The sequence below is a fragment of the Lissotriton helveticus genome, chromosome 4_1 (assembly GCF_964261635.1).
Source record: "Lissotriton helveticus chromosome 4_1, aLisHel1.1, whole genome shotgun sequence".
NCBI classification, from domain to species: domain Eukaryota; kingdom Metazoa; phylum Chordata; class Amphibia; order Caudata; family Salamandridae; genus Lissotriton; species Lissotriton helveticus.
Genome location: NC_136063.1, coordinates 117,836,465 through 117,908,553, shown reverse-complemented (window position 1 = coordinate 117,908,553; position 72,089 = coordinate 117,836,465).

Below are 72,089 nucleotides of genomic sequence, written 5' to 3'. Positions count from 1 at the left end.
CACTATTTTCGTATATAGTTTAGGTGGCCCCTAGGGCTCATCCATATTTGTGCAACTTTTGTATATTTAAACTGTGTTTTGTTTTAACGCATTTGCTTCTGTGCTCATAAAGAGTATAGGGGATATTTGTAGAAATAAATCTATATATTTTCAATATATATCTGTGTGGTGTCCTTTCATTTGGTATTCAAGGGGATTGTGTATGGTAAAACAGCTTGCTTCACATGCCTTTACAGAGTTTAGCCTAAGACTGCTATGTCCATGCTACCCCTAGGATAGCTTGTCTATAAGGTTTACTTTACAACCTCCACCATAAGGGTTGCTTGGCATGATACAAGGTGATCACTAGAACTAGTGAGCATCATATATCAGGCCAACTTCTCACATGAACTCTCCCATTGTGTTCTGAAAAGGCTTATTTCTTGCTGAACTGAAGCAAAAATAAGTTGGCAGCGTGGGCCCAAATGTAAATAAGATTTTCAACTTTATAAAAGAATACATCCTTCCATCCTTAGATCTATTGACTTTGTTGAGCACGCCCTCACATCAAACTCAGATAAGGAACTCCTTGTTGGACCATAATCGAAACACAGATTTGTTGCCCTTTCAAAATACAAAAACTCAGAGTTATCATTTGATTCTTGTGTCTTTAGAGCTTAAGTATGTCTAACATGCTTTAAAACCACAAATAAAAAAGAAATACTTAAGATTCAGGTTTTTCTACATCTCATTTTTACAGAGGTTTGATGGATCATTGACATCTCGAGGAGCTGAACATCAGTATTATAGATTCTGTGGGTATAAGGAAAAACACTAGAGCATATAATTTGTCTCTGCCCAAAACTATTTCATCTACACAGGAAGTATTTATGTGACTCTTTTAATTCTGCTAATGTCTGAGCGACTGATGAGGCCATAAGAACCTGTTTTTCTCTACATACTGATGCCTTTGTATCCAAGTTTATCAAATTTTTGTATTTAGTTTTAACCAGATAAATTAATCTGTAATGTAATGTAAGAAAGCTTTTATAGAGCGCAGCTATCACTCCAAGGAGCATCTCGGCGCTGTAGCCCGTTACCTAGGATGAAAATAGGCCGGAAAAAACTACTCACACATCAGTCCCATCTTCGCCTGTATCCTTATGTTTATACCAGAGTCATACATGCTGTATCCGGGAGGTTGAAGATCCATGTCTTCAGGGCCTTTCTAAATTGGTTCTCAAAGGGGATTTGTCGCAAATTGGGTGGAAGCTTATAGAGGACCTGAGGGTACGAGATGGTACATAATGTCTGAACCGGTGGTATGCTCTGAAAGTGAAGACCAAGATTTTGAACAGTACACGTTTGTGGATAGGCAGCCAGTGCAAGGTCCTAAGCACAGCCGAGGCAGATGACCTCCTTGGCTAGTTCAGGATCAGACCGGCAGCAGCGTTCTGGACAATCTGTAGCCTATGCAGGACTGATCTATTTAATCGTGCATATAGGCTGTTACAGTAGTCCAGACGCGATGTTAGAAGCGCTACCGCCACCGTCTTCCTGGCTGCCAGTGGAAGAAAATCTAAGAATTTTCTGAGTCCTCTCATGATACTGAAACAGGACCCTGCCACAGCCCCTGCTTGTTGCTTAAATGATAATGCTTCGTCAAACCTAATCCCCAGGTTGCGGGCCGTATCGATAGTGTTTGGGGAGATCTCCGTGTCTAGCGGCCACCATAATCTGGGGGAAAAAGGGTTTTGAGGCCCGAATGGTAGAATTTCGTTTTTTCCCGTGTTACATTTGAGATGATTTTTCCTCATCCAATCGAAGGTGGCTGTGAGGCGATCTCTAAGATTTTCCTCTGCCTTCACCGTTTCACCATCTAGTACTAGGATGAGCTGAGTATCATCAGCATACAATATGTGCTGATGTGGAAAGATGTAATCAGCTCGATCAGGGGGGGTCATGTACAAGTTGAACAGTACAGGCACCCCTGTTGGCATTGCTTTTTCTTCAGAGCAATACTCTCCCAGCACCGTGACTTGCCTCCTATGGCTGAGGAAATTCTTTAGCCAATCAAGCACTGTCCCTGCTACCCCTGATGTTGCTAGGCGGCCGATCAGTACGGAGTGTGACACCGTATTGAAGTCCGCCGATAGATCAAGTAGAATAAGGACAGCCTTCTTCCCTTGATCCATGGCAGTCCTCAAAGTCTCTACAGTATACAGAAGGGCAGATTCCGTAAAGTGCGATGCCCTAAACCCAGATTGATTAGGGTGCAGAATATCCTCATCCTCTAAAAACTTTATCAGTTGTTTATTCACGGCTGGGTCAGATTTTAAGATGTTGCTGTTTTAACCCCAGCTGAGCCTTGGCTATTTTTTTAATCATTGGTTTGATCTTCTCTATCATTTCTTACTGTCCCATTATTGTAACTGTTTTATTTATAAACAAAAAAAGTTATTTCATTCATTAATTTACTCACTTCATAAATCTGTGTTAGATCTCATGGTCAAATATTTGAATCTTGGCGTGTTCACTCTGCCTTTCATCCTTCCTAGGTCAATACACGTGTGTACACATGCAACAAGCCTGGAGCCTCTTATCTTAGTTCTTCAAAAGTGGATCTTATTTCAAAAGGTGGACTGGTGATAAGCACTCCCAATCCATTCTAAAAGTGGCTGATACTCTAGTAGTGAGACTCAATCACACCCAAGGTATGCACACAAGGACGTCCAAATAGGAACACATCCAGGAGGATTGAATGGAATGAACACATTCCTCACAGTCACAATAATAATAAAAACAGAACTATCAGATCTAAATACAATACAATTAATGTTAAAATAATGTCAGGGTGGTACAACCTTTAACTTATGTGTAATAGTGCATGCAATAACTCACAGGTAATTCTAATACAATCAATACAACTTTATTTATCAGCATTGTGCAATGTGTAGTAATAAGGACACGCTGGTAAGTTATAGTTCAAGTAGGTTTATTCAGGTGAGCAAAAAGGTATCATAAAGTCTCATCGGGTATTGTAGGGCAGCTGGTTGGTCAACATCAACAGCCCCACCAGGAGCAGCCTGTCAGCTGCTCAGCCCCTCTCACCAACTGGCATCACTTATCCAGGCATTCCACACAGCCCACACTCCACCATTCCTCTTAGGACACTCACACAGGCTAAGCAGCTAGGGACAGAATAACATAGGAGAAAACCCATAACATCAGAATACTACATTGACTCTTCCCTATCGAACAGAAGAATAACAAAATGAATGTATTAAACTATAAACATAAAATTACAGCAATAGTAAATAGTCCACAACCCAGGGATGAAGGAAACATTGCCCGCATGATAAAGTGGAAATGAACTATTTAAATCAGATGCAAAAGCCCAGACCCAGGGATGACGAAAACACAGCATCACACAAGGGTAACAAACTAAAGACAAGAAGGAAAGATGGCTACAGAATGCCCATCCCCTCCTCTAATAAGCAAAATTAAATGTCAAGATGTAAGTTCTCCATATAAGGAGACTAGTCATGTGGACCAATGGGACTAAAACCCAATATCCTGCCCCCAGATAAAATAAGGGACAACAATGTTACATATTGTGCTCTCCATATAAGGAGAGAAGTCATGTGGACTAAAGGCACTAAACCCAGTGTTCTGCCCTCACCATTAACAAGGGACAACCTGTGAAACCTGTGAAAATGAATATGCTCTCCATGTGAGTAGGCACACAGGGGCTACCCCTGCAACAAACAAATAAATTGCGGCACAAGGTGTCTTATGCATGCATGGAACCCAAACCTGCATCAACATTGATTGTGCGGCACAAGGTGTCTTAGGCACGCAAGGAAAGTTTCTCCTTGCAACAACAAAACCCCGTAAGATAACCCTCATGTAAGGGTACAGCATCTTATCCATAAAACCTCCCCCATGTAGGGGTCATAGACTGCGAAAAACAACATGGTCTGTTATCCAAAGCCATCTACCCAAAAAACACATGGGCCACCCATATGTAAACAAACGTTAACTGTGGTATCACGACACACGAAAACATCATTTGTAACTATGCAAAAACATTTCAAATAGTAGTGCATTAATAAACTGTGACCCACACCAGTGAGCAATCTCTCACCAGAGCAAATATGCAAAAAACACCCCAAAAAGAATTAACACTAGAGCTTTACCTAAATGCACCACAACTCTAATGTGCTAGTACATGTTTTCTAAAATTTGCTCTAAAACTGAACTTTCTTCACATGTAGACACCTGAAACATCCATTAGTGGTACAGGGCTGTATGTATGTCTCCAGAAAACATCAGTTCCATCGGAAATTTGTGTGAAGGGTGAAGTATCTTTTATCAGAAACTTCTCCTTAGCCTGAAGTCTTCCTCGGTAGCAGCCTGTTCTCCCCAGGCAGCAATGCTTCCTCCCACTTGCAGGGCACCTGTGTGCCCAGCGGGAGCCAGAGTTAGGGGTCTCCCCCCAATGACCAGTACACAGAGGTTTAAGAGATCCTCTCCCTTTTAAGGTACACAGCATATCCACCCCTCTACTGTCCTGCAAAGGAACCGGGTAAAACAATGCTACTGACCCACAAAACATAGATGCATAGAGCCAGTGTTGAGCGTCCCACCACTCCAACATGGGATCATCTATGAAGGGTATGTCTGTCCTTGGCTTCTTGAGATTTCAGTGCCTCTCAAAATGTCTTCTTTGAGTGGGGGCATTCAAGCAAAGTAGGAAACTTCCAGACAGTTGGCACCTTTGCCCAATCCAAAACTGTTCCACCACCACTCTCTCATCCCTGATACAAAGCATTTTAGGACTTGAGTCAATACAGTAACTTCTATTGCTGACTCATCGGCTCCAAATGGCAATAAAAATGTATTCCTATCCAAGGGGAATCCCTGTAAAAAATAGAAGCTTACTTCTGGATGCTCCCCTATTGGTTTTAGAGGTAGTGCATGCACATGTTTCTCAGGTAGTGTGAATGCAATTAAACTATTCAGGTTTTGCTTCTGCTCCCTTCCACTCCAGAATGACCTTTTTGGTGGGATAGGTTTTGATCTACCCCCTAGCCGGAAGATTAATTTACTTGACTCAACAGTGTGCTTAAAGACCTTTATCTAATTAAGAGCTGACTCCGTGAAATATGACCAAAACCCAAAGTACAGGTATGAGTTTGAAACATGGCAAAATTAATAATATATTTACACTCAGGTCTTCTGTTTACTTGTAGAAAGAGACATTAATTATTCAGTACGTTCAGCCTATGTGCAATTTTATTTCAGTCAGCTTTCACCTATAGCTTGTATACAGTAAAATTCTACAAACATACAGTAAAGCACTACAGACTGACAGTAGTCATTCGGAAGCACTGTTGCCTTGCGCCATGTTGTGCAAGTAAAATACTGCACGCACCAACATGACATCAGAGGCCACCATCTTAGCACCAGCCATGTCACATAAGGGTGTTTTCGTCATAGAGCCCTGTGTTATGGGCCCATTACCTGCCTTTCTGCAGACATTTTCATTGTGATGTCACTGTCTTGAAAAGTTTGGCTTTTAAGGAATGTCGTATGAGGATGGCTGTGCAGAAGCAGGGATGCCTCCATTGGCCACCTTTACATTGGCTCCAGTCATTCGGAAGCACTGTTGCCTTGCGCCATGTTGTGCAAGTAAAATACTGCACGCACCAACATGACATCAGAGGCCACCATCTTAGCACCAGCCATGTCACATAAGGGTGTTTTCGTCATAGAGCCCTGTGTTATGGGCCCATTACCTGCCTTTCTGCAGACATTTTCATTGTGATGTCACTGTCTTGAAAAGTTTGGCTTTTAAGGAATGTCGTATGAGGATGGCTGTGCAGAAGCAGGGATGCCTCCATTGGCCACCTCTGCCTCTCCCACTCCAAGAGCAGGAATAAGGGTGAAGCTGCAGTCTGGAGGAGGTGCCCCACCTGCATCATAATCTAACAGTCGGACCTCTAGGTATGAGGGCGGGTGGCCACCAAAAAGCGATGGCAGTTCCAAGACCGCTATGGGCGTAATCAGGTCTTTAGAGTTAGATAGCTGGCTTACTCACTCAACCTGCAGACAGCTGCAAAGGCTTGCAGACATGATCATGAGTAATCAACCTAGAGCCTCTTACTCCAGCTGTGCAATAGAAGATGGAAGAACACATTTTAATATACAGGCACTGGTTGATACCTCTCAATTACTGAAAGTGTCTATTTGTGGCTAAGAACCCTGAGAAACAAAAAATTGAATTGAAACAGATTGAATGTATTCTGTGGATGTCATATGTTTTATATACTTACATCTATGGGGTTTCAGTGTGGGTGGCTTGGGACTTGTGGAAAAAACTGGAGAAAAAAACAATTAGATGCATACGTTTACAAGTGTAGCTGGCATTCACAAAGGACATAGAATGGCTTATGAGTAGTGTACTGTTGTTGGAGAGTAGGAACAATTTAAAATTCTAGTATTCACACGCTATGGTTATCTTTTTAGAATGATTTTCTTTTGGGAAATAGCCTTCTTATTATAAGAAATCTCCTTCATTTCATCCTCATTAAGATAGGGAAACACAATATAAGGGGAACTATCAAAAGTGCTTTGATCTCTAGGTGTTTTAACTCCAAATTATTTGGATCAGACAACATAGTCCCAAGTCCAAAAAGGTAAAAAAACTTTTCAGAGAAAAGGATATCTAGCAGGAGCCTTTTCCTCCTTCCATAATGATTAATACCCTAGTGGAGGCGAGAGTAAGGAATCAGGCAACCTGCCATAGAGTATGTAACGTATAGGTATGATATGCATAGAGGCCTGCGTCAGACCCCAAAATAGGTATACACACACATAATGTTATGGCATTTTACTGTAAGAATATTTTGTATACAGTAGTCATCTATAAATCATGTGCATTAGCCTGTGAATGCAAGTATCACAAACACTTCACCAATAATTCTAAAAAATTATTCATATGTCAAGTAAGACTGAACTATATTTCATCACACATTCCTATGCTATTTGTTATATCTATGTTAAACTCCACCATCTAACAGCAAGGCTAGGTAATATTAATGTACCAAATTCTGATGGTATTTCTCAAATGAACTTCTAGCATCAAATCCATTAAGTACCTCCGCAGCCACTGATGTTAAAAATGCTCCGATGTAACATAGTACCTGTAAGCTACGGATGGGTGAAAAAAATATTGCCTTACTTCAGTCAAAAAAGGTATAGATTCATGAATGTCTTAAAAGGGCCTACTTGAACATGAGATCCTTGGTAAAACACAGAGTTGAAATATTTGATTTATTGTGCTCAGCTGAACTAGACCTGGAGTTGTTAAAAGAGAACAAGTTGTCCAATAAATCTATATATAACTGCAGTTCCAGAGAAATATTGTGTAATCAACCTTAATAGACTGGCAAACACAGTAGCTATCATTATCAAGCACGGTTTACATGTTGCCACCTTATCAATTAACCCTATTGAAGATGCATCTATGCTTTCTTACAATTTGAACGTAGTTAAACGCTCACTTACAATATTATATGTGTGAATTTCCATTACAATTTTAAGAAGTGGTCTGCTCTTTCTTGATTAACCATGCAAATCTAATTTTAACATTGGATTGTTGTGTGCTCCATTGAAAACAATAGCATTTTCTGGGGCTTCTAACGGCCAGTAGAAGCCCAGAGCTCCAACAGCCCAATGTGTCCTCACAGCTGTTGCTGTGAACAAATGGCCTCATGGAGCCCAAGGGGATTTCAATCCCCTCGGGTTTCCTGAGGCTTTTATTGTTACAAATTAGAACATCCTGCCCTCTAGAGGCAGAATGTTCTTATAGCCTTAGAGCCCTCATAGTGGTCTCCACCGGCAATTAAATACCCAGTTCCAAGTTAAAAACCCTCGCCTTTGGCTCGGACCTTTAATGCTGAAGCATGCCTTTAGTGGCATTAAAACTATATGTGAATCAGTGATGTTGCTTTGCTATCTGTGGGGTATGATCATTTTTTATTACATTTGATCTTGCTAAATTGGAGCCATTTCAAAACACTCATATTGAATTCTAAATCACTTGCAAATGGTGAAAGGTCAACTCAAAAAGCTAATTAGCAACATTAGAATACACCAAACTGATACTAACCATGTCTTCAGGTAAGGTTGAGAAAGAGTTAACTGTCCTGGATTAAGGAAGCAGGTAATCAACATTCCCCCAAGAAGAGATGCAGATTAACCTGCTTGGGCCTCATGGTTTACTCAAGAAGTTCTTGATGCCAAACTGAAATGAAACACCCTGAGAGCCCATGGCAGCTGTATTATAAAGTTTCTAGTAAAACTAAGTTGAAACAAGTTTTTAAAAATCATCTATTAAAATTAAAACCACATATTATTCCAATAAGGTCTGTGAAGCCTACAGTACTCAAAAAGTGATTTATAAAAATGAACCACAAATTATATTTTGGAGGAGTCCCTCAAAACAAAAAATACTTGCAGGAACTGTGTAATGTAATTTATTTTTTATTTAAAAGATAAGTTCAATCGAAGAAAGTCTTGAAAAAGAGATTAATACTGTAACCAACTCCATTAAGAATTAAATGAATCAAGTTAGGATTTTGTGCAGCTAGCTATGAGTTATTTTACAGATAATGAGGACGGTGAAGTCGGTGTCTCTACTTGACCCTTGCCCACTGGAAGTTATGGAAAAAACATGTGCCGGTGTTTTCCTGTGATTAGCACCAACACTTAATTATCAGGGCCTGGTCTACACTAATCTGCTGCACGTCACATAATGCCTTGATGAGATTGGCATATTTACCTCACTACTAGACCCAGAGGCGGTGCTGAGTCAGTGAGTGTTCTTCCTGCATCCGGAGTGAGTCCCAGTGAAGTGTTGCAGCTGCTTTGTGAGTAGAAAACACACTGCTGACTAGTGAAGCCAGCTATTGCAGGTGCAAGCCGAGTAGCTAACGTCATTCCGTCTTTGTTTTTTCAGCTGGCAGGAGACAAGCGTTTCCAAAGATACAATGCTCTCGTAACTGAGGTACTGCACGGAAATAAATACCACTTGCTTTTCTAGCCAGACAGTGTGTTCAAACTAAGTATCTTCTTTGTGTTAAGAGTGGAGAGTGGCCCACAATTTACTCATAGGACTGCCTGCCAGTTGAAAGCATCTCTTAAAAGATGTGTTGCGGATTTTCACTCCGAGAGATGCACTATTTTGCTCGAGTGTTTTCAAGCACTGTAACACCAGTAACCATTTAAGAGAGGCTGTTCCGAGTGAAATGAAGGCTGATCTGTGAGATAAAGCAAAATAATGGCCCCCCTGCAGTATTTGTTTATTGTTGCAGTTTATGTAGCGTGAACTCGACCCGAAGGTATTGGAGCAATTAACATTTGTACCAGCTGCATCGCAGATGGAAACGTTTATTATTAGACAGAGGGAAATTAGGTACCTTACCCAGAATCACAGATTGTTTGAGCCTGCCACCGAGATTCGAACCCGGTTCCTTAGCTTCAAAGTTGGACGCTCTAGCCCCTAAGTTCTCTATTTCACAGATATACATTTCCCTCTCACCCCCTCGTTACACCCGAGGCTGACGTCTCTCAAAAACTGTATCACAGTTGTGCAAGCTTGAAATCCTGTTTGGCTTTGCTCTTCTGTAACCATATCTACCTGCAAGAGGAGAGTAGGGAGGGGGGACAGGTGAGCAGCTGCAGGGCACAGAGGTGGGGACCGGTGAGCAGCTGCAGGGCACGGAGATGGGGACAGGTGAGCAGCTGCAGGGCACGGAGGTGGGGACCGGTGAGCAGCTGCAGGGCACGGAGGTGGGGACTGTTGAGCAGCTGCAGGGCTCGGAGGTGGGGACAGGTGAGCAGCTGCAGGGCACGGAGGTGGGGACAGGTGAGCAGCTGCAGGGCACGGAGGTGGGGACAGGTGAGCAGCTGCAGGGCACGGAGGTGGGGACAGGTGAGCAGCTGCAGGGCACGGAGGTGGGGACCGGTGAGCAGCTGCAGGGCGTGGAGGTGGGGACCCGTGAGCAGCTACAGGGCACGGAGATGGGGACCGGTGAGCAGCTGCACGGCACGGAGATGGGGACAGGTGAGCAGCTGCAGGGCACGGAGGTGGGGACAGGTGAGCAGCTGCAGGGCACGGAGGTGGGGACAGGTGAGCAGCTGCAGGGCACGGAGGTGGGGACAGGTGAGCAGCTGCAGGGCACGGAGGTGGGGACCGGTGAGCAGCTGCAGGGCGTGGAGGTGGGGACCGGTGAGCAGCTACAGGGCACGGAGATGGGGACAGGTGAGCAGCTGCAGGGCTCGAAGATGGGGACAGGTGAGCATCTGCAGGGCACGGTCCCGCCGGCCCCTCATCAATCACATCTTATAATTCTTAGCGATAAGTGGAGGGTGCCCTTGGTATGTTTCTCTTTTTCATCTAGCTATGAGACTGAGCCTGAGCCAAGAGGAGATTCATATTCAGAACTGTGTATATGCTATGTGTTTTGCGACCCTTAGTTCAGTGTTGCCAGCACACTGATTGTGCTGAGTTTTGGTTCTGAGGGGGTAGAGGGTGGACAGCAGCGTGTGCAGTTTTTCTAAAGATTGCCACGCCCAGCACACCCCCATCCCTCGAGGCATTCATGTCAGCCCAGGCCCAATCATCAGTAACGGTTGGTAAGCAAGTACTAAGTAGTAGTAGGCGCACAGAGGTGCCAATATGCCATGCCCATTGCCAAACGAATGCTACTGTTTTCGGGATCGTGGTGCCAGGACGGTCATCACCATGGTAGTAGCTCCAGCTACACAAGATTTGATGAAGATAATTGTGAGAAGTTGGCCTGGTATATGATGCTCACTAGTTCTAGTGATCACCTTGTACCATGCCAAGCAACCCTTATGGTGGAGGTTGTAAAGTCAACCTTATAGACAAGCTATCCTAGGGGTAGCATGGACTAAACAGTCTTAGGCTAAACTCTGTAAAGGCATGTGAAGCAAGCTGTTTTACCATACACAATCCCCTTGAATGTCAAATGAAAGGAAACCACACAGATATATATTGAAAATATATATAGATTTATTTCTACAAATATCCCCTATACTCTTTATGAGCACAGAAGCAAATGCGTTAAAACAAAACACAGTTTAAATATACCAAAGTTGCACAAATATGGATGATCCCTAGGGGCCACCTAAACCATATACTAAAATAGTGGTATAAGAACCACTATGGGGAAAGTGAAGAGGCCTAGGGCCTGGGGAATCGCTGGAGCTGTTCGGGACTAGCAGTGATGGAGTCGGGAAAGGCCCGCGGGACTCGGGTGCGGTGCTTAAAGTGCACGCACGCACCAATGCAATGTCAATGGTGAAAAAAATACAAAGTTAGTGTTTAAGGAACCTTCCGCTGGACCTACAAGGATAAAACTTTAGACACAGGCACTAGAGGTGTATACCAGTGTGGAAACACTGGCGTTGCTGAGTTACCTCACCCACAGGAAGCGGGTGCACAGATGCGAAGTAGTGTCGGGTTTCGTCATGCAGGTCGATGGTGCTTAGAGCTGAAGATGCTGCAGGCGGGTCGTCGTGAAGAGTTCCGGTGGATCCAAGGGTGGATCTGAAGAGGTGAAGACCTGAAAGCAGAGGGGAAAATGTTCAAAGTCACTAGCCAGTGACTACCGTGGAACCAGGATGGAACCAGGCGATGTCGGGTGCAAACAGGTGATGAAGTGAAGAGTGTCTCTGCAGCCACGTGGACACAAAGAGGTCAAGGACGTCCAGGAGTCGATCACGAGCTGTCCCACATAGGCTCTCACTAATGGCGGTGTCGGCAACTTCATTGGAGAAAACAGGCCTTGGCAAAAGCAAGCCATGCAGGAATCGATGCAAGCTTCTCACTCGGACCAGCAAGGTCAGAGCGGGTGCTCCTTTTCAGGGGAGTAAGGGCCAGTCTGGAGCAACCAGACCAGCAGTGTAAGTTGTAGTTTTCGTCGCTAAGATGGCCACTAGCCGCGTGGCAAGTGACCGGGATGGCGCATCAAGTGGCAAAGTGCAAAAGGGCCCCACGCAGATCGTGGAGATGCTGGGGGGCTGATCTTTGGTGCAAATGCTGCTGGGTGTTGGGGCTTTTACAATCCCAATGCACAGCATTGAGGGTGCCTCGGGTGCTGCGCAGTCAGCTCTTTGGGGGTCTTCCAAGATGTCCGGTCTCACGTCTCCCGGTGCCTCCACGGGTCTCTTCTTTTCAGGGACCGTGGATCGGGCTCTGAGACGTCTGGGAGTCTGGATCTTGTCAGGCTTTGGGCTCGGGCTCCGGCAGGAGGCGGCGGCAAAACAGATGTCGAGTTGCTGGTTGGTGCCTGTATTCACAGGGTGGTCACTCCTTGGCCACAAGGGAGATTCTCTTCAGTCTTCTGTGCAGCAGAATGTCGAAGTCCAAGTTTCTTCTGTATTTCAAGTCGAGTTCAGGATGATCTGAAGTCCGGGGACACAGCTCCTACTCTTATTCTAATCTGGGGGCCGGATCACCTACTAGGTCCCTCCTCTGGGTGGGAACAGGAAGGGGGGTGGCTACACCCCCTTTCCTTTGTCCAGTTTCGCGCCAGGCCTGGGGCTGGAAAGCCCCAGCACCGGTTTGAACTGGCCTATGCACAGGGACACCTTGTGTGCCCCAGGCATGTCTGATTCTATTCAGCCCTGTCCTACTCAATACACAAAATCCTGTCTGGGGTGGTGCTAGCACCTCCCAAGGCAGGAAACCCTTTGTCCAAGCTGCCCTCGCTGGAAGGACTCCCAGCAGCAGGAGGTCAGACTTGTGTCTGTGGTGGCAGCATCCATTTTGTGATGCTGAGTCTCTGTTTAACTTTTACCGGGTTTCAGGTTAGGTACATGTTGTGTCCCTCTAGAAGGGTGGAATGCTACCCCCGTCGCCAGAACTGGCGAGGGGGTAGTATTCCAATTCATATGACACCTTACTCGACATGTTTTGATAAAGCCAAACCAAAGATAGCATTTAACCGCGAGGATTATAATGCACTTAAGAGTATATGGTATGACAGTATCATGGAACAGCTAAAGGACTTGGTTCCGAAAGCTGCAGACAGGCTCAGCTCATGCCAGAGCACCATCTCACATATTTCCAAGACTCTGCCTCCAGGATTGATGAGGCCTTCCATAGGAGTGGCTGATAGGAACATATGTGTCCATTTTAGGTCAGACATAGGCATACTACACCTAAGTATGGGGTGATTACACCGACTTAACCCAGCTGAGTGATCAGCCAGTTGTGTCAAATATGGAGGCCAGGCCAGGGGTGGCACAATACGTGCTGCAGCCCCTGGTAGGCCTTGGAACCACCTATGCCCTGGGTACCTAGGGTACTCTGTTACAGGGGCCAATAAGGTGAACCAGTTCCAACTGGTAATGTACCTAAGGTACATGGAGTCCATTTTAAGGAGAGAACAATTAGCCTGGGGCCCTGAATAGCAGGATACCAGGCCAACTAAGTCAAAACCCAGCTAAACACTAGGCAAAAAGTTTGGGGGTAACCATAGTCAGATATCCACCTTCCTACACAACCCCTCCACCCCCCAAATGAAAGGAGATAAGGCTATCCTTGACCAGGTAAGCCTATATTGGCTAGGTGGCCATATAAGGAAATACCAGCTCTGGCTTGGTTACCCCCCGTCTCATGGTCCACTAAGCAATCCCTCACCCTAAGGGTATCTGAGGGTCTCCACCATAGGGAATCTCTACCTTCGGTGTGTCTTGGCAAAGTTAAAGGCTGATGTTGAGATGGAGTACTGAAGTGAGATTCCTCTGTAGGACTCAGCTTCCTCCAATCATTTTCCACCATGTAGGCCTTTCTTTCTTTGACTGAGTTGCACTGTGCTCTCAGGGTCAACCTCTGGCTACCTAAAGCTGGAGGCTGGGTCCCCTTGTTTGGCTTACTGGAGGGACAGTTCAGGTTTGGGCCCTTTGGGTCCCAGGTTTGGCTGTGCCCAACAGAACCCATCTGTGGGAGGTCCCTAACTAATTTTAAGGGGGATCCCTCAGGAGTTTTTAAAGTTTTCACCCGGCTAGGGCTGCTAGCTTCGGTGCCCCTAATCTGTTGATGTGGGTGCTTTATTTGACAGGGGGCCCTTTGGGGCTCACTGTCCTTCTTGTCCTCTGCAGCCCTGGGCTGTCTAAGGCAAGGTAGAGAGGGGCAGGATACCTGCTCCAGACTGGGTCCCACCTTGGAAGGATCTACTGACATCAGGGGCTCTGCCAGGCTAGACCTGACTACCTCTGGGGCAGTTTCTTCACAAGGGGTAAGATCAGTTCCCTGAGGAGGCTGATCCTTTCCTAATGTCTGGTGGGAGGGAGATTTCTCTTCCTCCTCAATGCTCTCTGTTTGTGTGGAGTGATCCATAGTTTCAGGCTTCACAACACAGGAATCAGTTTGAGTTTGGGCTGTGGCCATCACAGCCCCACCAACCTTTCCAGGAAGGGACTCAGTTTGGGTATGGGCTGTTACCATAACAGCTCTGCTAATTTTCTCAGGAAGAATTTCTACTGAAGATGGAGATGAGGTTTGCTCAGCCCTACTGAACTCCATCAATGTTTGTCACCTGGTATGTGGCACCAGGTAAAAGTTGCCTAGAGGGGACTAGATTCTCAGTCACCATGGTGATACTAGCCCCTGTGTCTCTGTAGGCCTCAACTTTCAAACCATTGATGAGGGGTTCTTGTCTATACTTGCTCAAAGTATTTGGGCAATCAGTGAAATTGGCAAACCCCATGCCAGTTTCATAGACAAGAGTATCTGAGGTAGGGGACCTGGTTAGGCCAGAATCCACCTGTGCTCCAAAAGTAAATCCACCCACATTCTTGGGGGTGTTCCCACCACCTGGGGGACCACTGCTAACAGTGACAGGAGGTGTTGGAGCTTTACCTGGAGGTATATTTTCCTTATTGCAGGCCCTAGGGCAACTGGGGTCAGTTTTCCAATGGCCAGGCTTTTTACAGTTATGGCAATAAGGCTTTTTCTCTGTAGAAGAAGTGTCTTGGTACCCACCCCCATCCTTGGAGTTTTGGGGCCCTGGGGAAATCTTCTCTTTTGATTTATCCCCACCCTTCTCTTGAGGCTTGGTAGTCTCTTTCTTTTGGTCACCACCCTGGTTCTTATGCCTGATCCTGGTTCTGACCCATTTGTCTGCCCTCTTACCCAATTCTTGTGGAGAGGTCAGATCAGAGTCCACCAGGTGATGATGTAGAAGCTGATTTTGACAATTACTTAAGATTTGCTCTCTCATAATTAAATTATACAATCCTGTATAGTCTGTAACCTTACTTCCCAGCAACCAGCCCTCCAGAGCCTTAGTGACACATTCAACAAATTCAGACCAGTCCCGAGTCTGTGTCTTCTGGGTGTCTCTGAACATTAACCTGTACTGTTCAGTGGTTAAGCCTAACCCATCAATCAGAGCACTCTTCAGGACCAGGTAGTTTCTAGAATCCCCATCACTAACTGTGAGGAGTCTGTCTCGGCCTCTACCTTCAAAGGAGAGCCACAAGATTGCTGCCCACTGCTCCTGAGGGATCTGCTGTACTCTGCAGGCTCTCTCAAGTGCAGTCATCCATTTGTGGATGTCATCCCCACTCTTGTAAGGGGGTACAATCTTACTCAGGTTTCTATTGTCATAGGACCTGTCTTTATCCTTTTGGATATTGCTGCCACCAGTGGATCCTAATCCACTCTCTCAAGGCTGTCTTGCTCTAGCAAGTTTCTCTTTGGCCAGGGCAACTTCTAATTCTTGCTTCTGGATCCTAAGTTCAGCCTCTCTCATTTTGGCCTCATGTTCCCTTCTCTGAGGGCTACACAGCTCCCTTCTGGAGTGTCCATGAGAACCTCTAGAAGCTTGGGAGGCATTGGACTCACCTGAGTGATTCCTTCTCCCCCTTTGCTGCTGGTTAAGTCCACTTGGGGGTCTGAATGGGTTGGACCCACTTTCAGTCCCAAATGTGCTTAAGTTAGCCAGGTTAAGCCTGCTGACTAGCACCTGACTATTTCTCTCATCATCTGACCCACTTTCCTCCTCCTCCTCCTCTTCTTCCTCATCCTCTGGCTGAGTATCTCCAGTGACCTGGTCTTCCTCATCTATCTGGATGACAGGGGCAGGGGTGTCAGTGTTGTCATCTTCAGTGGGAGAGCCTCCCTCTCCAGTCACTGAGGGGCCTGGTTTGGAGGTCTTTAGAGCTTCAGACTGGTCTAAAAGCTCTCTGCGGTGACTTGCTGTAGGGGTAGGACCCGTTTTGATTCCTCTTAAGGAACACAGCTGCCTCAGTTCTTTAAAAGTAAAGATAGCAAATTTGGATGGTGCCCTTGGAGGGTCACTCTCAACAGAGATAGGTCCAGTGGATCCCTCTGCTCCAGACATTGCTCTAGTGTGGGTGGATATGTTGCAATCTACCTACACTGGTGTTTTCCTACTAAACCTATTTAGTAGTTGTAGTCAGGGTGTGCTACTCCCTATCCTCTACAACAACTAAGTTCAGTAGAAATTAAGTATACTAGTCTTGTTTTAGTGTACCTATCAGGTACCTGTATAATCTTTCAAATGATACTCTCAAAGATTGTAATGGTAAAACAACAGCAAGCTCAAATCCCAATCCGCTGCTCACCAATGTGAGAAGTTGGCCTGGTATATGATGCTCACTAGTTCTAGTGATCACCTTGTACCATGCCAAGCAACCCTTATGGTGGAGGTTGTAAAGTCAACCTTATAGACAAGCTATCCTAGGGGTAGCATGGACTAAGCAGTCTTAGGCTAAACTCTGTAAAGGCATGTGAAGCAAGCTGTTTTACCATACACAATCCCCTTGAATGTCAAATGAAAGGACACCACACAGATATATATTGAAAATATACATAGATTTATTTCTACAAATATCCCCTATACTCTTTATGAGCACAGAAGCAAATGCGTTAAAACAAAACACAGTTTAAATATGCCAAAGTTGCACAAATATGGATGAGCCTTAGGGGCCACCTAAACCATATACTAAAATAGTGGTATAAGGACCACTATGGGGAAAGTGAAGAGGCCTAGGGCCTGGGGAATAGCTGGAGCTGTTCGGGACTAGCAGTGATGGAGTCAGGAAAGGCCCGCGGGACTCGGTGCAGTGCTTAAAGTGCACGCACGCACCAATGCAATGTCAATGGTGCGTAAAAGTTACAAAGTTAGATTTAAGGAACCTTCCGCTGGACCTACAAGGATAAAACTTTAGACACAGGCACTAGAGGTATATAGCAGTGTGGGAACACCGGCGTTGCTGAGTTACCTCACCCACAGGAAGCGGGTGCACAGGTGCGAAGTAGTGTCGGGTTTCGTCATGCAGGTCGATGGTGCTTGGAGCTGAAGATGCTGCAGGCGGGTCGTCGTGAAGAGTTCCTTTGGATCCAAGGGTGGATATGAAGAGGTGAAGACCTGAAAGCAGAGGGGATTATGTTCAAAGTCACTAGACAGTGACTACCGTGGAACCAGGATGGAACCAGGCGATGTCGGGTGCAAACAGGTGATGAAGTGAAGATTGTCTCTGCAGCCACGTGGACACGAAGAGGTCAAGGACGTCCAGGAGTCGATCATGAGATGTCCCACGTAGGCTCTCGCTGAGGTCGGTGTTGGCAACTTGATTGGAGCAAACAGACCTTGGCAAAAGCAAGCCATGCAGGAATCGATGCAAGCTTCTCACTCGGACCAGCAAGGTCAGAGCGGGTGCTCCTTTTCATGGGAGCAAGGGCCAGTCTGGAGCAATCAGACCAGCAGTGTAAATCATAGTTTTCATCGCCAAGATGGCCACTAGCCACGTGGCAAGTGACCGGGATGGCGCGTCAAGTGGCAAAGTGCAAAAGGGCCCCACGCAGATCGTGGAGATGCTGGGGGGCTGATCTTCTGTGCAAATGCTGCTCGGTGTTGGGGCTTCTTAAACCCCAAAGCACAGCATCAAGGGTGCCTCGGGTGCTGCACAGTCAGGGGTCTTCCAAGATGTCCGGTCCCACATCTCTCGGTACCTCCACGGGTCTCTTCTTTTCAGGGACTGTGGATCGGGCTATGAGATGTCTGAGAGTCTGGGTCTTGTCAGGCTCTGGGCTCGGGCTCCGTCGGGAGGCGGCGGCAAAGCAGACGTTGAGTTGCTGGTTGGTGTCTGTATTCACAGGGTGGTCACTCCTTGGCCACAAGGGAGATTCTCTTCAGTCTTCTGTGCAGCAGAATGTCGAAGTCCAAGCTTCTTCTGTATTTCAAGTCGAGTTCAGGATGATCTGAAGTCCTGGGACACAGCTCCGACTCTTATTCCAAATCTGGGGGCCGGATCACCTACTAGGTCCCTCCTCTATGTGGGACCAGGAAGGGGGGTGGCTACACCCCCTTTCCTTTGTCCAGTTTCGCGCCAGGACTGGGGCTGGAAAGCCCCAGCACCGTTCTGAACTGGCCTATGCACAGGGACACCTTGTGTGCCCCAGGCATGTCTGATTCTATTCAGCCCTGTCCTACCCAATACACAAAATCCTGTCTGGGGTGGTGCTAGGACCTCCCAAGGCAGGAATCCCTTTGTCTAAGTTGCCCTCGCTGAAAGGACTCCCAGCAGCAGGAGGTCAGACTTGTGTCTGTGGTGGCAGCATCCATTTTGTGATGCTGAGGCTCTGTTTAACTTTAACCGGGTTTCAGGTTAGGTACATGTCGTGTCCCTCTAGAAGGGTGGAATGCTACCCCCGTCACCAGAACTGGCGAGGGGGTAGTATTCCAATTCGTATGACACCTTACTCGACATGTTTTGATAAAGCCAAACCAAAGATAGCATTTAACCGCGAGGATTATAATGCACTTAAGAGTATATGGTATGGCAGTATCATGGAACAGCTAAAGGACTTGGTTCCGAAAGCTGCAGACAGGCTAAGCTCATGCCAGAGCACCATCTCACATATTTCCAAGCACTCTGCCTCCAGGATTGATGAGGCCTTCCATAGGAGTGGCTGATAGGAACATATGTGTCCATTTTAGGTTAGGCATAGGCATACTACACCTAAGTAAGGGGTGATTACACCGACTTACCCCAGCTGAGTGATCAGCCAGTTGTGTCAAATATGGAGGCCAGGCCAGGGGTGGCACAATACGTGCTGCAGCCCCTGGTAGGCCTTGGAACCACCTATGCCCTGGGTACCTAGGGTACACTGTTACAGGGGCCAATAAGGTGAACCAGTTCCAATTGGTAATGTACCTAAGGTACATGGAGTCCATTTTAAGGAGAGAGCAATTAGCCTGGGGCCCTGAATAGCAGGATACCAGGCCAACTAAGTCAAAAACCAGCTAAACACTAGGCAAAAAGTTTGGGGGTAATCATAGTCAGATATCTACCTTCCTACAATAATGCACTGCCTGCCGGGCCTAGTAGCGACCGCCGGACAACGCCGTGCAGTACACATGTACAAAGAATGCAGTTCATCTTCAATAGGTGTCTCAAAAATTGTAGACTACTTTTGATTCAACGAGTCTTATCGGAGAGAACTATATTCATCAAAAAAACTATCAGCAGGGACTAAAGGTCACATACATTTAGTAGTAACTACTTCTTGAATTTCTCATAGTTTTTCAACAAAAGAGCCTTCCAGAATGTGTTTGGCCTATTCTTGCGCCGCTGCTCCTATAACCATGATGATTATAAGTTAGGATGTTGTATGGCTTTCAGAAACTATGTATGGTGGTGGACTGCACATCATTCTGAGCTGCCAGCACATTGAAGCAGGTGTATATGCACGGAAGGAATAATAAATAAATAAAACAAATAAACCAGCCTGCGACAGTTGTAGGAGTGTGATGGTTAGTTGTTGTGGTCTTACTCTCATAAGCAGCATGGCAAGTGCAAGCTGCAGTGGCCTTATTACGAGAGCCCCAGCAAGTATTATTTTACAAATTAAGCACTGGATCCCCAGTCACAATGGAACATCTGTTATCAAACCTTAATCCCTCTTTTATAAGGTGAAATTCCCGAAAATTATAAGAAAGCCATTATGATCCCACTTTTGATCACCCTCATACTCTGAAGAACGATTTTACAATCACCCTAATGCCATATCATGCCAAAGTTTTGGCATGTGGCACAACTAATGTGTAAATATCTACAAGGAACTTACTATTTACATCCTTATAAGCCGGTTTCCGCTCAGCCAACACTATAAAAACAATGATGAAATCCTGTCTAAAGTATCGGATACAAGCAGTTCAACTGTCCTCTTTCCTAACACAAAGTGTGTCAGTCAAATATTGAGTCCGCAAGCTTGTATGTAATTCTCTCACTTGTTTAACATCCATGTTATACCCTTAATTTGAGAGATGGCTGAGAGACGGTGCCCAAGGCTTGCGCAGCTTGCTCCATTTAGATGGAAACACTACCTTCCAAGAACATTTTGAAGACACCATGCGTTTTACCTGCAGATGGGTGACAAAGAGTTGCTTAAAAATTAAAAGAAATAAAACAAAAGCAGTAATTATAAGCAAAAATACAGATCCGTGGACCCCGTGTTACTCTTCCTCCCAAATGCTCAGATATCAGCACAAATCCTGCGGTAATAATGGACAACCATCTTTAAGTGAAACCACAAATAGATTCTAAGGTTGCTAAGTGCCATCTTTCTTTAGCGAACATCTAGAGAGTTTATCTCCTACATTTCTTTCGAGGCACTGAAAAGAATAATGGCGGCCAATATTGGGTCCAGACTTCACTATGCGAATAAGAACAACCTAGGATTTCCCAAGTGTGATCAACACAGATTACAACAGGCACAAATAGCTGCAGGAAGGCTACATTTTTCAGTCGGTAAGATAATAAGTGTCACTCCTCTCTTGAAATTAATGGCTGCCAGGAAAACACAGGGTCCAATTCAAAACCTGTGCTTGGTATTTAAAGCCTTACATGGCATGATATGTACTGTTCGATATTCTTCTTCACAAACTATTTAACTGTGCCTTGAATTTCTAAACATAGGCTCAGAGGTTGGAGTTTTTTGCTCATAACAGCAGCCCCATGGAATTCTCTCCCTGCCTACCTGCATGCCTAAACTATTCAAATAGTAAGGATTTAAAACATACCTGTTTACATGATCCTATCTTTGCTGACTCCTCATTCTACATCTTGGCGAAACGCCTTTCCAACTCTGCTCATCGCACCCTCCTTTTTCTTAAGTGCCAAGAAACCATTGGTAAACATACGCTTTATTAGGTACTGATAACATAACACAACATAACCCAAGTCATGCAATGCCTCCCTATGTACCTCACTGTGACTTCAGACCTGAGATTTGAACTTCATGATTCAGCATGACTTCCAGCAACATGTTTCTTTATCAATACACTGGACATTTGAAGAATGCTTCTTATTCACAAAAGTGTGCACAGCAACCTAATCTTACTTTCCACCCTTTTTAGGTCGAGTATTTGCGACCTCTTGTATATACTTTATTATATACGTATATGTGTATGTAATTTGTGGACTGTGGAGATCAGCCCTAGGACTTGTTTGCTTCCACTTAGGGATTTTTTTTTGTTCAACTGCCTCTGTTTAACTGTCTTGATAGAAAACTACCAGAATAGGTCAGTAAGATATCAGAATTGCTTTCTCCTGATGGACTTTCTTTTCTTTTAATTTTCTGGCAAGTGCCTCTATTTAGCTTTCTTGATAGAAAGTGACCATCAGATGTCAGTAAAATCCCAGAATCACTTTAGCATTTTCTAGTTTGCAGTCCATAGAAATTGTCTTCCATGAACACCCATAGACAATAATATTTTTTTCTAAACTTGTATTTTTAGTGATGTGACTTTGGAAGGCCCTGATTATATATTAAAAACAAAGTTTTAGACTACACAATTTCCTGCTGAAAGGCAATATCTCTCCAAGTGTTCCCATTCCTGGCATGCCAAGCAGTTTGGTGCTTACTTTCCCTCCAAGCACAGTACATGTTTCAGCACCCAGAGTAATGTGCTGCATAGCTAAATATATAAAAGGTCCTAAAGGCGAGACCAATTGCATTGCATATGCTTGTCATGTTTCATTATCACAAAAGGACTAGACACCTGTACTATTATAGGCCGACAGAACTTTAAGCTGACATGCTGTGCAGGTGTGAGGTGCAGATACTTTTTGAGAATATCCTTCTAAGAGAAACTACATATACCTTCAAAAATAATGCGATTACTTTTACTCCCATTCTGACTACTAGATGCAGGTTTTCTGACTCTGATTGTACCATGCGCTCTGCTAACCAGAACCAGGGTCTGTGCTCTTATTTAAAGTGCATGGTAATTAGGTATAACTACAAATGTTACTAACAAGCTCTATGTAAGTACCTTATATGTGGTAGGGCATGTGACTCACATTTGACTCACAATGACTCCATAGGCTAACATGGGAATAAGTTATTAAAGTGTAAATATTGAAAGAAAGGAACTATAATTAAGGGTGGGCTGTGAAATCTGCTCCGTCAGCGGAGGTCACTGAGATTTAAGCACTCCGCTTTGAGTACGTAGTTCGTAAAAAAAACTCATCACCCGGCGCGTGGCTGAGTTTAACAGTGCCCTTATTTAGCTTCCATGCCGGGTGTCGTTTCAATGAGGATAGCATGGATCTTGGAAGCATTTCTAATACTGCAGTGGCACTGCCATATAGTGGACGCCATTTACATTAAACTTAATCACATTGACCTATACTGTGGGAACTGGAAGGGAAGTTGAACTAGTTAAGGAGGAGAAAGAGGCATGAAATGCAATGCAGCCTTGTCATTTAAATTTGGCAGTCGACTGCTAAGAACTGTAGGATGCGCATCAGGTGGGTCCAATGGTCGAAGTAGCCCAGCTCCCAGGTCTCGCTTCTGCACGGTTGCCACTTGTCCTTTGCGCAGTGCAACCACACAGGCCCATTGAGTACTGCCTGCTGCAGGAGAAAGGTACTGGCAGTCACTGCAGTTGAAAGCCAGAGCATCTTAAAGAGGTAGGGTAAAAAAGGTAACAGAGAAACATTCAGGGATTCATTGTCAGCCCTGCACTGCTCCAGACACTCTTTAAAGAGATGTATTGCTGGAGCTAACATGAGATCTAGTCGATGAATAGGATCGCATGCTTAAACATTAATTTCCTTCCAGCCTATGATACTTGGCCCAATAACTGCCCTTGTGCTTCTCCATCAGGTCTTCACCTAGATTGAAAGCAAAATGTTACAATTTTGGTGGGCACTGGGAACTATGCACCAGGCTACATTCCGTGCTTCATTTATATGTGCTGCTGTGCCACATTGCACCCCTCTGTTCTCTCAGCCTGTATTTATGGAGGGGGGGGGGCTAAGAAAGCATTGCCCCATTTGTTCAAGGAAGGAACTGGAACACATTCAGCTCTGGCTTGAGAGGGAGGAGGTTGTCATGTTTTTATTGCCTCTTCTCATACATTAGTCTGGGAAACAGTTCAGCAGTGCCCCCTGCTGACAAAACCTCCATTCCGGACTCACAAGAAAGCAGCATCATGCCTTCTGAGTTGTGGGGTAGTGCATCGGAGGTGATGATTAATCTCAGCTTTCTCTGCTGAAGCCATTTGGCATATATTCACAACTCGAGGTAAGCGCTATACACAAGGTCTGCAAGGTTATAAGCCTTAAATTAAATAATTGACTCATCTCATCTGCTGTACAAATAAGCTAATTATTGCCAAGGTATGGGCTATGCCCCCCTTTCTGCAGCAAAGTCAGTTCTTGCATGGTGTTTTGGTGTTTGGTGCTAAGCGGATACAAACTCCGGCACGTCAAATGAATTGGTTTACTAGCAAGTTGATTCGACTCACCAGTAATTCGTGGAGATGCTTCCTGAGCTGGCAGAAGCTTGACGCCATGGAGCCCGGATAGATTGCTGGTCCAAGGCAATATATAGCCTAATAGTAACCCATCAGAGATAGGCATCATCTCCCCTTTGACTCCCTAATTCTACAAACCCATTACCTGCCAGAGGTCTGGGTACACCTGCAACTGCAAATACAAGATATGCCATAGTGACACTGGTACTACTATACTGTAACATGTCATCATATACACATATATTGTTCTGCATCATTAGCAAGGCCACAACGAAGGTCCACATGAAAATATAGATTTAGTGAATGCAATGATGTTGTAAAAATGTACCAAGCAATAAGGCCAATGGCCAGTCCAAATAGCAGACACATCTGTTGTGCCAGAAAACTTGCCACACAGTTCACTGCCAGGGAAAACTCCCCAGGAAAATAGTGGCATCACATGGACACTCCAACCACCGCTCAGGGGGATTTGGGTTGGCAGGCGGAGGCTGTTCAATCCTTGGTTATGCTGGGCATTAGATTAGGAGGGCTGATTTGGGTAATTGGATGGTTGGACCTGGGATGGGGAGGGCTAGCTTGGGTAGTGGGAGGGCTAGACATGGGAGGGGATGGGGCTGGCTTGGCTAGTGGGAGGGTTGGACCTAGGAGGGGAGGGCTGGCTTGGGTAGAGTGTGGGCTGGTCTTTGTATAGTGAGGGCTACACTTATAACCCTGAAGGTGACTCTGGGATGGACATAGAGGTGGCATTGTTAGCCCCCTTTTTCAGAATGATGCAGATGTCTTTTTGGTTCTCTTTGATGATTTTGGTATGGGATCAAGATGTGTGGCTCTCTCACCCTTCCTCTCCTGTTGGGAAGGGACGTTTTCAGCAGTTCTGATGGTGCCACCCTTCTTAGGTGGGTGGCTGTAAGTGGAAGTGAAAGGGATTGGTGTTAACCCAGCCCTCTAAACTCTGGAAGAGGCTAGTAGTGGCAGGTCGGAGGTCCAGGTCACACAGGGTAGGGGTTTTCAAAAATAAGGGAGGAGGTGGTGTGATGGTTGTGGTTTTGGAGATAGAGGAAACTGAGGTCTGAGATGTGGATGCATGTTTTCTGTGGCTGTGTCTTTGAGTGTCCTGGCATGGTGTTGTGAGTGGTGTGTCTTGTGTGCTGGGTGTGGGTATTGTGCAGGGTGTGGTGTGTATAGTGTGTTAGCTTTTCTTGGAGTGGTGTTGATGTGCTGCATGTGTAGGCAAAGCGTCCAGAGCACACCATATACATAAGTAGACTGGTTTGTCTTAGAGTAGCGATAGTAGGGATAAACCGGACAAAGCGTATAGTCTTTCAAAGGTTTTATTCACCCACAGTATTCCCCACTTGGGAATCACTGTAAATACAAATCAAGCTGACACATGTTTCGTCACAACATATGGCTATGACTCTTCAGGGCTGGAAGAGAATAATCAAAATTAAAAGTTCAATTTTGAAAGGAATTACGTTATGTGTGGCGAGAAGGAACACCCGTGACGTGGAAACCAACACAAGAAGGGAGGGAACAGGAAGAAGGGTTCTTTCGTGTTCGTAAATAAATGCTGTAGATTGTTGATCACGCAAAATTATAAGTGCCTAGTGTCAGGGAAAGAACCAATGTGTCGTGACTTTCGGCGCAATCATAATAATAAAATAACAGGAGCAACATAAAAGTTCATAAGTGTGCAAATGTGCAGTGAGACACAATATACTTAATGATTAGGCATAAGCATAACAAAAAAAACAATGATGATCCTATTTAGACAGAAGTATCAATATTTCCTACTGTAGGTTTACTGTCATATACTAGACTTAGGGATACTGTTATCATTAGTTGAGGGTAACTTGTCTTAATGAAAGCTATTTTTGGACAAGTGGGAGTTCTTTTTGCATTGTTCATGGTCGGAAAAGTGAATTCAAGTTGCAAATCTCATAGTTAATTTATAATTGACTGTAACTAGCAGTGATTAATGCATGCTGTATAATTTCATCAATGTAAATATTGCATTTTCATAATCAGAACGGCATCAATAAACAGCTAAATAACACACTTAAGCTCCCAAAAATCCAGATTGCGTCTTCAGAAAAGGACCCCAAATTACAAGCTTACATGAAATTTAACGGATAATCACTCTGCATTTAAAAGAGCCCAAACGCTCGTATCAGAACGCTCGTATATTAACGGAAAGAAACCAGTTGTGTCATCACAGGTTAGGACACGGAGAAATAACATATTATCAATGTGCAAAATACTGGCTATTAGCAAATACAAACATATCAATACTGCCGAGTCACTTAAAACGTATCAATTATCGTGTTTGAATACAACCAGGTCGAATTTATACGGATTAGAAACATTTCAGATAATCAGCATTGCAATGTCACTAAACACACTAACAGTTTCGCGTTTAACGACTATCGGGATAATTTAACCGTTTTGACACCATTGGAAAATAAACTAAGCAGCTGTGAAAGAAGGTAGACGGAAGGGGTGAGACTACCTAGAAAAAACATGGGTAGAAGTTGTCTTTACCTGATATAATTAATCAATGGCGGGGTCTGCAGAAAATGAAAAAAAACCACATGGGAACATTTACGTTAGACTAACTTATCACCATTTGATTTGAAACATCAATGAAAAAACCGACTAAGGGAAGAGACACTCACCGGGGGACCGGTGATAATTCCAACCCGGTCCTGATCGTGTGGTTTGAGAAGTAAACGGGCGGCAACAAATGGTTTGCCGGTGCCTTTTTGTCGGTTAAGAGCTTGTTAATTGTACAAGTTCAAAGAAGCTGAGGCTGAAAAGTAAAAAGGGGATAAGGAGTATTTTAGGAGGGAAGCCCGTCGGGAATTCAACAATGGGTACTGACCAAAGGTTGAATATGGACCCAGAATCTTACCAGTGTTACGCCTTCCTAGCGGAGTCGACGAATATCGGTTTCCGAGTGCGGGAACACCGACTGGAATTGGACCCGCCCCTTTTGAATGAAAATAAAAATGAAAAAAGGGCTAAACCGCTAACGAGGCGGTCGGTCAGAAAGGGAAAAGTTACTTACGAAAAAGTGAAAAGAGACCTAAACCGAATAGGTTAACCTCGCTCGGAGGAAGTTCTAAGTTTCACAGCTGCTTATTAGAATAGTTAAAGCATGAAATAATACGTAGATGTAAATAACCGTGTTTTTTTATGACAAAGTCAATACTCGCAAAGGGGTAAATGTTTACTTCTTAGATGGGCGATGTGGTAGATAAGATCACATTGTGGCTCTCAAGGCCAAGTTAAGTTACGTGACAATAATAATAGGCGGAAATTGATCATACAGTCCCGTAATAGGGGGAGGAAAGAAAAGAAAATAATAACCAAAAGAGTCATATAAGAAATCTTCACTGAAATACAATTATGCGGTTGGCGTCATTCATATTGTGGAATATATTAATAGCACCATAATTAAGGTAAATCATCTTAAACATGTGATTAATAAAATAAAACAGCCAAAGATGCCTAACTGGGAAGATGTATAATGGCCCAGTCACCAGCATATTCTTTTCAGGTTACAGTAAGCAAAACCATATTCTATTGAAAAAGGGATGTTAAGTTTATACGGGGGGCGTAGTTCTTCAGGTATCAGGGCCCAGGAAGAAATGTAGTTCATCATCCGTGTTCTGGCCTGTCCTAGTCGTATCAAGACGCTTGATCCAAAGTGCTTCTTCTCTCCTAAGCGTAGCTCTCTATTTCCACCTCTCACGGTCGTTTTTACAACGTCAATGCCATAGAAGGTAAAGGTTTTGATATTGCCTTGTAAAGGACATGAAGCCATGTGTATTCCCATGGGATATCTGGTATCCTTTGTGGCATACGCCCTTGCGTGTTCCCTTATGCGTTCTCTGAGAGGTCTAATCGAACAGCCCACATATCTGCTTTTGCATGCACATTCAATAATGTTCACTGTGCTGCATGTGGATGTCCGGGTGCCTGTGTGTTCAACTTTCCGTATTTATCTGGTCAGGTGGGGTAATTGGGAGGGTAGATTGGGAAGGGACTGGAGCAAGGATGGGAGGCTGACAGGTATGGATGGCTGCTGTAAGTGTCAAGGCCAGAGACTGGACAGATCTCTGCAGGCCTGCCATGTCTGAATGACTGCCCTCCAGCAATGAAACATCTTAGAACAACTTGTAGCCATGATCCCGGATGGCATACAGGACTGCATTTTGATCCACAGAGATCTGATGCAGGATGTCTATGGCCTCCACACTCAGTGCAGCAGGGAATAAAGGGTTTAGGGCTGTGATGCCTTCGGAGAAGGAGACTCTGCTATCTTAGGGGAGTGGGCCAAGATAACAGTTTGGAAAGCAGCATAGAGGGTGGAGACAGAACGTGGTTTGGGAAACCAAGATGTTGATGTTTTTCTTCCTTGGTCCATCACCACCATGGAGTCGCTGCTGGAGTGTGACTTTGTGGAGGTAGATGTATGATCTGTCTCCACCAGGGCACTCCCATCCCGTACGAGGCACTGGTCCCCTCGGTGTCAGTCAATGCTTGGTGAACCCTCTTGACAGCTGCTTTCCCAACAGTGGCAGGCCCCTCTCTTTCCCTGCCCTCGGTTGATACTGTAACAGAAGGAGACATAGGTACAATACTATTGTCTTGCTACACATGTGAAAGCAAATCTATATTCAACTCTTTCCACATCAGTAAAGTCAATTACTTGTAGACAGAGTGTCTGCATCACCACAACCTTTGCCATGAGAACAGGTTGTATTGACACGTGACGTGTTAAGTCCAGCTACATGATGCTTTTGATAATGCCAACTCTTGCCTGTGCCAACATATACATCTCACATCCTATTATGTGTAGCAAGACCTACATATATCCTCTCAAATGAGGGCCATATCCAATGGTGTAGTGTTGCTCTAACATTACGATGAAAGGCCGAGAGACATGCAAATATGTAATCTTGCATGCATACACTAATATGACTTTGTATTGTAGAGCAACTACTCGGGATATGTGGCATTACACTCAGAAGGTATGATTGGCATGGAAGTGTACACCACCCTCAGCTTACCCACCCCCCCCCCCACTCACCAGGCTCACTTCTGTCCACTGCCAGATGATGCAATTGACAGATACAAATGATAGAACTTAGTATGTGTCACAGGTAGTGTGGATAAACATGTACAAATCACCTTGTAATTGTGTAAACAAAGAACAAGGCATAGGCAATGGCAATCTTAGTCAAGGATGTTGCATGTAAGCAGACCTCATCCACAAAACATTTGTCAATGTCAGGACAACCCTTAAAGGACAGAAGTCCTTGGAATGAGCACATCCATGAAGATGAGTGTGGCCTCCACAAGGTCTGGTAATGTGCGGTCCAAACCATTGTCTTGTGTTTTGCATCCCCTTGTTGTGATGACTGCTAATACACAGGGCACATCAATGGCTCAAGATATCACTCCCTGATGTATGTCAGCAGCCACAGCTTGACTGTGCACTGATGCACATGTCTACCCCACCTCAAAGCATACAGAGTAAGCTCTGGCACTCAGATTAACATTGGCTGACTCTATTGCAATGTATTATATTGTAATTGCATTTATATAGCTACCCCTGGTGAGGCGTGAACTTGCTTTTTCTGGGATGAGCACACTACATAACCCTTAAGATATCAACCCCTTCGCTGCTAGGCCTTTTCCCCTCCTCTGCTAAGCCTTTTTTTGGCGATTTGGGGTAGTGCGCGCTTAGGCCCCTGTAACTGTTTGACCACATAAGGTATCCACGCCAAATTTGCGTCCTTTTCTTCCAACATCATGTGGATTCTAAAGGTGCCCAGGGTTTGTTGATTCCCTTGGAGGGGTCCCAGAAATTAAGCAAAATACAGTGAAATTTTAGTTTTTTTCAGAAAAATTGGAAAATGGGCTGCAAATGAAAGCCTCTGGGTTTTTCCCTGCAAATGTTATCAAAAAGGGTTTGTGGGGCTGAAATCTCCATTTCCTCAGATTTTAGGGAATGACAGTCTTGTGTCAGAGAACCAACATTTTTCACACAGTTTTGGCATTTTTCTGGGACATAGCCTATTTTTGCTATTTTTAGAGCTTTCAACCTCCTTCCAGTTAATGGTAGAAATGAGTTTGAAAGCAATAATGGATCCAGGACAGCTATACATTTTCGAAAAGTAGACAAAATTCTGAATTCAGAAAGGGGTCATTTGATGTTGTTTTGCTATGTGTGGGGTATGATAATTTTTTATTACATTTGATCTTGCTAAATTGGAGCTATTTCAAAACACTCATAGTGAATTCTAAATCACTTGCAAATGGTGGAAGGTCAACTCAAAAAGCTAATTAGCAACATTAGAATACACCAAACTGAGACTAACCATGTCTTCAGGTAAGGTTGAGAAAGAGTTAACTGTCCTGGATTAAGGAAGCAGGTAATCAACATTCCCCCAAGATGAGATGCAGATTAACCTGCTTGGGCCTCATGGTTCACTCAAAAAGTTCTTGATGCCAAACTGAAATTAAACACCCTGAGAGCAGATGGCAGCTGAATTATAAAGTTTCTAGTAAAACTAAGTTGAAACAAGTTTTTAAAAATCATCTATTAAAATTAAAACCACATATTATTCGAATAAGGTCTGTGAAGCCTACAGTACTCAAAAAGTGATTTATAAAAATTAACCACAAATTATATTTTGGAGGAGTCCCTCAAAACAAAAAACACTTGCAGGAACTGTGTAATGTAATTTATTTTTTATTTAAAAGATAAGTTCAATCGAAGAAAGTCTTGAAAAAGAGATCAATACTATAACCAACTCCAGTAAGAATGAAATGAATCAAGTTAGGATTTTGTGCAGCTAGTTATGAGTTATTTTACAGATTATGAGGACGGTGAAGTCGGTGTCTCTACTTGCCCCTTGCCCACTGGAAATTATGGAAAGAACATGTGCCGGTGTTTTCCTTTGATTAGCACCGACACTTAATTATCAGGGCCTGGTCTACACTAATCTGCTGCACGTCACATAATGCCTTGATGAGATTGGCATATTTACCTCACTACTAGACTCAGAGGCGGTGCTGAGTCAGTGAGTGTTCTTCTTATCTCCGGAGTGAGTCCCAGTGAAGTGTTGCAGCTCCTTGTGAGTAGATAACACACTGCTGACTAGTGAAGCCAGCTATTGCAGGTGCAAGCCGAGCAGCTAACGTCATTCCGTCTTTGTTTTTTCAGCTGGCAGGAGACAAGTGTTTCCAAAGAAACAATGCTCCCGTAACTGAGGTACTGCACGGAAATGAATTCCACTTGCTTTTCTAGCCAGACAGTGTGTTCAAACTAAGTATCTTCTTTGTGTTAAGAGTGGAGAGTGGCCCACAATTTACTAATTTGACTGCCTGCCAGTTGAATGTATCTCTTAAAAGAAGTGTTGCGGATCTTCACTCCGAGGGATGCACTATTTTTCTCCAGTATTTTTAAGCACTGTAACACCAGTAACCGTTTAAGAGAGACTGTGCCGAGTGAACTGAAGGCTGACCTGTGAGATAAAGCAAAATAATGGCCCCCCTGCAGTATTTGTTTATTGTTGCAGTTTATGTAGCGCAAACTCGACCCGAAGGTATTGGAGCACTTAACATTTGTACCAGCTGCATCGCAGATGGAAACGTTTATTATTAGACAGAGGGAAAATAGGTACCTTACCCAGAATCACAGATTGTTTGAGCCTGCCACCGAGATTCGAACCCGGTTCCATAGCTTAAAAGTCGGACGCTCTAGCCGCTAAGTTCTCTATTTCACAGATATACATTTCCCACTCATCCTCTCCTTACACCCGAGGCTGACGTCTCTCAAAAACTGTATCACAGTTGTGCAAGCTTGAAATCCCGTTCGGCTTTGTTCTTCTGTAACCATATCTACCTGCAAGAGGAGAGTAGGGAGGGGGGGACAGGTGAGCAGCTGCAGGGCACGGAGGTGGTGACCGGTGAGCAGCTGCAGGGCACGGAGATGGGGACAGGTGAGCAGCATCAGGGCACGGAGGTGGGTACCGGTGAGCAGCTGCAGGGCACGGAGATGGGGACAGGTGAGCAGCTGCTGGGCACGGAGGTGGGGACCGGTGAGCATCTGCAGGGCACGGAGGTGGGGACCGTTGAGCAGCTGCAGGGCTCGGAGGTGGGGACCGGTGAGCTGCTGCAGGGCACGGAGGTGGGGACCGGTGAGCAGCTGCAGGGCACGGAGATGGTGACAGGTGAGCAGCTGCATGGCACGGAGGTGGGGACAGGTGAGCAGCTGCAGAGCACGGAGGTGGGGACAGGTGAGCAGCTGCAGGGCACGGAGGTGGGGACCGGTGAGCAGCTGCAGGGCACGGAGGTGGGGACCGGTGAGCAGCTGCAGGGCACGGTGATGGGGACAGGTGAGCGGCTGCAGGGCACGGAGGTGGGGACCGATGAGCAGCTGCAGGGCACGGAGGTGGGGACAGGTGAGCAGCTGCAGGGCTCGAAGATGGGGACAGGTGAGCAGCTGCAGGGCACGGTCCCGCCTGCCCCTCATCAATCGCATCTTATAATTCTTAGCGATAAGTGGAGGGGGCCCTTGGTATGTTTCTCTTTTTCATCTAGCTATGAGACTGAGCCTGAGCCAAGAGGAGATTCATCTGCAGTACTGTGCATATGCTATGTGTTTTGCGGCCTTTAGTTCAGTGTTGCCAGCACACTGATTGGGCTGAATTTTGGTTCTGAGAGGGTAGAGGGTGGACGGCAGCATGTGCAGTTTTTCTAAAGATTGCCACGCCCAGCACACCCCCATCCCTCGAGGCATTCATTTCAGCCCGATGACGTGGTTGAGGGCAGGCAGTAGCAGCACCAGGCCCAGGCCCAATCATCAGTAACGGACTGTAAGCAAGTACTAAGTAGTAGTAGGCGCACAGACGTGTCAATATGACATGCCCATTGCCAAACAAATGCTACTGTTTTCGGGATTGTGGTGCCAGGACGGTCATCACCATGGTGGGATCTCCAGCTACACAAGATTTGATGACGATAATGCACTGCCTGCTGGGCCTAGTACCGACCGCCGGACAATGCCGTGCAGCACACATGTACAAAGAATGCAGTTCATCTTCAAAAGATGCCTCAAAAATTGTAGACTACTTTTGATTCAACGAGTCTTATCGGAGAGAACTATATTCATCAAAAAAACAAGCAGCAGGGTCTAAAGGTCACATACATTTAGTAGTAACTATTTCTTGACTGCCTCACAGTTTTTCAAAAAAAGAGCCTTCCAGAAAGCGTTTGACCCATTCTTGCATCGCTGCCCATATAACCACGATGATTATAAGTTAGGATAATGTACGGCTTTCAGAAACTATGTATGGTGGTGGACTGCACATTATTCTGAGCTGCCAGCACATTGAAGCAGGTGTATATGCACGGAAAGAATAATAAATAAATAAAACACATAAACCAGCCTGCGACAGTTGTAGGAGTGTGATGGTTAGTAGTTGTGTTTTTCTTATCATTAGCAGCATGGCAAGTGCAAGCTGCAGTTGCCTCATTACTAGAGCCCCAGCAATTATTATTTTACAAATTGAGCACTGGATCCCCAGTCACAATGGAACCTCTGCTATCAAACCTTAATGCCTCTTTTATAAGGTGAAATTCCCGAAAATTATAAGAAAGCCATTATGATCCCACTTTTGACCACCCTCATACTCTGAAGAACGATTTTACAATCACCCTGCAGCCATATAGTGCCAACGTTTTGGCATGTGGCACAACTAATGTGTAAATATCTACAAGGAACTTACTATTTACATCCTTATAAGCCGGTTTCCGCTCAGCCAACACTACAAAAATAAATGATGAAATCCTGTCTAAAGTATCGGATACAAGCAGTTCAACTGTCCTCTTTCCTAACAGAAAGTGGGTCAGTCAAATATTGAGTCCGCAAGCTTGTATGTAATTCTCTCACTTGTTTAACATCCATGTTATACCCTTAATTTGAGAGCTGGCTGAGAGACGGTGCCCAAGGCTTGCGCAGCTTGCTCCCTTTAGATGGAAACACCACCTTCCAAGAACATTTTGAAGACACCATGTGTTTTACCTGCAGATCGGTGACAAAGAGTTGCTTAAAAATTAAAAGAAATAAAACAAAAGCAGTAATTATAAGCAAAAATACAGATCCGTGGACCCCGTGTTACTCTTCCTCCCAAATGCTCAGATATCAGCACAAATCCTGCGGTAATAGTGGACAACCAACTTTAAGTGAAGCCCCAAATAGATTCTAAGGTTGCTAAGTGCCATCTCTCTTTAGCGAACATCTAGAGAGTTTATCTCCTACATTTCTTTCGAGGCACTGAAAAGAATAATGGCGGCCAATATTGGGTCCAGACTTCACTATGCGAATAAGAACAACCTAGGATTTCCCATTATGATCAACACTGATTACAACAGGCACAAATAGCTGCAGGAAGGCTACATTTTTCAGTCGGTATGATAAGAAGTGTCACTCCTCTCTTGAAATTATTGGCTGCCAGGAAAACACAGGGTCCAATTCAAAACCTGTGCTTGGTATTTAAAGCCTTACATGGCATGATATGTACTGTTCGCTGTTCTTCTTCACTAACTATTTAACTGTGCCTAGAATTTCTAAACATAGGCTCAGAGGTTGGAGTTTCTTGCTCATAACAGCAGCCCCATGGAATTCTCTCCCTGCCTACCTGCATGCCTAAACTATTCAAATAGTAAGGATTTAAAACATGCCTGTTTACATGATCCTATCTTTGCTGACTCCTCATTCTACATCTTGGCGAAACGCCTTTCCAACTCTGCTCATCACACCCTCCTTTTTCTTAAGCTCCAAGAAACCATTGGTAAACATGCGCTTTATTAGGTACTGATAACATACCACAACATAACCCAAGTCATGCAATGCCTCCCTATGTACCTCACTGTGACTTCAGACCTGAGATTTGAACTTCATGATTCAGCATGACTTCCAGCAACATGTTTCTTTATCAATACACTGGACATTTGAAGAATGCTTCTTATTCACAAAAGTGTGCACAGCAACCTACTCTTACTTTCCACCCTTTTTAGGTCGAGTATTTGCGACCTCTTGTATATACTTTATTATATACGTATATGTGTATGTAATTTGAGGACTGAGGAGATCAGCCCTAGGACTTGTTTGCTTCCACTTAGGGATTTTTTTTTGTTCAACTGCCTCTGTTTAACTGTCTTGATAGAAAACTACCACAAGAGGTCAGTAAGATATCAGAATTGCTTTCTCCTGATGGACTTTCTTTTCTTTTAATTTTCTGGCAAGTGCCTCTATTTAGCTTTCTTGATAGAAAGCGACCATCAGATGTTAGTAAAATCCCAGAATCACTTTAGCATTTTCTAGTTTGCAGTCCATATAAATTGTCTTCCATGAACACCCATAGACATTAATATTTTTTTCTAAACTTGTATTTTTAGTGATATGACTTTGGAAGGCCCTGATTATATATTAAAAACAAAGTTTTAGACTACACAATTTTCTGCTGAAAGGCAATATCTCTCCAAGTGCTCCCATTCCTTGCATGCCAAGCAGTTTGGTGCTTACTTTCCCTCCAAGCACAGTACATGTTTCAGCACCCAGAGTAATGTGCTGCATAGCTAAATATACAAAAGGTCCTAAAGGCGAGACCAATTGCATTGCACATGCTTGTCATGTTTCATTATCACAAAAGGACTAGACACCTGTACTATTATAAGCAGACCGGACTTTAAGCTGACATGCTGTGCAGGTGTGAGGTGCAGATACTTTTTGAGAATATCCTTCTAAGAGACACTACATATACCTTCAAAAATAATGCGATTACTTTTGCTCCCATTCTGACTACTAGATGCAGGTTTTCTGACTCTAATTGTACCATGCGCTCTGCTAACCAGAACCAGGGACTGTGCTCTTATTTAAAGTGCATGGTAATTAGGTATAACTACAAATGTTACTAACAAGCTCTATGTAAGTACCTTATATGTGGTAGGGCATGTGACTCACATTTGACTCACAATGACTCCATAGGCTAACATGGGAATAAGTTATTAAAGTGTAAATATTGAAAGAAAGGAACTATAATTAAGGGTGGGCTGTGAAATCTGCTCCGTCAGCGGAGGTCACTGAGATTTAGGCACTCCGCTTTGAGTACGTAGTTCGTAAAAAAAACTCATCACCCAGCGCGTGGCAGAGTTTAACAGTGCCCTAATTTAGCTTCCATGCCCGGTGTTGTTTCAATGAGGATAGCATGGATCTTGGAAGCATTTCTAATACTGCAGTGGCACTGCCATTTAGTGGACGCCATTTACATTAAACTTAATCACATTCACCTATACTGTGGGAACTGGAAGGGAAGTTGAACTAGTTAAGGAGGAGAAAGAGGCATGAAATGCAATGCAGCTTTGTCATTTAAATTTGGCAGTCGACTGCTAAGAACTGTAGGATGCGCATCAGGTGGGTCCAATGGTCGAAGTAGCCCAGCTCCCAGGTCTCGCTTCTGCACGGTTGCCACTTGTCCTTTGCGCAGTGCAACCACACAGGCCCATTGAGTACTGCCTGCTGCAGGAGAAAGGGACTGGCAGTCACTGCAGTTGAAAGCCAGAGCATCTTAAAGAGGTAGGGTAAAAAAGGTAACAGAGAAACATTCAGGGATTCATTGTCAGCCCTGCACTGCTCCAGACACTCTTTAAAGAGATGTATTGCTGGAGCTAACATGAGATCTAGTCGATGAATAGGATTGCATGCTTAAACATTAATTTCCTTCCAGCCTATGATACTTTGCCCATTAACTGCCCTTGTGCTTCTCCATCAGGTCTTCACCTAGATTGAAAGGGTGGGCACTGGGAACTATACACCAGGCTACATTCCGTGCTTCATTTATATGTGCTGCTGTGCCACATTGCACCCCTCTGTTCTCTCAGCCTGTATTTATGGAGGGGGGGGGGCTAAGAAAGCATTGCCCCATTTGGTCAAGGAAGGAACTGGAACACATTCAGCTCTGGCTTGAGAGGGAGGAGGTTGTCATGTTTTTATTGCCTCTTCGCATACATTAGTCTGGGAAACAGTTCAGCAGTGCCCCCTGCTGACAAAACCTCCATTCCGGACTCACAAGAAAGCAGCATCATGCCTTCTGAGTTGTGGGGTAGTGCATCGGAGGTGATGATTGATCTCAGCTTTCTCTGCTGAAGCCATTTGGCATATATTCACAACTCGAGGTAAGCGCTATACACAAGGTCTGCAAGGTTATAAGCCTTAAATTAAATAATTGACTCATCTCATCTGCTGTACAAATAAGCTAATTATTGCCAAGGTATGGGCTATGCCCCCCTTTCTGCAGCAAAGTCAGCTCTTGCATGGTGTTTTGGTGTCTGGTGCTAAGGGGATACAAACTCCGGCACGTCAAATGAATTGGTTCACTAGCACGTTGATTTGACTCACCAGTAATTCGTGGAGATGCTTCCTGAGCTGGCAGAAGCTTGACGCCATGGAGCCCGGATAGATTGCTGGTCCAAGGCAATGTATAGCCTAATAGTAACCCATCAGAGATAGGCATCATCTCCCCTTTGACCCCCTAATTCTACAAACCCATTACCTACCAGAGGTCTGGGTACACCTGCAACTGCAAATACATGATATGCCATAGTGACACTGGTATTACTATACTGTAACATGTCATCATATACACATATATTGTCCACATGAAAATATAGATTTAGTGAATGCAATGATGTTGTAAAAATGTACCAAGCAATAAGGCCAATGGCCAGTCCAAATAGCAGACACCTCTGTTGTGCCAGAAAACTTGCCACACAGTTCACTGCCAGGGAAAACTCCCCAGGAAAATAGTGGCATCACATGGACACTCCAGCCACCGCTCAGGGGGGATTTGGGTGGGCAGGCGGAGGCTGTTCAATCCTTGGTAATGCTGGGCATTAGATTAGGAGGGCTGATTTGGGTAATGGGATGGTTGGACCTGGGATGGGGAGGGCTAGCTTGGGTAGTGGGAGGGCTAGACCTGGGAGGGGATGGGGCTGGCTTGGCTAGTGGGAAGGCTGGACCTAGGAGGGGAGGGCTGGCTTGGGTAGAGTGTGGGCTGGTCTTTGTATAGTGAGGGCTACACTTATAACCCTGAAGGTGACTCTGGGATGGACATAGAGGTGGCGTTGTTTGCCCCCTTTTTCAGAATGCTGCAGATGCCTTTTTGGTTCTCTTTGATGATTTTGGTATGGGATCAAGATGTGTGGCTCTCTCACCCTTCCTCTCCTGTTGGGAAGGGACGTTTTCAGCAGTTCTGATGGTGCCACCCTTCTTAGGTGGTTGGCTGTAAGTGGAAGTGAAAGGGATTGGTGTTAACCCAGCCCTCTAAACTCTGGAAGAGGGTAGTAGTGGCAGGTCGGAGGTCCAGGTCACACAGGGTAGGAGTTTTCAAAAGTAAGGGAGGAGGTGTTGTGATGGTTGTGGTTTTGGAGATAGAGGAAACTGAGGTCTGAGATGTGGATGCATGTTTTCTGTGGCTGTGTCTTTGAGTGTCCTGGCATGGTGTTGTGAGTGGTGTGTCGTGTGTGCTGGGTGTGGGTATTGTGCAGGGTGTGGTGTGTATAGTGTGTTAGCTTTTCTTGGAGTGGTGTTGATGTGCTGCATGTGTAGGCAAAGCGTCCAGAGCACACCATATACATAAGTAGACTGGTTTGTCTTAGAGTAGCGATAGTAGGGATAAACTGGACAAAGCTTATAGTCTTTCAAAGGTTTTATTCACCCACAGTATTCCCCACTTGGGAATCACTGTAAATACAAATCAAGCCGACACGTGTTTCGTCACAACATATGGCTATGACTCTTCAGGGCTGGAAGAGAATAATCAAAATTAAAAGTTCAATTTTGAAAGGAATTACGTTATGTGTGGCGAGAAGGAACACCCGTGAACCAACACAAGAAGGGAGGGAACAGGAAGAAGTGTTCTTTCGTGTTCGTAAATAAATGCTGTAGATTGTTGATCACGCAAAATTATAAGTGCCTAGTGTCAGGGAAAGAACCAATGTGTCGTGACTTTCGGCGCAATCGTAATAATAAAATAACAGGAGCAACATAAAAGTTCATAAGTGTGCAAATGTGCAGTGAGACACAATATACTTAATGATTAGGCATAAGCATAACAAAAAAACCAATGATGATCCTATTTAGACAGAAGTATCAATATTTCCTACTGTAGGTTTGCTGTCATATACTAGACTTAGGGATACTGTTATCATTAGTTGAGGGTAACTTGTCTTAATGAAAGCTATTTTTGGACAAGTGGGAGTTCTTTATGCATTGTTCATGGTCGGAAAAGTGAATTCAATTTGGAAATCTCATAGTTAATTTATAATTGACTGTAACTAGCAGTGATTAATGCATGCTGTATAATTTCATCAATGTAAATATTGCATTTTCATAATCAGAACGGCATCAATAAACAGCTAAATAACACACTTAAGCTCCCAAAAATCCAGATTGCGTCTTCAGAAAAGGACCCCAAATTACAAGCTTACATGAAATTTAACGGATAATCACTCTGCATTTAAAAGAGCCCAAACGCTCGTATCAGAACCCTCGTATATTAACGGAAAGAAACCAGTTGTGTCATAACAGGTTAGAACACGGAGAAATAACATATTATCAATGTGCAAAATACTGGCTATTAGCAAATACAAACATATCAATACTGCCGAGTCACTTAAAACGTATCAATTATCGTGTTTGAATACAACCAGGTCGAATGTATACGGATTAGAAACATTTCAGATAATCAGCATTGCAATGTCACTAAACACACTAACTGTTTCGCGTTTAACGACTATCGGGATAATTTAACCGTTTTGACCCCATTGGAAAATAAACTAAGCAGCTGTGAAAGAAGGTAGACGGAAGGGGTGAGATTACCTAGAAAAAACATGGGTAGAAGTTGTCTTTACCTGATATAATTAATCAATGGCGGGGTCTGCAGACAATGAAAAAAAAACACATGGGAACATTTACGTTAGACTAACTTATCACCATTTGATTTGAAACATCAATGAAAAAAACGACTAAGGGAAGAGAAACTCACCGGGGGACCGGTGATAATTCCAACCCGGTCCTGATCGGGTGGTTTGAGAAGTAAACGGGCGGCAACAAATGGTTTGCCGGTGCCCTTTTGTCGGTTAAGAGCTTGTTAATTGTACAAGTTCAAAGAAGCTGAGGCTGAAAAGTAAAAAGGGGATAAGGAGTATTTTAGGAGGGAAGCCCGTCGGGAATTCAACAATGGGTACTGACCGAAGGTTGAATATGGACCCAGAATCTTACCAGTGTTACGCCTTCCTAGCGGAGTCGACGAATATCGGTTTCCGAGTGCGGGAACACCGACTGGAATTGGACCCGCCCCTTTTGAATGAAAATAAAAATGAAAAAAGGGCTAAACCGCTAACGAGGCGGTCGGTCAGAAAGGGAAAAGTTACTTACGAAAAAGTGAAAAGAGACCTAAACCGAATAGGTTAACCTCGCTCGGGGGAAGTTCTAAGTTTCACAGCTGCATTTTTTTTTATTTTTTTTTTTTATCCTCATCTGCCCGACACACGTCCCTTAGATGCGAAGAAGACAGCCCGACCAGCTCACTGCCATTGGGAGCAATGCCCTAGAAATTGAGCCGCTACACACCTTGGCAGAACTTTTTATGAATTGGTGGGTACGACCATGCATCTTATTGACGATCTCAAGGCAACTTCATGCCAGTAAATCCAGTATGCAAATATTGGAATCGGGGCAGACCACTATACTGAACCATTGAGTAGATGGGCTTAATCATCGGATCTTTGGGGGGAAAAAAAAAAAAAAAAAACCAAGAAGACAGAGAAAGCTTCACTTTCACTCTGTCAAAAATTTCCAAAATGTGAGGTTCTGGGCTCTACATGTTCTTTTCAAGTCTACCTTGGAAGTTTCATAAAGTGAGGTTAGCCATGCGGAGTGAGTGGGAGAGGTAATATCCACCCAGTGCATACATATCTGCCGTCTTGCCAACAGGATGGCATAAAATATGAAGGACCGCGCTGCTCCAGTGATGTTCTGGTCCAGACCAAAAATAACAAGTGGTAAAGTTAAGGAAATGTTGGTCTTAATAATTGAATCCAAAGTTGCTTTGATCTCCATCCAATAAGTCGATATGTGGGGGCACTCCCAAAACATATGTATATCGGAAGCTGCTAACAATTGGCATTTATTACAGCATTTCCCCTCTTGATATTTGGATAAACGTAAAGGGGAGAGATATGCCCGGTGTAAAGTAAACAGGTGGTTTCGTCTAAGCCAAGTGGGTTTAACCAATTTACACAAAAGGGAGAAAGATTCTGCCCACCAATCCTCGTCTAGTGCCACAATTTCTCTACCCCATAATTCCGTTGGGAGATTAAAGTCCCCATCTATCTCTTCCAGTATGGACCAATACCAGAGAGCCACCTCCTTACCTCCTATCTGTTTTTCGACTAATTGTTGTTCTAGAGGACTAATTCTCCCGGTATTAGGGTCTTTCCTGATTAATTCTCTGGCCCAGCTACTAATTTGTGTGTATTTAAATCTTGATAGTGTCGGCCCTGCTTTCTCCCTCAGGTCTTCCCACCCTATCAAGATGCCTCCATATAGCAATTCACCCCATCTAAGAAGCCCAGCTGTAATTAGGGGGGTTGCCAGAGAATCTTGCAGGCACAATGGAAGCCCAGGAGAGTCCCAAATCTGAGCATGGTTAGAGTAGTACGCCAACCCCACTCTACGTTTAATTTGTACCCATGACTTCAGTTGTGTTAATAGAGTCTTCAGCCTCACCTTCTTGAAAAACTTTCGATCTCCAAATTTAAATAAAAACCCATCTAATGGAAGGTTTGCCCCTACCAGCATTGCCTTAAATAATTTCCCATTTGAAGTGAGATCTGGTGACTTCAAGAGCATTCTTGAGTGGGAGAGCTGGAATGCCCAAGAGTAGTACTGCAAGTCTGGGAGGGCCAATCCTCCTTTTTCCCTCCTCCTCCTCAATTTTATCCAAGCCAACCTCGTGGCTTTGTAGTCCCAAATGAAGGAATTTATTTCTTGTTGGCACTTAAGAAGTTGCTTAGAGTCAAATGCAAGGGGAATTGTGTTAAAAATAAAGGTCAGTTTCGGAAGGATAGACATCTTTACAATGTTAACTTTCCCGAAAATTGATAATCTAAGCCCCACCCACGATCTCAAAAGGGCCCTACACTCTCTGGCGACCAGATCTAGGTTAGCTTTAGCTAAGACTTCAATATCTTGCGTTATTTTCACTCCAAGATAACGGATTGAATGTATTGAGGGCGTCACCCCAACACCCGGATTGGCGATATTCCACGTCATAAGCTCAGTCTTATCGGCATTGATGTCGTAGCCCGAAATAGTTCCAAATTCCTTGGCCTTTTTGACCACTATGGGAAAAGCGTTTGCTGGATCACTGGTGTAAATAACAATATCATCAGCATATAGCCCTATTTTCCTTTCCCATCCACCAAATTTAAATGAAGAAATTCTTGAGTCGTCCCTAAAGGATTGTGCAAGTGGCTCAATGTATATGCTAAAAAGTAAAGGGGACAAGGGACACCCCTGTCTTGTTCCCCATGTAATCTGAAAGGGCTGGGTACATACACCATTGACCATAATGCTTGCACTAGGATTTGCATATAGGAGTCCAATTGATCTCCGAAAATTTGGGCCGAATTCAAATTTCTTCATGGTCTCTGCTAAATAAGCCCAGTTTACTCGATCAAACGCTTTAGTAGCGTCGAGGGTCATAATGGCCATAGGAAGAGAAAACGTAGAGGCTATGTCCACTGCCCCAATTAAGTCCTACGTAAGATCCGAGAGTTGTCTACCCTTTATGAATCCCTTCTGGTCTGTGTGAATTATTGAGCCAACCTCACGTCCCAACCGATTCGCCAACACAGCTGCAAAGAGCTTGTAATCGCTATTTAGAAGCGAGATTGGCCTATAGGAGCCACACTTAGCTGGATTTTTCCCGGGTTTCGGGATCAGAACAATAATCGCCTCGCCCCATGATTTAGGAGGGGTCACACAGTTTACTAAGATGTCGTTAAAAAGTCTTGTCAGCACAGAAACTATTTCGGGATCTAGTACGCGAAATAATTCCCCAGGGAGACCATCAGGGCCTGCTGCCTTACCCCTCTTCACCTTTTTAATGCTTTCCCTCACTTCTTCCTCTGAAATAGGCCTTTCAAGACGGTCTCTTTGTTCAGAGCTAAGAGTGGGAAGAGTAATCTTCTCCAACCATCTAGATGTTAATATCGGGTCCACCGAGATCTCCTCCTTATATATTTGCTGGAAAAACTCCAAGAATGCTTCTCCAATATCTCTGATGGAAGATCTTTCAAGTGTCTCCCCCTCTAAAATGATGTGCTTTATGTGTTTTTTGGCCTGATCCAATTTAATTTTGCATGCGAGGACCTTACCCGCGGACTCACCATACTCAAAGTTGGAAAGCTTGCTTGCTTCCCATCTCAGTGCGACCCTCTCTTGAAGAATATTATCTAGTTTCTCTTTTAGGTCTTTACGCTGCTCCTGCTCTATAATAGTTCCAATTCCGGAACCAATACGTTGGTCCAAGGATGAAATATCATTTTCGATATTGGCGATCTTTGCCCTATATATTCTCCCTCGATAAGAGGCCCTGTTAGTTATATAACCTCTCAAATAAGCTTTATAGGCCTCCCATACTATATTTAACTGGGTAGAGTTTATATTGGTATCCATGAAAAATTTTGTTTCTTGGATGAGGAGGTCAGTTTCTTCATCCTCTAAGAGAATCGTGCGGTCAAATGACCATAGAGTCTGAGAGGGTTGCTGAGCCGTTTGTAAAGAGAAAAATATAGCGGAGTGATCTGATAAGTGTGAGGGCAGGTATGTTAAGTCCTTTAGGGGGTCTCTTAATGAGTAACTAAAAAGAGCGTAGTCAATTCTCGACTTATGATTATATTTATGATTATGGTATGATACACCAAGTGCTTCACCTGCTCTCTCCCTCCATGGGTTCGCCAATCCGAGCGTTGACATAACAACCCCCAATACCTGCCTGGATTTCTTATAAGTTAATGCCCTTGAGTTGGGAGATTTATCCAATTTTGGGTTAAGTACCAAATTAAAGTCTCCCATCCAGATTATTGGACCTTGAGTTGTTAGGAGGTGGCTCTGAATTTTGTTCAGATATGAGGGGTCATCCTGATTAGGACCATAATAGCCAACCAGATTATATGGTCTGCCCTCTAGACTGACCTTAGCGTATAGCCACCTACCACTAAAGTCTTCCTCATGGGCAAGAATCTGAGCTCTTATTTGCTTTTTGAAAATAATTACTATACCACGAATATTCGCATTATGGTTGGTACAAATAAAACAGTCTACCCATCTGATTTTACTCAACATTTCCCTCGCTTCGTGTTGAAGAAGATGAGTTTCCTGAATGACGATGACCTGTGCTGAAGAGTCTCTCAAATATTGCAATATTCTATACCTCCTACTCTTAACACGCAGGCCATTGACATTCCAGGACAAAAATGTAATTCCCATCAGCTGATGTCCATACCCCTACCCCAACTCATTAGGTAAGTATAGAGATTACATCTCCCAATGCGAAATGAACAAAACAGAAATGTGTTTGGAATGATTTGTGAGTGTGGAACGGTGTATGATCGATGATGATATTTTACAATTTTACCCCTTCCCAACCCCCTCCCCTCCCTGGAAAACCCCCCCTTAGTTATTCTGGCCGTTGGTGCCAGATTTGTCTCTCTAAGGAGTCCCCCTTTGCCCAGGTCAGTTACATATATAAAATATGTTCCGGCATACCTAGGTAAGTACTTTAGGGAGAACCTTCCCTTTTATTTTTTTTTAAATGTATAATTCAACACCCTCTGTGAAAATCCCACTTCCCCCATTCTCCCTTTCTATGTATATTCAATCTTTCCCCCCCCTTCTCTTTTTTTTTTTTTTTTCCGCATGTCTTTTATCTCTGTATCTCCCTACTATTTAGTCTGAAAGCTTTCCTTAGATGTTTCCCTGTTGATGGTCGCTAATAGATGTCAGAAGTTCATCTGCCTCCAGTGGGGAATGGATGTTATGCATTTTATTGTTGTACATAACCCTCAGGAAGGCAGGAAACCTCATCTGGACAGTAGCTCCCAGAGCCCTAAACCTCTCAATTTTTTGGCCTAACTCCCATTGTCTATCAAGGGTAGTTTTCGACAGGTCAGACCTAACAACATAAGAGAAGTCCGGAGCTTTTAGAGCTGTAGATTTAAGTGCTAAATTCAAAATCTTCTCCTTAACAGAATAGGTTAAGAAGTTGACTAGGATCTTCCTTGGTTTAAGTCTCCCCTGTTTTAAACGGAACGGATCTCTGTGAGCTCGTTGAATGTCTTTTTCCAGGTCTTCAACAGATTCCTCCAGGTTCAGGGACTCTTTAAGCAAGGAAGCAACAATTTTTTTCATTTCACCTCCCTCTTTTTCTTCTTTTCCTTCTGGAACTTTCAAAATTCTGATATTATTCCTCCGTGAGTAGTTCTCCAAAGATTCCACTCTCTCTTTAGTTGCATTTCCATCACACCTTAAGTAGTTTATCTTCTCGTTTGCAGAGTCTAGTTTGGTTTTTAAATCACCTACTGTGCTTTCGAGGGTATCAGTCCTCTCCGAGAGAAGATCTACTCTCTTATCCAGTGCATCGAACGCCGCTTTTATCTCTTGCTGATTGCGCTTAGATTCAGCGAACCCACTTTTGATCTCATTTAGTAAGACTTCCAATGAAATCTTCTCCTGCGTTTCTGGAGTCTCACCCACCTTAACATGAGGGGCTGAAAGCCCGATCTCCTCCTCCGAGATATTATCAACAGGGACCCCTGAGTCTGTGTCCAAAACTTCTAAAGGGGCAACCCCTTTGGTATTTTCTATACCACTCATCTTTCTAACCTCCTCTTGAGGTATACAGGAGATTTCTAGGACCTGAGGCAACGCCTTGAAGTATGATCTAAGTGAGGGAGTGAGCCTCACCGCACTACTTTTAGAGTGTTTGGGTTTTGGATTAGCGCCTAGTTTTAAACCTTTTGAAACAGACAACCGAGGAGTTGTAGCTGCGGTGACTGTATTGACAGGGTTGACGGTATAGTCACCGGAAAAAACAAAAATAGAAGAGCCCTGGGAGCCCTGGGTAGTCTCACTAGGATCACAGTCCAAAACTTTTGCACCCTCTTTTGCGATACCAGAATCAAGACCCACTACAGTGATGGTATCAGTAAGGGTATTATCTTCCACAATATCTGTTGCTAAAGACCGTGTCTCATCACCCCCAAACACCGAGTTCTTAGCTCCTTTAACACCTTTAACACCCCCAGACCCCTGCCCAGACACCTTACTTGAGGGTAGTGCTTGTAATGCTTGAACAGGTATTTTTCCTGCACCTTCCTCTTCTGATGCTGCCTGAGTCCTGGATTTTGATTTAAGATGACTAGTCCTCTGTTTTTTCTTTTTTTCCACGTTGGAAGCACCACCTGATTGTGGTCCTTTAGTTGTGGCAGGGTACTTTTGGGAGGAGAGAAGGCCGCTAAGATCCCCAAAAACACCGCGGGCCGCCGCTCTGCGGCTCATTCGCAGCTCCACGGCTGCCTCTGCCCACCGGGAAAGGGAAGCGGAAGACGAAACCCTGAAGCCGCACATCCGCACATCCGCACCTCCACACAACCGCAAGGTAGCCGATCTCACTCGAAACTGAGATCATGAAATCTGCGCGGACCTCCGTGGACCACCGTGGCAGAACTACAGAACTGGCAAAACTACAGCTCTCCGGAGACAGCTGACGTGACAGCCGACAAGCAGATCAGCGGCACGGCTAGCGCGAGCGGGCGGGCGGAGCCGCCTCTACCTCTCCCGCAGCGCCCTGCTCAGAGCGGCTCTTGTCACGGAGAGAACGCTGGAAACCGAAAGGAGGTAACGGTTAAATATATCTCGAGATCCGAACAAGAGTCACTGCATCTCCCAAATTTGTTAGAGGAATTCCGAGGATATCACACCATTTCGCTGGGCTTTCAGGAGCTCCGTAAGAGAGACGCGACCCGCCCTAGCCGGCGGCCGCCATGTTCCCCCGTCCCCGAAGTTTCACAGCTGCTTATTAGAATAGTTAAAGCATGAAATAATACGTAGATTTAAATAACCATGTTTTTTTATGACAAAGTCAATACTCGCAAAGGGGTAAATGTTTACTTCTTAGATGGGCGATGTGGTAGATAAGATCACATTGTGGCTCTCAAGGCCAAGTTAAGTTACGTGACAATAATAATAGGCGGAAATTGATCACACAGTCCTGTAATAGGGGGAGGAAAGAAAAGAAAATAATAAGCAAAAGAGTCATATAAGAAATCTTCACTAAAATACAATTATGCGGTTGGCGTCATTCATATTGTGGCATATATTAATAGCACCATAATTAAGGTAAATGATCTTAAACATGTGATTAATAAATAAAACAGCCGAATATGCCTAACTGGGAAGATGTATAATGGCCCAGTCACCAGCATATTCTTTTCAGGGTACAGTAAGCAAAACCATATTCTATTGAAAAAGGGATGTTAAGTTTATACAGGGGGTGTAGTTCTTCAGGTATCAGGGCCCAGGAAGAAATGTAGTTCATCATCCGTGTTCTGGCCTGTCCTAGTCGTATCAAGACGCATGATCCAAAGTGCTTCTTCTCTTCTAAGGCGTAGCTCTCTATTTCCACCTCTGACGGTCGTTTTTACAACGTCAATGCCATAGAAGGTAACGGTTTTGATATTGCCTTGTAAAGGACATGAAGCCATATGTATTGCCATGGGATATCTGGTATCCTTTGTGGCATACGCCCTTGCGTGTTCCCTTATGCGTTCTCTGAGAGGTCTAATCGAACTGCCCACATATCTGCTTTTGCATGCACATTCAATAATGTTCACTGTGCTGCATGTGGATGTCCGGGTGCCTGTGTGTTCAGCTTTCCGTATTTATCTGGTCAGGTGGGGTAATTGGGAGGGTAGATTGGGAAGGGACTGGAGCAAGGATGGGAGGCTGACAGGTATGGATGGCTGCTGTAAGTGTCAAGGCCTGAGACTGGACAGATCTCTGCAGGCCTGCCATGTCTGAATGACTGCCCTCCAGCAATGAAACAACTTAGAACAACTTGTAGCCATGATCCCGGATGGCATACAGGACAGCATTTTGATCCACAGAGATCTGATGCAGGATGTCTATGGCCTCCACACTGAGTGCAGCAGGGAATAAAGGGTTTAGGGCTGTGATACCTTCGGAGAAGGAGACTCTGCTATCTTAGGGGAGTGGGCCAAGATAACAGTTTGGAAAGCAGCATAGAGGGTGGAGACAGAACGTGGTTTGGGAAACCAAGATGTTGATGTTTTTCTTCCTTGGTCCATCACCACCATGGAGTCGCTGCTGGAGTGTGACATTGTGGAGGTAGATGTATGATCTGTCTCCACCAGGGCACTCCCATCCTGTACGAGGCACTGGTCCGATCGGTGTCAGTCAATGCTTGGTGAACCCTCTTGACAGCTGCTTTCCCAACAGTGGCAGGCCCCTCTCTTTCCCTGCCCTCGGTTGATACTGTAACAGAAGGAGACATAGGTACAATACTATTGTCTTGCTACACATGTGAAAGCAAATCTATATTCAACTCTTTCCACATCAGTAAAGTCAATTACTTGTAGACAGAGTGGCTGCATCACCACAACCTTTGCCGTGAGAACAGGTTGTATTGACACGTGACGTGTTAAGTCCAGCTACATGATGCTTTTGATAATGCCAACTCTTGCCTGTGCCAACATATACATCTCACATCCTATTATGTGTAGCAAGACCTACATATATCCTCTCAAATGAGGCCCATATCCAATGGTGTAGTGTTGCTCTAACATTACGATGAAAGGCCGAGAGACATGCAAATATGTAATCTTGCATGCATACACTAATATGACTTTGTATTGTAGAGCAACTACTCGGGATATGTGGCATTACACTCAGAAGGTATGATTGGCATGGAAGTGTACACCACCCTCAGCTTCCCCCCCCCCACTCACCAGGCTCACTTCTGTCCACTGCCAGATGATGCAATTGACAGATACAAATGATAGAACTTAGTATGTGTCACAGGTAGTGTGGATAAACATGTACAAATCACCTTGTAATTGTGTAAACAAAGAACAAGGCATAGGCAATGGCAATCTTAGTCAAGGATGTTGCATGTAAGCAGACCTCATCCACAGAACATTTGTCAATGTCAGGACAACCCTTAAAGGACAGAAGTCCTTGGAATGAGCACATCCGTGAAGATGAGCGTGGCCTCCACAAGGTTTGGTAATGTGCGGCCCAAACCATTGTCTGGTGTTTTGCATCCCCTTGTTGTGATGACTGCTAATACACAGGGCATATCAATGGCTCAAGATATCACTCCCTGATGTATGTCAGCAGCCACAGCTTGACTGTCCACTGATGCACATGTCTACCCCACCTCAAAGCATACAGAGTAAGCTCTGGCACTCAGATTAACATTGGCTGACTCTATTGTAATTGCATTTATATAGCTACCCCTGGTGAGGCGTGAACTTGCTTTTTCTGGGATGAGCACACTACAGAACCCTTAAGATATTAACCCCTTCGCTGCTAGGCCTTTTTCCCTCCTCTGCTAAGCCTTTTTTTTGGCGATTTGGGGTAGTGCGCGCTTAGGCCCCTGTAACTTTTTGACCACATAAGGTATCCACGCCAAATTTGCGTCCTTTTCTTCCAACATCATGTGGATTCTAAAGGTGCCCAGGGTTTGTTGATTCCCTTGGAGGGGTCCCAGAAATTAAGCAAAATACAGTGACATTTTAGTTTTTTTCAGAAAAATTGGAAAATGGGCTGCAAATGAAAGCCTCTGGGTTTTTCCCTGCAAATGTTATCAAAAAGGGTTTGTGGGGCCGAAATCTCCATTTCCTCAGATTTTAGGGAATGACAGTCTTTTGTCAGAGAACCAACATTTTTCACACAGTTTTGGCATTTTTCTGGGACATAGCCTATTTTTGCTATTTTTAGAGCTTTCAACCTCCTTCCAGTTAATGGTAGAAATGGGTTTGAAAGCAATAATGGATCCTGGACAGCTATACATTTTCGAAAAGTAGACACAATTCTGAATTCAGAAAGGGGTAATTTGATGTTGTTTTGCTATGTGTGGGGTATGATAATTTTTTATTACATTTGATCTTGCTAAATTGGAGCCATTTCAAAACACTCATAGTGAATTCTAAATCACTTGCAAATGGTGGAAGGTCAACTCAAAAAGCTAATTAGCAACATTAGAATACACCAAACTGAGACTAGCCATATCTTCAGGTAAGGTTGAGAAAGAGTTAACTGTCCTGGATTAAGGAAGCAGGTAATCAACATTCCCCCAAGAAGAGATGCAGATTAACCTGCTTGGGCCTCATGGTTCACTCAAAAAGTTCTTGATGCCAAACTGAAATTAAACACCCTGAGAGCAGATGGCAGCTGAATTATAAAGTTTCTAGTAAAACTAAGTTGAAACAAGTTTTTAAAAATCATCTATTAAAATCAAAACCACATATTATTCGAATAAGGTCTGTGAAGGCTACAGTACTCAAAAAGTGATTTATAAAAATGAACCACAAATTATATTTTGGAGGAGTACCTCAAAACAAAAAACACTTGCAGGAACTGTGTAATGTAATTCATTTTTTATTTAAAAGATAAGTTCAATCGAAGAAAGTCTTGAAAAAGAGATCAATACTGTAACCAACTCCATTAAGAATGAAATGAATCAAGTTAGGATTTTGTGCAGCTAGTTATGAGTTATTTTACAGATTATGAGGACGGTGAAGTCGGTGTCTCTACTTGACCCTTGCCCACTGGAAATTATGGAAAGAACATGTGCCGGTGTTTTCCTTTGATTAGCACCGACACTTAATTATCAGGGCCTGGTCTACACTAATCTGCTGCACGTCACATAATGCCTTGATGAGATTGGCATATTTACCTCACTACTAGACTCAGAGGCGGTGCTGAGTCAGTGAGTGTTCTTCTTATCTCCGGAGTGATTCCCAGTGAAGTGTTGCAGCTCCTTGTGAGTAGATAACACACTGCTGACTTGTGAAGCCAACTATTGCAGGTGCAAGCCGAGTAGCTAACGTCATTCCGTCTTTGTTTTTTCAGCTGGCAGGAGACAAGTGTTTCCAAAGAAACAATGCTCCCGTAACTGAGGTACTGCACGGAAATGAATTCCACTTGCTTTTCTAGCCAGACAGTGTGTTCAAACTAAGTATCTTCTTTGTGTTAAGAGTGGAGAGTGGCCCACAATTTACTCATTTGACTGCCTGCCAGTTGAATGTATCTCTTAAAAGAAGTGTTGCGGATCTTCACTCCGAGGGATGCACTATTTGTCTCCAGTATTTTTAAGCACTGTAACACCAGTAACCGTTTAAGAGAGACTGTGCCGAGTGAACTGAAGGCTGACCTGTGAGATAAAGCAAAATAATGGCCCCCCTGCAGTATTTGTTTATTGTTGCAGTTTATGTAGCGCGAACTCAACCCGAAGGTATTGGAGCACTTAACATTTGTACCAGCTGCATCGCAGATGGAAACGTTTATTATTAGACAGAGGGAAAATAGGTACCTTACCCAGAATCACAGATTGTTTGAGCCTGCCACCGAGATTCGAACCCGGTTCCATAGCTTAAAAGTCGGACGCTCTAACCGCTAAGTTCTCTATTTCAAAGATATACATTTCCCACTCACCCTCTCCTTACACCCGAGGCTGACGTCTCTCAAAAACTGTATCACAGTTGTGCAAGCTTGAAATCCCGTTCGGCTTTGTTCTTCTGTAACCATATCTACTTGCAAGAGGAGAGTAGGGAGGGGGGGACAGGTGAGCAGCTGCAGGGCACGGAGGTGGTGACCGGTGAGCAGCTGCAGGGCACGGAGATGGGGACAGGTGAGCAGCTGCAGGGCACGGAAGTGGGTACCGGTGAGCAGATGCAGGGCACGGAGATGGGGACAGGTGAGCAGCTGCTGGGCACGGAGGTGGGGACCGGTGAGCATCTGCAGGGCACGAAGGTGGGGACCGGTGAGCAGCTGCAGGGCTCGGAGGTGAGGACCGGTGAGCTGCTGCAGGGCACGGAGGTGGGGACCGGTGAGCAGCTGCAGGGCACGGAGATGGTGACAGGTGAGCATCTGCAGGGCACGGAGGTGGGGACAGGTGAGCAGCTGCAGGGCACGGAGGTGGGGACAGGTGAGCAGCTGCAGGGCACAGAGGTGGGGACCGGTGAGCAGCTGCAGGGCACGGAGGTTGGGACCCGGTGAGCAGCTGCAGGGCACGGAGATGGGGACAGGTGAGCGGCTGCAGGGCACGGAGGTGGGGACCGGTGAGCTGCTGTAGGGCACGGAGGTGGGGACATGTGAGCAGCTGCAGGGCTCGAAGATGGGGACAGGTGAGCAGCTGCAGGGCACAGTCCCGCCGGCCCCTCATCAATCACATCTTATAATTCTTAGCGATAAGTGGAGGGGGCCCTCGGTATGTTTCTCTTTTTCATCTAGCTATGAGACTGAGCCTGAGCCAAGAGGAGATGCATATGCAGTACTGTGCATATGCTACGTGTTTTGCGGCCTTTAGTTCAGTGTTGCCAGCACACTGATTGGGCTGAATTTTGGTTCTGAGAGGGTAGAGGGTGGACGGCAGCATGTGCAGTTTTTCTAAAGATTGCCACGCCCAGCACACCCCCATCCCTCGAGGCATTCATGTCAGCCCGATGACGTGGTTGAGGGCAGGCAGTAGCAGCACCAGGCCCAGGCCCAATCATCAGTAACGGTTGGTAAGCATGTACTAAGTAGTAGTAGGCGCACAGACGTGCCAATATGCCATGCCCATTGCCAAACAAATGCTACTGTTTTCGGGATTGTGGTGCCAGGACGGTCATCACCATGGTGGTAGCTCCAGCTACACAAGATTTGATGAAGATAATGCACTGCCTGCCGGGCCTAGTACTGACCGCCGGACAACGCCTTGCAGTACACTTGTACAAAGAATGCAGTTCATCTTCAAAAGGTGCCTCAAAAATTGTACACTACTTTTGATTCAACGAGTCTTATCGGAGAGAACAATTTTCATCAAAAAAACTAGCAGCAGGGTCTAAAGGTCACATACATTTAGTAGTAACTATTTCTTGACTGCCTCACAGTTTTTCAAAAAAAGAGCCTTCCAGAAAGCGTTTGACCCATTCTTGCATCGCTGCTCATATAACCACGATGATTATAAGTTAGGATAATGTACGGCTTTCAGAAACTATGTATGGTGGTGGACAGCACGTCATTCTGAGCTGCCAGCACATTGAAGCAGGTGTATATACACGGAAAGAATAATAAATAAATAAAACACATAAACCAGCCTGCGACAGTTGTAGGAGTGTGATGGTTAGTAGTTGTGGTCTTACTATCATTAGCAGCATGGCAAGTGCAAGCTGCAGTTGCCTTATTACTAGAGCCCCAGCAATTATTATTTTACAAATTAAGCACTGGATCCCCAGTCACAATGGAACCTCTGCTATCAAACCTTAATGCCTCTTTTATAAGGTGAAATACCAGAAAATTATAAGAAATCCATTATGATCCCACTTTTGATCACCCTCATACTCTGAAGAACGATTTTACAATCACCCTGCTGCCATATAGTGCCAACGTTTTGGCATGTGGCACAACGAATGTGTAAATATCTACAAGGAACTTACTATTTACATCCTTATAAGCCTGTTTCCGCTCAGCCAACACTACAAAAACAATGATGAAATCCTGTCTAAAGTATCGGATACAAGCAGTTCAACTGTCCTCTTTCCTAACAGAAAGTGGGTCAGTCAAATATTGAGTCCGCAAGCTTGTATGTAATTCTCTCACTTGCTTAACATCCATGTTATACCCTTAATTTGAGAGATGGCTGAGAGACGGTGTCCAAGGCTTGCACATCTTGCTCCCTTTAGATGGAAACACTACCTTCCAAGAACATTTTGAAGACACCATGCGTTTTACCTGCAGATGGGTGACAAAGAGTTGCTTAAAAATTAAAAGAAATAAAACAAAAGCAGTAATTATAAGCAAAAATACAGATCCGTGGACCCCGTGTTACTCTTCCTCCCAAATGCTCAGATATCAGCACAAATCCTGCGGTAATTGTGGACAACCATCTTTAAGTGAAACCACAAATAGATTCTAAGGTTGCTAAGTGCCATCTTTCTTTAGCGAACATCTAGAGAGTTTCTCTCCTACATTTCTTTTGAGGCACTGAAAAGAATAATGGCGGCCAATATTGGTTCCAGACTTCACTATGCGAATAAGAACAACCTAGGATTTCCCAAGTATGATCAACACCGATTACAACAGGCACAAATAGCAGCAGGAAGGCTACATTTTTCAGTCGGTAAGATAATAAGTGTCACTCCTCTCTTGAAATGAATGACTGCCAGGAAAACACAGGGTTCAATTCAAAACCTGTGCTTGGTATTTAAAGCTTTACATGGCATGATATGTACTGTTCGCTGTTCTTCTTCACTAACTATTTAACTGTGCCTTGAATTTCTAAACATAGGCTCAGAGGTTGGAGTTTCTTGCTTATAACAGCAGCCCCATGGAATTCTCTCCCTGCCTACCTGCATACCTAAACTATTCAAATAGTAAGGATTTAAAACATACCTGTTTACATGATCCTATCTTTGCTGACTCCTGGTTCTACATCTTGCCGAAATGCCTTTCCAACTCTGCTCATCACACCCTCCTTTTTCTTAAGTGCCAAGAAACCATTGGTAAACATGCGCTTTATTAGGTACTGATAACATAACACAACATAACCCAAGTCATGTAATGCCTCACTATGTACCTCACTGTGACTTCAGACCTGAGATTTGAACTTCATGATTCAGCATGACTTCCAGCAACATGTTTCTTTATCAATACACTGGACATTTGAAGAATGCTTCTTATTCACAAAAGTGTGCACAGCAACCTACTCTTAATTTCCTCCCTTTTTAGGTCGAGTATTTGCGACCTCTTGTATATACTTTATTATATACGTATATGTGTATGTAATTTGTGGACTGTGGAGATCAGCCCTAGGACTTATCTGCTTCAACTTAGGGATTTTTTTTGTTCAACTGCCTCTGTTTAACTGTCTTGATAGAAAACTACCAGAAGATGTCTGTAAAATATCAGAATTGCTTTCTCCTGATGGACTTTCTTTTCTTTTAATTTTCTGGCAAGTGCCTCTATTTAGCTTTCTTGATAGAAAGCGACTATCAGATGTCAGTAAAATCCCAGAATCACTTTAGCATTTTCTAGTTTGCAGTCCATAGAAATTGTCTTCCATGAGCACCCGTAGACATTAATATTTTTTTCTAAACTTGTATTTTTAGAGATATGACTTCGGAAGGCCCTGATTATATATTAAAAACAAAGTTTTAGACTACACAATTTCATGCTGAAAGGCAATATCTCTCCAAGTGTTCCCATTCCTTGCATGTCAAGCAGTTTGGTGCTTACTTTCCCTCCAAGCACAGTACATGTTTCAGCACCCAGAGTAATGTGCTGCATTGCTAAATATATAAAAGGTCCTAAAGGCGAGACCAATTGCATTGCACATGCTTGTCATGTTTCATTATCACAAAAGGACTAGACACCTGTACTATTATAGGCCGACAGAACTTTAAGCTGACATGCTGTGCAGGTGTGAGGTGCAGATACTTTTTGAGAATATCCTTCTAAGAGACACTACATATGCCTTCAAAAATAATGCGATTACTTTTACTCCCATTCTGACTACTACATGCAGGTTTTCTGACTCTGATTGTACCATGCGCTCTGCTAACCAGAACCAGGGTCTGTGCTCCTATTTAAAGTGCATGGTAATTAGGTATAACTACAAATGTTACTAACAAGCTCTATGTAAGTACCTTATATGTGGTAGGGCATGTGACTCACATTTGACTCACAATGACTCCATAGGCTAACATGGGAATAAGTTATTAAAGTGTAAATATCGAAAGAAAGGAACCATAATTAAGGGTGGGCTGTGAAATCTGCTCCGTCAGCGGAGGTAACTGAGATTTAGGCACTCCGCTTTGAGTACGTAGTTCGTAAAAAAAACTCATCACCCGGCGCGTGGCGGAGTTTAACGGTGCCCTTATTTAGCTTCCATGCCGGGTGTTGTTTCAATGAGGATAGCATGGATCTTGGAAGCATTTCTAATACTGCAGTGGCACTGCCATTTAGTGGAAGCCATTTACATTAAACTTAATAACATTCACCTATACTGTGGGAACTGGAAGGGAAGTTGAACTAGTTAAGGAGGAGAAAGAGGCATGAAATGCAATGCAGCCTTGTCATTTAAATTTGGCAGTCGACTGCTTTGAACAGTAGGATGCGCATCAGGTGGGTCCAATGGTCGAAGTAGCCCTGCTCTCAGGTCTCGCTTCTGCACGGTTGCCACTTGTCCTTTGCGCAGTGCAACCACACAGGTCCATTGAGTACTGCCTGCTGCAGGAGAAAGGGACTGGCAGTCACTGCAGTTGAAAGCCAGAGCATCTTAAAGAGGTAGGGTAAAAAAGGAAACAGAGAAACATTCAGGGATTCATTGTCATCCCTGCACTGCTCCAGACACTCTTTAAAGAGATGTATTGCTGGAGCTAACATGAGATCTCCTCGATGAATAGGATCGCAAGCTTAAACATTACTTTCCTTCCAGCCTATGATACTTGGCCCAATAACTGCCCTTGTGCTTCTCCATCAGGTCTTCACCTAGATTGAAAGCAAAATGTTACAATTTGGTGGGCACTGGGAACTATGCACCAGGCTACATTCCGTGCTTCATTTATATGTGCTGCTGTGCCACATTGCACCCCTCTGTTCTCTCAGCCTGTATTTATGGAGGGGGGCTAAGAAAGCATTGCCCCATTTGTTCAAGGAAGGAACTGGAACACATTCAGCTGTGGCTTGAGAGGGAGGAGGTTGTCATGTTTTTATTGCCTCTTCTCATACATTAGTCTGGGAAACAGTTCAGCAGTGCCCCCTACTGACAAAACCTCCATTCCGGACTCACAAGAAAGCAGCATCATGGCTTCTGAGTTGTGGGGTAGTGCATCGGAGGTGATGATTGATCTCAGCTTTCTCTGCTGAAGCCATTTGGCATATATTCACAACTCGAGGTAAGCGCTATACACAAGGTCTGCAAGGTTATAAGCCTTAAATTAAATAATTGACTTATCTCATCTGCTGTACAAATAAGCTAATTATTGCCAAGGTATGGGCTATGCCCCCTTTCTGCAGCAAAGTCAGCTCTTGCATGGTGTTTTGGTGTCTGGTGCTAAGGGGATACAAACTCCGGCACGTCAAATGAATTGGTTCACTAGCACGTTGATTCGACTCACCAGTAATTCGTGGAGATGCTTCCTGGGCTGGCAGAAGCTTGACGCCATGGAGCCCGGATGGATTGCTGGTCCAAGGCAATGTATAGCCTAATAGTAACCCATCAGAGATAGGCATCATCTCCCCTTTGACCCCCTGATTCTACAAACCCATTACCTGCCAGAGGTCGGGGTACACCTGCAACTGCAAATACATGATATGCCATAGTGACACTGGTACTACTATACTGTAACGTGTCATCATATACACATATTTTGTTCTGCATCATTAGCAAGGCCACCACGAAGGTCCACATGAAAATATAGATTTAGTGAATGCAGTGACGTTGTAAAAATGTACCAAACAATAAGGCCAATGGCCAGTCCAAATAGCAGACACCTCTGTTGTGCCAGAAAACTTGCCACACAGTTCACTGCCAGGGAAAACTCCCCAGGAAAATAGTGGCATCACATGGACACTCCAGCCACCGCTCAGGGGAATATGGGTAGGCAAGCGGAGGCTGTTCAATCCTTGGTAATGCTGGGCATTAGATTAGGAGGGCTGATTTGGGTAATGGGATGGTTGGACCTGGGATGGGGAGGGCTAGCTTGGGTAGTGGGATGGCTAGACCTGGGAGGGGATGGGGCTGGCTTGGTTAGTGGGAGGGCTGGACCTAGGAGGGGAGGGCTGGCTTGGGTAGAGTGTGGGCTGGTCTTTGTATAGTGAGGGCTACACTTATAACCCTGAAGGTGACTCTGGGATGGACATAGAGGTGGCGTTGTTCGCCCCCTTTTTCAGAATGATGCGGATGTCTTTTTGGTTCTCTTTGATGATTTTGGTATGGGATCAAGATGTGTGGCTCTCTCACCCTTCCTCTCCTGTTGGGAAGGGACGTTTTCAGCAGTTCTGATGGTGCCACCCTTCTTAGGTGGGTGGCTGTAAGTGGAAGTGAAAGGGATTGGTGTTAACCCAGCCCTCTAAACTCTGGAAGAGGGTAGCAGTGGCAGGTCGGAGGTCCAGGTCACACAGGGTAGGGGTTTTCAAAAATAAGGGAGGAGGTGTTGTGATGGTTGTGGTTTTGGAGATAGAGAAAACTGAGGTCTGAGATGTGGATGCATGTTTTCTGTGGCTTTGTATTTGAGTGTCCTGGCATGGTGTTGTGAGTGGTGTGTCTTGTGTTCTGGGTGTGGGTGTTGTGCAGGGTGTGTTGTGTATAGTGTGTTTGCTTTTCTTGGAGTGGTGTTGATGTGCTGCATGTGGATGTCCGGGTGCCTGTGTGTTCAGCTTTCCGTATTTATCTGGTCAGGTGGGGTAATTGGGAGGGTAGATGGGGAAGGGACTGGAGCAAGGATGGGAGGCTGACAGGTATGGATGGCTGCTGTAAGTGTCAAGGCCAGAGACTGGACAGATCTCTGCAGGCCTGCCATGTCTGAATGACTGCCCTCCAGCAATGAAACAACTTAGAACAACTTGTAGCCATGATCCCGGATGGCATACAGGACTGCATTTTGATCCACAGAGATCTGATGCAGGATGTCTATGGCCTCCACACTGAGTGCAGCAGGGAATAAAGGGTTTAGGGCTGTGATGCCTTGGAAGAAGGAGACTCTGCTATCTTAGGGGAGTGGGCCAAGATAACAGTTTGGAAAGCAGCATAGAGGGTGGAGACAGAACGTGGTTTGGGAAACCAAGATGTTGATGTTTTTCTTCCTTGGTCCATCACCACCATGGAGTCGCTGCTGGAGTGTGACATTGTGGAGGTAGATGTATGATCTGTCTCCACCAGGGCACTCCCATCCCGTACGAGGCACTGGTCCCCTCGGTGTCAGTCAATGCTTGGTGAACCCTCTTGACAGCTGCTTTCCCAACAGTGGCAGGCCCCTCTCCTTCCCTGCCCTCGGTTGATACTGTAACAGAAGGAGACATAGGTACAATACTATTGTCTTGCTACACATGTGAAAGCAAATCTATATTCAACTCTTTCCACATCAGTAAAGTCAATTACTTGTAGACAGAGTGGCTGCATCACCACAACCTTTGCCATGAGAACAGGTTGTATTGACACGTGACGTGTTAAGTCCAGCTACATGATGCTTTTGATAATGCCAACTCTTGCCTGTGCCAACATATACATCTCACATCCTATTATGTGTAGCAAGACCTACATATATCCTCTCAAATGAGGCCCATATCCAATGGTGTAGTGTTGCTCTAACATTACGATGAAAGGCCGAGAGACATGCAAATATGTAATCTTGCATGCATACACTAATATGACTTTGTAGTGTAGAGCAACTACTCGGGATATGTGGCATTACACTCAGAAGGTAGGATTGGCATGGAAGTGTACACCATCCTCAGCTTACCCCCCCCCACTCACCAGGCTCACTTCTGTCCCCTGCCAGATGATGCAATTGACAGATACAAATGATAGAACTTAGTATGTGTCACAGGTAGTGTGGATAAACATGTACAAATAACCTTGTAATTGTGTAAACAAAGAACAAGGCATAGGCAATGGCAATCTTAGTCAAGGATGTTGCATGTAAGCAGACCTCATCCACAGAACATTTGTCAATGTCAGGACAACCCTTAAAGGACAGAAGTCCTTGGAATGAGCACATCCGTGAAGATGAGCGTGGCCTCCACAAGGTCTGGTAATGTGCGGTCCAAACCATTGTCTGGTGTTTTGCATCCCCTTGTTGTGATGACTGCTAATACACAGGGCACATCAATGGCTCAAGATATCACTCCCTGATGTATGTCAGCTGCCACAGCTTGACTGTGCACTATTGCACATGTCTACCCCACCTCAAAGCATACAGAGTAAGCTCTGGCACTCAGATTAACATTGGCTGACTCTATTGCAATGTATTATATTGTAATTGCATTTATATAGCTACCCCTGGTGAGGCGTGAACTTGCTTTTTCTGGGATGAGCACACTACAGAACCCTTAAGATATCAACCCCTTCGCTGCTAGGCCTTTTCCCCTCCTCTGCTAAGCCTTTTTTGGCGATTTGGGGTAGTGCGCGCTTAGGCCCCTGTAACTTTTTGACCACATAAGGTATCCACGCCAAATTTGCATCCTTTTCTTCAAACATCATGTGGATTCTAAAGGGTTTGTTGATTCCCTTGGAGGGGTCCCAGAAATTAAGCAAAATACAGTGAAATTTTAGTTTTTTTTCAGAAAAATTGGAAAATGGGCTGCAAATGAAAGCCTCTGGGTTTTTCCCTGCAAATGTTATCAAAAAGGGTTTGTGGGGCTGAAATCTCCATTTCCTCAGCTTTTAGGGAATGACAGTCTTTTGTCAGAGAACCAACATTTTTCACACAGTTTTGGCATTTTTCTGGGACATAGCCTATTTTTGCTATTTTTAGAGCTTTCAACCTCCTTCCAGTTAATGGTAGAAATAAGTTTGACAGCAATATTGGATCCTGGACAGCTATACATTTTCGAAAAGTAGACAAAATTCTGAATTCAGAAAGGGGTCATCTGTCGAAATCCATGAAGGTTTCTTTATAGAAACTAACAGTTAAATATTGGAATAATTAAAAATTTGTTGAAAAAAACAGCCTTTTTGCTCAACGTTTTCACCTATAACTTCTTGTAATTTTGACAGCTCTTGAAAAGCAATATACCGTTACATTCATTTGACCTTTCTGGTTGTGGGGATATATAGGACTTGTAGTTTCACCAAGAACCCGACGAACCCAGAGCCAAAAACTGAGCAGCATCTTGCAATGGTATTTTATTATTTACTGGGTATAGAGCACTTATTCTTGGAAAATGTATACATGGAAAAATCGGTATGAAAGACTCCTATGTATTTCTGAATTGGGTACAAATTATAGAGTTTAGAAACAGTATATATTTGCGCATTTTCAAAATTGGGAATACTCATACTAGCATGAGAATTATTGGTCGTTTTTCAAAAAGATTTTTTTTTACACAATGCCTTTCATTGGGAAGGGAGAAATGCATGAAAACTCAATAGGTAATAACAGTTGATTTACAAATCTGAATTGCTCTAAGTCTCCCGATAAAAACGGTACCTCACTTGTGTGGGTCGGCCTTGTGCCTGCGTCAGGAAACGGCGCAAAATACAACGTGGTCACACCTCAATTTTGCAGTTAAAAATTGACCCTTTTATGGCAAAGTGCCTAGCTGTAGTTTTTGCACCCTAGCTCTGCCGGCACCTAGGGAAACCTAGCAAACCTATACATTTTTGAAAAGTAAACACCCATGGGAATTCAGGATGGGGTGACTCGACTGCCTCCCACAAGGTTCTGTTACCCAGAATCCTTTGCAAATCTAAAAAATTGACAAAAAAATGCATTTTCCTCACATTTCTGTGGTGGAAAGTTCTGGAATCTGCGTGGATCAACAAATTTACACCCACCCAGCGTTTCCCCAGGTCTCCCAAAAAAAATGGTACCACATTTTCCTGGCTCTGCCTAGTGCCTGCGACAGGAAACAGCGCAAAACGCAACGTGGTCGCACCTCAATTTTGCAGTGAAAACGTGCCCTTTTTTGGCAAAGAGCCTACCTTTTGTTTTTGAACCCTAGCTCTGCTGGCACCTAGGGAAACCTAGAAAACATATACATTACTGAAAACTAGACACCGAGGGGAATTCAGGATGGGGTGACTCGACTGCCTCCCACCAGGTTCTGTTACCCAGAATCCCTTGCAAAGCTAAAAAATTGACCAAAAAAACACATTTTCCTCACATTTCTGTGGTGGAAAGTTCTGGAATCTGCGTGGATCAACAAATTTCTACCCACCCAGCGTTTCCCCAGGTCTCCCGAAAAAAATGGTACCTCACTTGCCTGGGTCTGCCTAGTGCCTGCGACAGAAAACAGCGCAAAACGCAACATGGTCGCACCGCAATTTCGTAGTGAAAATGTGCCCTTTTTTGGCAAAGAGCCTACCTTTTATTTTTGAACCCTAGCTCTGCCGGCACCTAGGGAAACCTAGCAAACCTATACATTTTTAAAAACAAGACACCCAGGGGAATTCAGAATGGGGTGACTCGACTGCCTACCACCAGGTTCTGGTGCCCCGAATCCCTTGCAACGCTAAGAAATTGACAAACAAATGCATTTTCCTCAAATTTCTGTGGTGGAAAGTTCTGGAATCTGCGTGGATCAACAAATTTCCACCCACCCAGCGTTTCCCCAGGTCTCCCGAAAAAAATGGTACCTCACTTGCCTGGGTCTGCCTAGTGCCTGCGACAGGAAACAGCGCAAAACATAACATGTTTGCACCTCAATTTTGCAGTGAAATCGTGCCCTTTTTTGGCAAAGAGCCTACCTTTGGTTTTTGAACCTTAGCTCTGCCGGCACCTAGGGAAACCTAGCAAACCTATACATTTTTGAAAACTAGACACCCAGGGGTATTCAGGATGGGGTGACTCAACTGCCTACCACCATGTTCTGTTATCCAGAATCCCATGCAAAGCGAAGAAATTGACAAAAAAAATGCATTTTCCTCACATTACTGTGGTGGAAAGTTCTGGAATCTGCGTGGATCAACAAATTTCCACCCACCCAGCGTTCCCCCGGGTCTCCTAAAACAAATGGCACCTCACTTGCCTGGGTGTGCCTATTGCCTGTGACAGGAAACAGCGCAAAACGCAACGTGGTCGCAACTCAATTTCGCAGTGAAATCGTGCCCTTTTTTGGCAAAGAGCCTACCTTTTGTTTTTGTACCCTAGCTCTGCCTGCACCTAGGGAAACCTAGCAAACCTATACATTTTTGTAAACTAGACACCCAGGGGAATTCAGGATGAGGTGACTCGACTGCCTCCCACCAGGTTATGTTACCCAGAATCCCTTGCAAAGCTAAAAAATTGTGAAAAAATGCATTTTCCACACATTTCTGTGGTGGAAAGTTCTGGAATCTGTGTGGATCAACAAATTTCCACCCACCCAGCCGTCCCCCAGGTCTCCCAAAAAAAATGGTACCTCACTTGCGTGGGTGGCTCAAGGACCCGCAACAGGCAAGGGCCCCAAACCTAATGAGGCAACATCAAAATAACCTATCACTAACCGACCTGGATTTGCAAGGAGGTTCCCATGAGTTTTTGGTCCGGGGCTCAGCGGCCATCTAGGAAAACCTAACAAACACACACATTTCTACAATTTAGACACCCGGGGGCTTCCAAGGAGCTATGGCTGTGGTAGATACCCCAACGTTCTCTTACCCAGAATCCCTTGCAAACCTCATTTGTTGCTGAAAAAAATCATTTTTTTCACACATTTTTGTGTGGGAATGCGAGGCACCACTGGGCTCACACAAATTTCCTCCCACCCAGTGTCCCCCCAGGTCTCCCGATAAAAATGGTACCTCACTTGCGTGGGTGGCTCAAGGACCCGCGATAGGCAAGGGCCCCAAACCTAAGGAGGCAACATCAAAATAACCTATCACTAAACAACCGGGTTTTGCAAGGGGGTTTCCATGAGTTTTTGGCCCGGGGCTCGGCGGCTATCTAGGGAAACCTACCTAACCCACACATTTCCGGAAACTAGACACCCGGGGGAGTCCAGCGAGGTATGGCATGCATGGGTCCCCCAAAGTTTACCTACCCAGAATTCCCTGCAAACCTTAAAATTAGGTTAAAAAAACACTTTTTCATACATTTTTGCGTGGGATCGCCGTGCCGGCACAAATGTCCTACAGCCCAGTGTTCCCCTTGTTCTCCCGAGTAAAATGATACCTCACTTGTGTGGGTCCCCCAAAGCAGAACAGGCTAAAAATGAATTTTAAAAAATTGTAGTGTTCGGGATTGACAAATTAAGCACCTCACCTTAGTCACAGGCCTTTGGCCCACCCATACAAATGCATCTGGCCACTTCAAAGACGTGGAAACCAGAATTTTCGCCAACTTCAATTTCAAAGTAGCGTTGTACCTTTCCACTAATCCTGCTGATTCCGGGTGGAAGACTGCATTGAATTTCTGCTTGGTCCCTAATCCTTTCAGGACATGCTCAACAACTTGACCAATAAAATGAGGTCCGTTGTCACTCCATAAAAGCTTACAAACACCATATCTAGGTAAAAACTCCTTTAGAAGCACCTTCGCTGTGGTGAAAGCAGTATTATCCTTTGTAGGGTATGCCTCTATCAATTTACTGAAGGCACATACCACCACTAGGATGTATTTCAGATTAATGCAGAGTTTAAGTTGGATGTAACCCATCTGCAAAACTTCAAAAGGTGCGGTTGGTGTAGCAAACCCTCTTGGAGTCTGTGTCCCTTTACCAGGATTATACTGCCAACAGATCAAACAGGATTGCACTACTCTCTTAGCTGAGCTGGCAATTTCAGAATGCTCCCAAACTTGCGTAAGCAATTTAGTTATTGCTAGAACTCCAACATGTGCCAGCTCATGTGCCATTTGAACCATGTGTAGGCTGTAGGCAATTTCCATATATCCATGTCTTTATTGCGCCAACAATCCTCATCGTCGAATATTCCTTTTTTAGACCATTGCTCAAGTTCTTTCACAGAGGCAGATCCCTGTATATCCAATACTTCCTCTCTAGCATCCTGCCAACGCTCAGCTTGTGATTTCACTAGATACATGGATGTAGTGCTTCGCTGCATCGCAGTCTCACGGGTTACACGGTCTGCAAGGGCCTTGCCTTGTCCGATTTTGTCAATGATTTTCTTGTGCGCGCTACACTTCATAATAGCAACTCTCTTTGGGCATGTAAGTGCAGTCAAGTGATTATGCACTAATTCTCCGTGCATTATCTGAATCCCGTGGGATGTAAGAGAGCCTCTTTCCTTCCAGAGTAGGCCAAAATCATGAACCACTCCAAAAGCTTAGCGGCTATCCGTGTAGATGTTAACACACAAATCAGTGCTAAGTTCACACGCTCGTGTCAAAGCTATTAGTTCAGCTGCCTGAGCCGACTTCTGTGGTATCCGAGCTGTTTCCACTACTTTCTCAAGTGTCGTGATTGCATATGCAACTGATGTTGTGCCATTTGGTAACTTCAAACAGGACCCATCAACCCACGGTTCCCCATCTACATCTGAAAGTGGCTTATCTTGCAAATCGACATGACCCGTTGTCTGTTCCTCAGTAAGGACTATACAATCATAAGGCTCTTTGGATTGAGATTCAGTCACAGGATATGGCAACAAAGTAAGTGGAATGAGTGTCGCACACCTCTTCAAGGTAATATGAGGTGCTAACAGGGTCAATTCATATCCTGTTAAGAGAGCACTAGTTAAGTGTTGTGTCTTAGTCTGATTCAAAAGGGCATCTACTGCATGGGGTACTAACACCAACAGTTTGCGTGACAAAACTATCCCTTCACTCTGACGTATGGACTCAGCTTGTCGCTGCAACTGAACGAAAGCACCCAGGCAATGCACGAGCAACAAGATCAAGAACTGCAGAAAAATATGCACAGAGTCGCAGCTTATCACCGTGTGTCTGTACTAAAACTGACGATGCACACCCATCTTTCTCGTGTACATAAAGTGTAAAAGCATTCATGTAATCAGATGTGCCTAACACTGGTGCAGAGCATAGAGCTAGTCTTAACTGATGAAAAGCATTTTGGCATTCCTCTGCCAAGGAAGGGGGATCGGAGTGTTTTTAGTCAAAAGCGCTAGCAGGGGTTTAGCAATGTGTGAAAAACACAATATCCATTGCCTACAAAACAAAGTCAAACCAATGAAAGCACGGACATCTTTCTGTGTGGAAGGTACTGGTGTGTCTAAAATTGCTTGAATGCGATCCGGTGTCAGGGCACGGCCCTACTTAGACAGAAGGTGACCTAAGTAGGTTACCTTTGGTCTACAATATTGCAATTTCTTTTGTGATACTTTATGGTTGTGTGTAGCAAGAAAAGAAAGGAAAGACAAAGTACATTGTTCACACTGCTCAGGCGTATCGGCTGCCAACATGATATTGTCAACATATTGTATGAGAGCCACTCCTTTATACAAAGTAAAGGAATCAAATTGTCGTTTTAAGGCTTGACTATAAATACTCTGACTCTCAGTGTACCCTTGAGGAACTCTACAAAATCTGTATGATCTATTATTCATAGTGAAACCGAACAAATATCAGCTATCAGGATGAATAGGAATCGAGACGAAAGCATTCTTCAAATCAATTACAGAAAATGTAGTTGCTGTTGGAGGGATGAGGGTAAGCAATATTGTTATGTCAGAAACCACAGGGTATTGTGGTACTACAATCTTGTTAACTTCTCTCAAATCAATGACGAATCTGTAAACCTTAGTGTCAGTACCTTTTTTCAAAATGGGAAGAATCGGACTATTGCAAACATTGTAAAGAACTTCTTCCATAACCCCTACTTTAATCAAATCATGTACAATGCGTGTGAGTGCTTCTTCTCCTTCTCGAGAAATGTTATACTGAGGCAGTCTTGGCAATGAAGCACCCTCCTTGACACTAATATGCACTGGCGGAATATCCATTTGCCCTACATCAGTGTCTGAAGTAGCCCACAAAGTACTAGGGAGTGAAGCTAATGCAATGTCCTCTTTAACAATACAGGATCTCTCAATCACGGGTTAGTTGTCATTCAAAATAACCCGTACTCCTTCCGGAGAACATCGTATCGTAGCCCTGAAATATTTGAGCATATCAAGACCCACAATATTATCTGGTGTGCTTGGAGAGAGCAAAAATGGACATGGAGCAGTAAACTTATCAACATGGAATGCAAGTGGTTGTGACAGTGGGCTAAGGTAAGGTGTTCCATCAAAACCTATTGATGTAATAGTTAAGCCAGACAGGGGAGCCCTAGGAACCAAGTTTTTAGACAAGGAGCTACGAGTAGCTCCTGTATCAACCAGAAACTGATCGGTAGAACCCAAAACATGTGCTGTAACATAGGGACCCCTCTGATCTACTGGAAGTTCAATTGATTTCTTACCCCATCCTAGCAATCCTAAGCATAAGCAGAATCCTGAAAATCAGACGGCACATAGTCGGACATTTGATATTGGTTCCTTCTATCAAAAGTGTTAACCCCATCCTGTTCACGTGTATTAGCATCAAACCTAGCACGATCATTCGTGCTTCCTCTAGGCCATGAATATCCTGAACGATTTCTCATTTGTCCCCGACCACGTGGACACTGCTGAGCACGCAGTACTTGACATCAGAAAGCCAATGTCCATATTTCTTGCAGAACGCACACTGGCGAACAGACAGATTTGAACGAGTATAGGAAGGAAAGGACGAAGCGTAAGAGCCACGTCCACGTCTATCATCACCTCTAGAAGGTGGACCATCCGCCTGAACCAACATAACCTTTGTTTTCAACTCTTTAGTTTTTTTATCCTCATTGCCCTTCGCTTTTAATTCCTGGCGTTCATAATACTGAGCCATAGTTAGGAGAGAAACCAAAGAAGAGGTAGTCCATGAACTTTCACTGGCCTTTAGGCGAGTAGCTATTCCTGGCGAAAGGATTGCGACACATTTATCAACTAACAGATGTCAACCCGTGTCATCTGTCAATGACTGGCCACTAAAATCATGGAATGCTTCTTCAAAGCGTGTGAAGAAATCAGAAACTGATTCATCTGCCTTTTGCTTGCAAGACGCTAACACTGTCCAATCTATCTTTTTAGGGGGAATAATCGTCTTTAACTTAACTAATATAGCTGCCGCAAGATTTAAAATTAACTGACACGGTTTCTGTCCAGGCTCTCTATCTTCATCTAACTGCTCTAAATCTTTCCATAATGCTCCAAATGTCGCACGATCATCAACTGTACGCACAGTTCTCCATATATCAGTCGGTAATATTAGTCCAAAAAACAGATCAATATCAGGCAAAGTCATAGTACAAGAGCTAATAGCACCCACAACTTCCTCATTAAAAGGCTGCTGGATTCTTTCGCAGATCAGGTAATGTAGTTTTAAGAGCCATGACATCTGCTCTATTCCAAGGAGTATATACCCAATTATAAATAAAATATTCCTTTGCATCTGTAGAAGTCTTATCATCACTTGTACCCATTCCTTTAGGAGGAACATATAAAGGCGCGGCTTCCCGCATGGGTTTCACATTAATTACAACATTCTTATCTGTTTCAGGAGTAGAAGTTCGTGCCATGCTGATCTTGGATGTTGGTGCAGCTGTGTCTGCTGCCTTTTTCTCCTCTCGCAAACAGGCTGCTTCAACACACAGTTTAACCAAGCGTCTGATTGTGTCAGCCACCTGGGGGAAGACAAAAAGACCTTCACGTAGTTGTTTACAATAATTTGCTACATCATCGGGCTCCATTTCTACCGAATATTTCCTGTACCGTTCAATAACTTCTGCAGCAAATGTGTCGGTAAAATATATTTGCTCCCTTTCCTGCCAATCTTTTATACTATCAAAAAGTTCAGAAGCAGTGTCAGTACTACGAACGGCTTTATGCGCAGGAGATCTAATGTCAGACGCACGCCCAGCAGATAATATCGAACAAGTTTCTCAAGCTTTGTCCTGGTCTGTAGGAGAGTCCTCATCCGACTCATAAGGAGCAGAAGGAAGGGTATACAGAGGTGGACAACGATCTCATAAGAGAGAATCATCTTGGAGTTTATTAAGAATAGGATAAAGAGGTCATCTAACAGGGTATTGGCCATTTACCTGTAAATTACGCTCCCTATCTTCCCTCTCTTTAATTTCTTTCATATCCCTATTTTTTATTTCCAATGCTTCTGCATGAATGCTATTACGTTGTTCTTTTTCAATCAAGGCTTGCTCAAGCTTCATTCGCTCACGCACTTCTTTCTCCCAGATTCGTACACAGTCAAACTTATCTTGCCTAGCCTTTCGCTTAAACATTCGTTGTTCCACATACTGAATCTTTTACAAATCAAATGACCCATGCATAGGCCAACACAAGTTAGGATCTTTATGAGTATATTTATTCCATAACGTGCTGTACATTATAGAAGAAATACCATACTTAATATGAATGTCCCTATTAGGCGTCCCCTCTGGGGGGGCCGCTTGTGCTTCATCAAGTCTCAAACTGGTACCTCTACAAAAGCAACACATCCTACGAAGTGTGCTGGAACCGGGCATGCCAAAAATAGTCCAGAATATGCAGTATTACAATCAAAGTAGCGCGTACACTTCCGTAAACTTCTTCGTAACACCAGCCTATCGCAGCGCGGTTCACACTAACGCACCAAATAGAACAAGATACGTTTCAATAGTGCTCAACCAATTGCTTTGCTGCTTTTTCTGATGCACCAATCAGCCCTTACTCTGTCTTGGTCAAACTGACCAATCCATGAGCGACACTTTTGACGTCAGCCCTGCTCCGGCTTTTGCAGCTTTGACTGATCCCTCCTTTACAAAAACTATCAAGAAGCCATATTTACACTTTTATACAACTGAATCGGTTAGTGTCCACATAAAACAACTCCATTCGTCTGTTTACTAAAACCAAAAGGATAGTTTTTTAATCACACCAGAATTGAGGGGCATATTACCAAGGGCCATTATCGCCACTTTAGCAGGACTTTTTCCAGCTAAAGCGGCGCTAATTTTATCGCCGTATTACCAAGCTGTCGCTAACACCACTTAGCGACAGCTTGTAGGTGAGAGCGGGCATTTTGGGGCCTGCTTTGCATGTCAGCGATAATTATCGCTAATGACATGCAAAGTGGGTGTGACAAAATGTCAGCGACTGAAAACAGTCGCTGCAATCGCTATCACCTATGATCAACACAGGCGTAGTTTTGGAAATATTCGCGCTAAGCACAAATATCTCCAAAAGCTAACGCCTGCCCTAACCAGTTCTTAGCCATGTTATCCAATGAGAGGTGGAAAACATGGCTAAGAGCATTGTCACAGTAATGCCTGAATATCGCTGTATTGACAGCGATATTTACGCATTTCGCCTGTTTTTTATTGCTTCTGAGATAAACCTTGCTAATAGCAAGGTATCTCAGCGATAAAAACAAGTGTAGGGCGGCGATAGCAAAGTTCCCGCTAAGCCAACTTAGCGATAATTATCGCTAGTTGTTGGTAATATGCCCCTGAGTTTTTCTGGTAGACAGCAGTTACCTCTTCTATACCACAGAATTTTACTTTTTGCCGATAAGATAGCTCTTCCCTCTACCTTACCCTTCTTCCGAGCTTGGGTTAAACATTATTACTCTTTCCGGGTAGAGTTCTAGCCAGAATAGGCAATGATTCCTATTCTCAGACCCAAGATTTCACCGGTTGCCCTCGCTATACATTCACCACTTTTACACGTAAGGTCCCTAAACTTGTGATGTACGACGACACCACCGTGATATACAACGATACCACTACTTTTTGAAACATACTATGCGATGTGTGGCTTCACTTGCCACACTTCCTCTGCCTGCTGACAGAGATACCAGCGTCCCATACTATCCAGAAGCCTCTTTTAGACTATACATTAAGCAAATACGAACTCAACAGATGTTAGTCCGAAAATTCTGTACATCATAATCCTATATATTCTACTCTACACATCATAAGTCCTAGTCAACCTATAGCAACCAATGCACTGCTACCAAGTATTACCAAGCGCGGCTCCAAAAATTCTTCATAAATCACCACAAATAAAACCACGGAAGCTCTTACAACAACTTACAAATTTCGGCCCATCACTCTAATCATTCATACACACATTTAATCCATTCCGAGGATTCAGTATGGGTTCAAAAAGGAAGTTGCGGTGCTATAGTGGAATGCCTAAACTATAGTTTATACATTATTTACAACTGCAGTTTAATTTATAAGAACCATGGTTTTTATTTAAAATAAAGAAAACAATATCATCCCACTATTTAAATTCGGATCTGCTAGTAAAAGTTTACTGTAGGAAGTATCAAACCAGTTTAATTCTTCATTTATTAAAGTTTTATTTTTCTCTAAATTTCAAGTTTTCTAGCATAATCTCTATGTTTTAAAAAGGCTAAAAGAATAACTAAATTTGCAATAAAACCTGAAAGGAAAAGGTTGAAATTTCAATAACATTCATTTATTAGCAAATTACAGCGAAAGGAAATAAGCAACGAAAATATTTCCCAAATGGAGAGACGAAGACATCAGTACAGAATGCAATATTCCCAAATGTAAAACCTCCCTGTCTCTATCAGGATGTTGCACCCATTCAAAAGTTAAATTAAAAAAAAATGTTCTAAGTCTCTTCGCCTCAAAGCAAAAATTGCACAGACCTACAGCATCTCGGGGTGCAAAAATCAGATTGGAAAGCAAGCATTTTTTAATGTCAAAACCGTCCTTTTTTATACCCTTTTTCACTAACTTATCTATCTAAATTGGTAACTCTTAAATTTTGTAATGTCTGTGATTGGTCAATTTGGAGTAGGATGAGCATAACCTCATCATTCCTTATTCAAATTTTCTGCAATGCCATCCTCACTTGCTGTAACTGGGGTTTGTTTGTGTAAAGAATGACTTCTTCCAAAGTGTCCTTTAAATTGTTAGTTGACTTTTCTTTCCCTTGGGTAAGATTATCGCCTTGTGGTGATCTTTGCCTTAGGCCCCATAAAATGGCCACGCTATCCTTGACCCACGCTGTTCAGTTACAGGCAGCCTGCATCTCCGTCTCTGGTGCATGCGTACTTCTGTCGCCATCTCGTATTTCAGACAGACTCCATTTTCTTTTATTTCGTATACCCATTTAGGCCTCAATT